At 41.0% G+C, this 71,228-nt stretch overlaps 2 protein-coding genes and 7 non-coding genes across 9 annotated transcripts; all 9 read right to left on the bottom strand.

Moving 5' to 3' along the window:
* Positions 1 to 27,854: 27,854 nt before the first annotated feature.
* On the bottom strand, positions 27,855 to 27,948 carry trnai-uau (transfer RNA isoleucine (anticodon UAU)). Its single transcript has 2 exons — positions 27,911 to 27,948; positions 27,855 to 27,890 (listed from the first exon to the last, which is right to left on the bottom strand). It is a non-coding gene; the product is annotated as a tRNA-Ile (tRNA).
* Positions 27,949 to 29,105: 1,157 nt separating this feature from the next.
* On the bottom strand, positions 29,106 to 29,199 carry trnai-uau (transfer RNA isoleucine (anticodon UAU)). Its single transcript has 2 exons — positions 29,162 to 29,199; positions 29,106 to 29,141 (listed from the first exon to the last, which is right to left on the bottom strand). It is a non-coding gene; the product is annotated as a tRNA-Ile (tRNA).
* Positions 29,200 to 31,295: 2,096 nt separating this feature from the next.
* trnai-uau (transfer RNA isoleucine (anticodon UAU)) lies at positions 31,296 to 31,389 on the bottom strand. Its single transcript has 2 exons — positions 31,352 to 31,389; positions 31,296 to 31,331 (listed from the first exon to the last, which is right to left on the bottom strand). It is a non-coding gene; the product is annotated as a tRNA-Ile (tRNA).
* Positions 31,390 to 32,546: 1,157 nt separating this feature from the next.
* On the bottom strand, positions 32,547 to 32,640 carry trnai-uau (transfer RNA isoleucine (anticodon UAU)). The gene is made up of 2 exons: positions 32,603 to 32,640; positions 32,547 to 32,582 (listed from the first exon to the last, which is right to left on the bottom strand). It is a non-coding gene; the product is annotated as a tRNA-Ile (tRNA).
* Positions 32,641 to 33,774: 1,134 nt separating this feature from the next.
* trnai-uau (transfer RNA isoleucine (anticodon UAU)) lies at positions 33,775 to 33,868 on the bottom strand. The gene is made up of 2 exons: positions 33,831 to 33,868; positions 33,775 to 33,810 (listed from the first exon to the last, which is right to left on the bottom strand). It is a non-coding gene; the product is annotated as a tRNA-Ile (tRNA).
* Positions 33,869 to 35,021: 1,153 nt separating this feature from the next.
* On the bottom strand, positions 35,022 to 35,115 carry trnai-uau (transfer RNA isoleucine (anticodon UAU)). The gene is made up of 2 exons: positions 35,078 to 35,115; positions 35,022 to 35,057 (listed from the first exon to the last, which is right to left on the bottom strand). It is a non-coding gene; the product is annotated as a tRNA-Ile (tRNA).
* Positions 35,116 to 36,257: 1,142 nt separating this feature from the next.
* Positions 36,258 to 36,351, bottom strand: trnai-uau (transfer RNA isoleucine (anticodon UAU)). The gene is made up of 2 exons: positions 36,314 to 36,351; positions 36,258 to 36,293 (listed from the first exon to the last, which is right to left on the bottom strand). It is a non-coding gene; the product is annotated as a tRNA-Ile (tRNA).
* Positions 36,352 to 45,051: 8,700 nt separating this feature from the next.
* LOC142396804 (myelin and lymphocyte protein-like) lies at positions 45,052 to 53,877 on the bottom strand. The gene is made up of 4 exons (XM_075479915.1): positions 53,661 to 53,877; positions 48,536 to 48,703; positions 48,321 to 48,443; positions 45,052 to 47,346 (listed from the first exon to the last, which is right to left on the bottom strand). Exons 1-4 carry the CDS (start codon positions 53,751 to 53,753, stop codon positions 47,272 to 47,274), a joined length of 459 nt encoding a protein of 152 aa, XP_075336030.1. The 5' UTR covers positions 53,754 to 53,877; the 3' UTR covers positions 45,052 to 47,271.
* Positions 53,878 to 55,134: 1,257 nt separating this feature from the next.
* Positions 55,135 to 63,603, bottom strand: LOC142396798 (myelin and lymphocyte protein-like). Its single transcript, XM_075479900.1, has 4 exons — positions 63,407 to 63,603; positions 59,499 to 59,663; positions 57,478 to 57,618; positions 55,135 to 56,784 (listed from the first exon to the last, which is right to left on the bottom strand). The coding sequence occupies exons 1-4, from the start codon at positions 63,491 to 63,493 to the stop codon at positions 56,710 to 56,712; spliced, it is 468 nt and encodes a 155-aa protein (XP_075336015.1). The 5' UTR covers positions 63,494 to 63,603; the 3' UTR covers positions 55,135 to 56,709.
* Positions 63,604 to 71,228: the final 7,625 nt, after the last annotated feature.

Raw genomic sequence — 71,228 nt, 5'->3', positions numbered from 1 at the left:
AGTGAATTGGTAAAAAGGAATTATCTAAAAAAAACTGCATTAATGAAAACACACGAGGCTTCTTCCTCATCTACAACAGTCATTATTGCATTTTTGAGGCCTTTATCTGGCTCCCCAGCTTTGTCGCCAAAGCTCCACGGAGCGAGCTCCCGACTTTAGTTTTCAAATGAAAATGGCCATTTTGGCCCTGTGTAGCCGAAATAGCTCAGTTGGGAGAGCGTCAGACTGAAGATCTGAAGGTCACTCATTCAATCCAGGGTTTAATCAAAGAGTACTGTGAATTGTGGATGTTTGTCAAGAGGGAAATGCAGCCCATGTTAGGAAAGTGAACTGGTAAAAAGGAATTATCTAAAAAAAACTGCATTAATGAAAACACACGAGGCTTCTTCCTCATCTATAACAGTCATTATTGCATTTTTGAGGCCTTTATCTGGCTCCCCAGCTTTGTCGCCAAAGCTCCACGGAGCGAGCTCCCGACTTTAGTTTTCAAATGAAAATGGCCATTTTGGCCCTGTGTAGCCGAAATAGCTCAGTTGGGAGAGCGTCAGACTGAAGATCTGAAGGTCACTCATTCAATCCAGGGTTTCGGCAAAGACTACTATGAATTGCGGATGTTTGTCAAGAGGGAAACACAGCCCATGTTAGGAAAGTGAACTGGTAAAAAGGAATTATCTCAATGAAAACACATGACGCTGGTAGGAAAGTGAACTGGTAAAAAGGAATTATCTAAAAAAAACTGCATTAATGAAAACACACGAGGCTTCTTCCTCATCTACAACAGTCAATTATTGAATTTTTGAGGCCTTTATCTGGCTCCCCAGCTTTATCGCCAAAGCTCCACGGAGCGAGCTCACGATTTTAGTTTTCATATGAAAACGGCCATTTTGGCCCTGTGTAGCCGAAGAAGCTCAGTTGGGAGAGCGTCAGACTGAAGATCTGAAGGTCACTCATTCAATCCAGGGTTTCGGCAAAGACTACTATGAATTGCGGATGTTTGTCAAGAGGGAAACACAGCCCATGTTAGGAAAGTGAACTGGTAAAAAGGAATTATCTCAATTAAAACCTACGAGGCTGGTAGGAAAGTGAACTGGTAAAAAGGAATTATCTAAAAAAAACTGCATTAATGAAAACACACGAGGCTTCTTCCTCATCTACAACAGTCATTATTGCATTTTTGTGGCCTTTATCTGGCTCCACAGCTTTGTCGCTAAAGCTCCACGTAGCGAGCTCCCGGTTTTAGTTTCCAAATGAAAACGGCCATATCTAAAAAAAACTGCATTAATGAAAACACACGAGGCTTCTTCCTCATCTACAACAGTCATTATTGCATTTTTGTGGCCTTTATCTGGCTCCACAGCTTTGTCGCTAAAGCTCCACGTAGCGAGCTCCCGGTTTTAGTTTCCAAATGAAAACGGCCATTTTGGCCCTGTGTAGCCGAAATAGCTCAGACTGAAGATCTGAAGGTCCCTGGTTCAATCCCGGGTTTCGGCAAAGAGTACTATGAATTGTGGATGTTTGTCAAGAGGGAACAGCAGCCCATGTTAGGAAAGTGAACTGGTAAAAAGGAATTATCTCAAAAAAGCTCAATTAATGAAAACACACGAGGCTTCTTCCTCATCTACAACAGTCAATTATTGCATTTTTGTGACCTTTATCTGGCTCCAAAGCTTTGTTCACTTCGTAGCCGAAATAGCTCAGTTGGGAGAGAGTCAGACTGAAGATCTGAAGGTCCCCGGTTCAATCCTGGGTTTCGGCAAAGACTACTATGAATTGCAGATGTTTGTCAAGAGGGAACAGCAGCCCATGTTAGGAAAGTGAACTGGTAAAAAGGAATTATCTCAATGAAAACACACGAGGCTGGTAGGAAAGTGCACTGGTAAAAAGGAATTATCTCAAAAAAGCTCCATTAATGAAAACACACGAGGCTTCTTCCTCATCTACAACAGTCATTATTGCATTTTTGAGGCCTTTATCTGGCTCCCCAGCTTTATCGCTAAAGCTCCACGGAGCGAGCTCACGATTTTAGTTTTCATATGAAAACGGCCATTTTGGCCCTGTGTAGCCGAAGAAGCTCAGTTGGGAGAGCGTCAGACTGAAGATCTGAAGGTCACTCATTCAATCCAGGGTTTCGGCAAAGACTACTATGAATTGCGGATGTTTGTCAAGAGGGAAACACAGCCCATGTTAGGAAAGTGAACTGGTAAAAAGGAATTATCTCAATTAAAACCTACGAGGCTGGTAGGAAAGTGAACTGGTAAAAAGGAATTATCTAAAAAAAACTGCATTAATGAAAACACACGAGGCTTCTTCCTCATCTACAACAGTCATTATTGCATTTTTGTGGCCTTTATCTGGCTCCACAGCTTTGTCGCCAAAGCTCCACGTAGCGAGCTCCCGGTTTTAGTTTCCAAATGAAAACGGCCATTTTGGCCCTGTGTAGCCGAAATAGCTCAGACTGAAGATCTGAAGGTCCCTGGTTCAATCCCGGGTTTCGGCAAAGAGTACTATGAATTGTGGATGTTTGTCAAGAGGGAACAGCAGCCCATGTTAGGAAAGTGAACTGGTAAAAAGGAATTATCTCAAAAAAGCTCAATTAATGAAAACACACGAGGCTTCTTCCTCATCTACAACAGTCAATTATTGCATTTTTGTGACCTTTATCTGGCTCCAAAGCTTTGTTCACTTCGTAGCCGAAATAGCTCAGTTGGGAGAGAGTCAGACTGAAGATCTGAAGGTCCCCGGTTCAATCCTGGGTTTCGGCAAAGACTACTATGAATTGCAGATGTTTGTCAAGAGGGAACAGCAGCCCATGTTAGGAAAGTGAACTGGTAAAAAGGAATTATCTCAATGAAAACACACGAGGCTGGTAGGAAAGTGCACTGGTAAAAAGGAATTATCTCAAAAAAGCTCCATTAATGAAAACACACGAGGCTTCTTCCTCATCTACAACAGTCATTATTGCATTTTTGAGGCCTTTATCTGGCTCCCCAGCTTTATCGCTAAAGCTCCACGGAGCGAGCTCACGATTTTAGTTTTCATATGAAAACGGCCATTTTGGCCCTGTGTAGCCGAAGAAGCTCAGTTGGGAGAGCGTCAGACTGAAGATCTGAAGGTCACTCATTCAATCCAGGGTTTCGGCAAAGACTACTATGAATTGCGGATGTTTGTCAAGAGGGAACAGCAGCCCATGTAAGGAAAGTGAACTGGTAAAAAGGAATTATCTCAATTAAAACACACGAGGCTGGTAGGAAAGTGAACTGGTAAAAAGGAATTATCTAAAAAAACTGCATTAATGAAAACACACGAGGCTTCTTCCTCATCTGCAACAGTCATTATTGCATTTTTGTGGCCTTTATCTGGCTCCACAGCTTTGTCGCCAAAGCTCCACGGAGCGAGCTCCCGGTTTTAGTTTCCAAATGAAAACGGCCATTTTGGCCCTGTGTAGCCGAAATAGCTCAGACTGAAGATCTGAAGGTCCCTTGTTCAATCCCGGGTTTCGGCAAAGAGTACTATGAATTGTGGATGTTTGTCAAGAGGGAACAGCAGCCCATGTTAGGAAAGTGAACTGGTAAAAAGGAATTATCTCAATGAAAACATACAAGGCTGGTAGGAAAGTGAACTGGTAAAAAGGAATTATCTAAAAAAAGCTCCATTAATGAAAACACACGAGGCTTCTTCCTCATCTACAACAGTCAATTATTGAATTTTTGAGGCCTTTATCTGGCTCCCCAGCTTTATCGCCAAAGCTCCACGGAGCGAGCTCACGATTTTAGTTTTCATATGAAAACGGCCATTTTGGCCCTGTGTAGCCGAAGAAGCTCAGTTGGGAGAGCGTCAGACTGAAGATCTGAAGGTCACTCATTCAATCCAGGGTTTCGGCAAAGACTACTATGAATTGCGGATGTTTGTCAAGAGGGAAACACAGCCCATGTTAGGAAAGTGAACTGGTAAAAAGGAATTATCTCAATTAAAACCTACGAGGCTGGTAGGAAAGTGAACTGGTAAAAAGGAATTACCTAAAAAAAACTGCATTAATGAAAACACACGAGGCTTCTTCCTCATCTACAACAGTCATTATTGCATTTTTGTGGCCTTTATCTGGCTCCACAGCTTTGTCGCCAAAGCTCCACGTAGCGAGCTCCCGGTTTTAGTTTCCAAATGAAAACGGCCATTTTGGCCCTGTGTAGCCGAAATAGCTCAGACTGAAGATCTGAATCCTGGGTTTCGGCAAAGACTATGTAGCAGTCACAGTGCCGTGTGGATTAAGAGTTTTTCAAACTTTGACAAAACCAACATTCCTGTGGGAGATGTTTACGTATGTGGATATAAACCAGATCTTCATTTTCTTTCCACAAAGGAAAAAGAGACAGAAACTGCCTAATTTACGTTCACCTTCTACCCTCTTAAGAGCTTTTGGGAGTAAAAAAAAAAATAAGCAACAGACACTTGCAATAAAAATTGGGATAGACTCTAACGAACAAAGAACTCACTCTTGGAAAAGTGGGACACTTACTATCTTATCTGGACCATAACTCGAAAGTTGACACTTTAACACCCCTTTTCACCAGCAAACCGACCAGATGGCTACATACGAACTGAGAAGACTTCATAAGACTCACTTTTAGTCGAATCTTAAAACTACATTAAATGTGTTTGATAACCGTGTACAATTTCTTTCAGGTTTCCAGCTTGATCACAAGACGCATATAGAGACAATTTGCACGATTCTGGCTTAAATATTGACAAAGAACTGATTTTGGTGGAAAATGCCCAACCTGCCTGATGGAACCACATTGCCCCCTAGTGGTCTGCAGTGTTGATTAGTTGAACATTTAAATCCCAGAGGACTCAGTAAAATGGACAAGATATATGCAACTATTAACTTCTAACGATGTCCCTTCGGTATCTATTTGGTATTTGTTTGGTGTCCCCATTGTTAACACAGAAAATTAACATTGTGTGGTTCACTATTCATATGTCACGATTTCATAGATATTCATCTGAATTTTGAAAGTCATAATTGTCTTTATCATGTGTGTTATTTTGATGTCTTTATATCACAAGTCTATGTTATATCTTTAATCTGCATATCTTAACAAGATGTGGTGTTTTCAGAATCACCGAGACAAATGTTCTATGAGACGGAGTAATGGAGAAATAAGCGTTTCTTTGTCTCATCCAGAAATCCCCATATAGCACAGATCACCTTACACAGACACCCAGTTAAACATGCACACAGTTCAAGCATGTCATTGGCTGAAAAAGTAGTGTAAGCCCCGCCTCCGAGAGTCAAAACCCGGAGCCTGCGAAACACTCTCTCTCTAGTTCGCTCTCTAGCTCTCTCGTTTGCTGGCTCGCTTCAGGCGTCTTGTCTCTTGTTTCTTGCGCTCTCGTTGTTTTCCAGAAGCACGCTCTTGTTTTCTGAGGGAGAACAATGGAGAATTGATCAGATGAGTTGCTCAGAGAGATTTGAAGAGCACGGAAAGATGAGAGTATGAGCTGTGCAGAAGCAGGACCCAAGGAAAGACGAGAGGATGAAGCCCTCCATGACCAAAGAAGGACCCAAGGAAAACGAGGAAGACCCGAACAAAAAAACAGATTGAAATACTCTGAAAATGCACGTTTACGTGTTTTTGTTTGTCCCTCGCCATCCATGTCCTTCTACGTCGCACGTCCTAACCTCCGCTGTTTCACGCCATCATCACCTTTTTCTACCAAGAAGCCAACTCCAAGCAACCTTTTTTTTAATCTTCTGTGAACTTAAGTTCACTTCATCAGAGAAGCAACGGACCCACTGACACTCAGAAGATTCGATCATCTAACAGCAAAGCCCTCGACATCATCGTTCCCGTTTCCCGGTGGAAAGGAGCAACTGAGAAGCTAAAAAGTCAGCCACCACAGCCAGGAAGGCCCAGAGAACGGAAGAGAAGTCCCCTCGGACCCCGCGTGGCCGCTGCCGTGTTCCGACTAAGCAGAACTTCAGCACAGTAAGACCGACCCGTTTTCACCTTAAAGTGGGTTTGATGGATGTCTCGAGGCTTTCACAGAATGATAAATTAATCCGAAATGTCAGTATTTAGCGTCAAATAGTCAGCCAACCCAAACTATTTGAATAAATCCAGTATCTCTCCATTCCCATATTTTATTTTATATTCACTAAGTGTTTTATATAATCACCCATATTCCATGCATCTCCTGTTTGTTTAAAGGTTCATGTCTAAGATCATATCATTGTAATAAACAGTTCATATATCTATATATATATGTTATAATCACAGATTGTGTCGTATGCTTTCTTTACGTAATGTCTGTCCAACCAAACGAGAACTTCACGAAAGTAGCGAGATATGAGACTGAATATTAATTGATTATTAATTGAAAGATTAATTTAACATACCAGGATCGTAAGATTCTAACAGTCGTCCTCCCTGGACTGTAACTTAAAGCAAGTTTAAACATCAGCGAGGTGGTGCCCTAATTTCGAGGTTTAAGATAAATCCTTATATTTGATATATATAATTGCCCCGGTAACGCTACATATTTTTGGTGCCCCGTGTGAGGCGTTTTACGGTAGACTGACTTACGTGAAGGAAAGCATTAACATGATATTGGCTGGTTCATTATCTGTGTGTGAGCAATGCAAGCAGTGGCTGTGTCTGTCTTTATAAACTTAGAATGACTAAAAGCACTTTATCAGAGTAATCGTGGACGCATGATAACTCTCCAAATCCGTGGGTGCGCAATATTAATTGCACACCGCAGAAGAGCAGCCAGCTGTCCCGCTGTCGCTGTCTCCTCCCAGAATAAAGATTGCATGCACAGCGCAAGAACGCTGAATTTAAAGGCCTGGCCGTAGTTGCGAGTTTCCAACACGGTTGATTTGATTTTTTTTTTATGAGTATCACAAATTCTGCCGCGAGTCCCTGCGAATTTAGTCAACTCAGAGCCTCCTCAAACACAGGAGTTTTGATCCGCTGTAATCTTGCAGCCGGACATAAAAAAAGCATCAAGGTGCTATATTGAAACCCCATGAAGTGGGGGAGCGAGTTTAAACGTTGTTTAACGGAGCGTTGTGACGCCTAAAATAAAGTAATACAGATTACTTATTGAAAGTTAAAGCTGCTGAGCTTAACTGAATGAGTCAGAGCCGTCGCTCCTGATAAAATAAATGAATAAAATAAATAAATAAAATACACACGGTCACAAAACGTGATCGCATGAATGACTTAAACAGTCAATTGTTTTTGTATTATTAAATAAACGACCGGAACGCCGTGTCTGTTGAACCCAGTTGAAAGAAAAAACTGAGGGTGTGTTTATTTTTAAAATGCTTACAAGTCCTAACTAAAATAATAAACGGCAGTAGTGGACAGACCAATTTTGCTGCAGAAAAATTGAGTTGGTGACTCTATTTGTTGTTATTATCAAAGTTGGTGACTTTTAGAAGCATTCTGAACTGAGACCGCCGTGTCTCAAGCATTGTGAGTTTGGCAAAGCTGTGTTTAAAAGTTTGTGAGCAAACTGGAACATCGCTTGTGCACTGTCTGTGAGAGACGTTTAACCCCTCACTCCCCAAGGGAAATAAGGCGAATTCACTGAATCCTTGAAGGACTATTGGTGGGCGGTGCTAGAAATCGTCACCAGTGACGTCACTCCTTACTCCTTTCTCTCAAACCCGCCCACTTGAAGCGTTTGACATGTGAGCCGCTTCAGGATCACATTAAATAGGATCACAAAGAAAGCTGATCATTTTGCTTGGTACTAACGAATACCAGCTATATTTGAATATTCTTTAATGCATTTGAATCAATTGTTTGACATAAACAATACCAACTTTGTTATTTGGAAACATTAATTGAAGCTAATTTATCTCAAATGTGTGTCTTTCACCAAATCAGATTACCTTAACAGGAACTGATTATAAGACACTAAGGCTTAAAGAAAACAACAGCCAAGAGCTTGTATGTTCCCTTTTGTGTTAGCATTAATGTTTTCCCTCTTTTTACCATAACGGTTAATGATAAGCTTCTAAATTAAATGCATTTCTTCCAGTTTTGAGTAAAATAACACAGTCGTGTTTATTTTAACATCATTCCTTATTTGTTTCTCAAGTAAACAAATTCAAAAGGAAGAAATTAATTTCAGGAGAACAATCCTTATTCCCAACTACCTTCACATTAACCCAACTATTTTCCCTTGTTCCAAACTCAAACTTATTTTCAGAAAGAACCCTTTCTGAGACAAGTGAAAAACCAAGATGATGGACTTAACAAAACAGTTGATACTGGGTTATGCCTTAAAGAAAAGATGCATTAAAACACCTGAAACAGAGCAAATCAGTTTAAAGCCATCGGCTGAGACAAAAGCTAAAAAGCCCAAAGAAGAATCTCTGACCAAAATGTTAAGTAGTCTAGCTGTGGTGTTCGTTAAACATGCACACCAAGTGATGGAACAAGCCGCTGACAAACTTAAAACTCGGTCACAGAAAAAGCCACAGTTTCAGGAGGAAACCAAATTCCTCCAACACCAACTTAAAGCCACTGAGAGGGCATCCTGCCAAGCTAATGCCCAAGTAACAGAGTTAACAACACAGGTTGAGAACTCAAACCAACACATTATTCAACTCAATGAAAACAACAAAAAGCTTGAACAGCTACTTCAAAACTGCCAACAAGAGTTGATTTCAACCCAAGTCCAACTGAAGAAGGTGGACCAAGCACAAAAACAGTCCCAGCAATCTCTACACGTGGTTCTGCAGAAAATGCAGGATTTAACAGTCAAAGTGCCAACTGATGACAAGCATCTTAATGTTGAAAAGGAACAAATGCAGCTGTTGACAGAACAGCTAAGCAAAGCTAAGGATGAGCAAACCGCCGCTCATCCACAGCAGGAACACCTATCAGATAAACCAGAAGGTGTTGAGATAGACCTATGTCAGTCTTTGGAGACGGGACATGAACAGGAAACACATGGCTTCCCCCAGGAAGACAGAGGGAACCCTTTTCCTGAAGTGAAAACAGCCTACAAGAGCTCAATTATTTCACCCCCGTCTTCAACCACAACAAATTCTTTCAGATCTGAAAAGATTGTTTATGATCCAGGCAAACCGGATCAATCATTTCCCACTCTAAAACCCCAAGTTCCACAAGCTCCTTCTGACGAAGAGCTTGACAAAATTGCTCGCCATGTGCCCAGATTCGAACCGACTCTTGGGACGCCACATGACACCCGAGCATATTTGGACGACATTGATTTCTTCCTGCGAAGGTTTCCAAACGCAGCAGTTAACAACAAATTCTACTTGATTAAGGTTACATCTAGCCGCGAAGTCAGTAGATTCATTGAACGTCAACCCGATTACATCCGGAACGACTATACACTCCTCTGCCAAACACTCGAACGCGAGTTTTCAGACGAGCTGACCCCATCTGGCTTAACCGCTGCCATGATGGTTAAACAGGGACGGAATGAGCTGCCTCAGCAGTATTATTACCGCCTCCTCAAAGCTTATTTTGGTTTCAGCAACAAGGTAGGAATGGAGGAAGACATGAGTTTCAAAACTCTTTTCCTTCAAAACCTCCATCCAACTACCAGCTATCACTTAGGAGTTATAGCTAACCCTCACACTGCTACCATTCAGCAGCTACGTGAATGGGCCAGTCTAGGTTTCCAAAAACATAGACAAGCTAAACAGCCAGAACCCATCACCACACAGACCCAGAACCCTCGTTCTTGGTCCCCAGAGTTAGAAGTGGGACAAAGTGGCAGACCTCCAGCAGAGGCCCCCCACTGGCCACATTCTCAACGGCCTAAGAAAGGCTCCAAACACAACTATTCCAAACCCTCATGGCCCAGCCATGACCCAACTCACTGCCACAGTGAAAACCACAGTGTCCATTCAAACCCGCAAAAAGACATGTCTTCAAAATCGACATGACCAGCAATCCGCTCGAAACCACAACTGCAATTATAGACTTCGGTCTCGCTATAAACCATCACACACTGAATGGTCACAACCATCACCAGATCAGAAAACAACTGAGATGAGCAGAGTCATCGACAAGGACCACATCAAATCTCAGCAATGGTCTAGTGAAATAAGTGCCATCAGTCAAGATGATATTGATAGCCTGAAAAGTCTGCTGCTAAAAGAAAAGAAAAAGTTCAGAACCCTGTAATGGCCAACCGTGCTAACAGAGACTTAGAAATGCTAACCTGTTCCTGGAGGTAGGACCATACACTCCAACAAACATTCTAGTAACCCCGAATACCAAACCTTTAACCATAGCTAATTCGTAAAGGAAGCAAAGAAGCTTACCCTCAAAATATCACTTACCTAATCACGATAAAACTACTCCGTAGTATCATGATGCCTCAAGATTGAATCCAGGACACCTCAGTGTTCAAAACTTCAATGTTCAAGTCTATCATCATCTGGTAACACACTCAACTTACCTTATTTCACCCATGTGACATCTACAAATGGGGGAAACTGGTCTATAACTGAATTAAGACAAAATTAACAGTGAAATACTGACAACAGCTTTCACCATGGATCCTTTTAGTTAGAATATCACTCGTTACTGCTGTACAGTGAAGCCCTGTCCAGGACCGCCGCCGCGACAAATATGTTACACATTACTGATCGTATAAAGTCCTGCGAATATGCTCACACTCAGGTAGTAAACGTGCTCATTTCCTAACTATTAAGAAATACCACATCCTAGATCATGACTCTAACAATGAGTAAAATTCTCCCCTAACATTGATCTTTTTCCAAAAGAAATCTGCATGCTTTTACTAGGATTTTCCATTTGAAATTATATAGGCATAGAAACCTTTACTTATGAACATTATCTTTAGCTATTAGACATTTACTACGTAGGTTAAGTAAGCTTAACAAAATTACGTTTATAGCCATTGTACGTTTATAGCCATTGTTGTGTCAGAATTGTATTAGGCTGTCTCGAGACACCCACCATAACCCTCTTGAGAGTCCTAGCAACCACCAGACTCGGACACACTGGACTTCTTCACCTGCGATTCGGATCAGCCACGAGTTCAAATCCGATTCGAATGGGGGAATGTAGCAGTCACAGTGCCGTGTGGATTAAGAGTTTTTCAAACTTTGACAAAACCAACATTCCTGTGGGAGATGTTTACGTATGTGGATATAAACCAGATCTTCATTTTCTTTCCACAAAGGAAAAAGAGACAGAAACTGCCTAATTTACGTTCACCTTCTACCCTCTTAAGAGCTTTTGGGAGTAAAAAAAAACATAAGCAACAGACACTTGCAATAAAAATTGGGATAGCCTCTAACGAACAAAGAACTCACTCTTGGAAAAGTGGGACACTTACTATCTTATCTGGACCATAACTCGAAAGTTGACACTTTAACACCCCTTTTCACCAGCAAACCGACCAGATGGCTACATACGAACTGAGAAGACTTCATAAGACTCACTTTTAGTCGAATCTTAAAACTACATTAAATGTGTTTGATAACCGTGTACAATTTCTTTCAGGTTTCCAGCTTGATCACAAGACGCATATAGAGACAATTTGTACGATTCTGGCTTAAATATTGACAAAGAACTGATTTTGGTGGAAAATGCCCAACCTGCCTGATGGAACCACATTGCCCCCTAGTGGTCTGCAGTGTTGATTAGTTGAACATTTAAATCCCAGAGGACTCAGTAAAATGGACAAGATATACGCAACTATTAACTTCTAACGATGTCCCTTCGGTATCTATTTGGTATTTGTTTGGTGTCCCCATTGTTAACACAGAAAATTAACATTGTGTGGTTCACTATTCATGTCACGATTTCATAGATATTCATCTGAATTTTGAAAGTCATAATTGTCTTTATCATGTGTGTTATTTTGATGTCTTTATATCACAAGTCTATGTTATATCTTTAATCTGCATATCTTAACAAGATGTGGTGTTTTCAGAATCACCGAGACAAATGTTCTATGAGACGGAGTAATGGAGAAATAAGCGTTTCTTTGTCTCATCCAGAAATCCCCATATAGCACAGATCACCTTACACAGACACCCAGTTAAACATGCACACAGTTCAAGCATGTCATTGGCTGAAAAAGTAGTGTAAGCCCCGCCTCCGAGAGTCAAAACCCGGAGCCCGCGAAACACTCTCTCTCTAGTTCGCTCTCTAGCTCTCTCGTTTGCTGGCTCGCTTCAGGCGTCTTGTCTCTTGTTTCTTGCGCTCTCGTTGTTTTCCAGAAGCACGCTCTTGTTTTCAGAGGGAGAACAATGGAGAATTGATCAGATGAGTTGCTCAGAGAGATTTGAAGAGCACGGAAAGATGAGAGTATGAGCCGTGCAGAAGCAGGACCCAAGGAAAGACGAGAGGATGAAGCCCTCCATGACCAAAGAAGGACCCAAGGAAAACGAGGAAGACCCGAACAAAAAAACAGATTGAAATACTCTGAAAATGCACGTTTACGTGTTTTTGTTTGTCCCTCGCCATCCATGTCCTTCTACGTCGCACGTCCTAACCTCCGCTGTTTCACGCCATCATCACCTTTTTCTACCAAGAAGCCAACTCCAAGCAACCTTTTTTTTAATCTTCTGTGAACTTAAGTTCACTTCATCAGAGAAGCAACGGACCCACTGACACTCAGAAGATTCGATCATCTAACAGCAAAGCCCTCGACATCATCGTTCCCGTTTCCCGGTGGAAAGGAGCAACTGAGAAGCTAAAAAGTCAGCCACCACAGCCAGGAAGGCCCAGAGAACGGAAGAGAAGTCCCCTCAGACCCCGCGTGGCCGCTGCCGTGTTCCGACTAAGCAGAACTTCAGCACAGTAAGACCGACCCGTTTTCACCTTAAAGTGGGTTTGATGGATGTCTCGAGGCTTTCACAGAATGATAAATTAATCCGAAATGTCAGTATTTAGCGTCAAATAGTCAGCCAACCCAAACTATTTGAATAAATCCAGTATCTCTTCATTCCCATATTTTATTTTATATTCACTAAGTGTTTTATATAATCACCCATATTCCATGCATCTCCTGTTTGTTTAAAGGTTCATGTATAAGATCATATCATTGTAATAAACAGTTCATATATCTATATATATATGTTATAATCACAGATTGTGTCGTATGCTTTCTTTACGTAATGTCTGTCCAACCAAACGAGAACTTCACGAAAGTAGCGAGATATGAGACTGAATATTAATTGATTATTAATTGAAAGATTAATTTAACATACCAGGATCGTAAGATTCTAACAGTCGTCCTCCCTGGACTGTAACTTAAAGCAAGTTTAAACATCAGCGAGGTGGTGCCCTAATTTCGAGGTTTAAGATAAATCCTTATATTTGATATATATAATTGCCCCGGTAACGCTACAATATGTATATGAGAGGTTTGACATATGTATATGAGAGGTTTGACATATGTTTATGAGAGGTTTGACATATGTGTATGAGAGGTTTGACATATGTGTATGAGAGGTTTGACATATGTGTATGAGAGGTTTGACATATGTGTATGAGAGGTTTGACATATGTGTATGCGAGGTTTGACATATGTATATGAGAGGTTTGACATATGTATATGAGAGGTTTTTACTAGTATATATGAAAGGTAAAGCTTTTCACTAGTATATATGAAAGCTTTTCAGTAGTGTGTATGAGAGCTTTTGAGTAGGTTATATAAGAGGTAAATGTGTTCACTAGTTCATGTGAGAACTTTTCACTAGTGTTTGTGCAAGGTTTTGAGTATAGTATGTGGAAGAGTTTAATTTCACATGTGTATATGGAAGTTAATTCTGATTTATGTCCCTGGTGGCACCTCATAAACAGCAGCCCATGTTAGGAAAGTGAACTGGTAAAAAGGAATTATCTCAATGAAAACACACGAGGCTGGTAGGAAAGTGAACTGGTAAAAAGGAATTATCTAAAAAAAACTGCATTAATGAAAACACACGAGGCTTCTTCCTCATCTACAACAGTCATTTTTGAGGCCTTTATCTGGCTCCCCAGCTTTGTCGCCAAAGCTCCACGGAGCGAGCTCCCGACTTTAGTTTTCAAATGAAAATGGCCATTTTGGCCCTGTGTAGCCGAAATAGCTAAGACTGAAGATCTGAATCCCGGGTTTCGGCAAAGACTACTATGAATTGCGGATGTTTGTCAAGAGGGAACAGCAGCCCATGTTAGGAAAGTGAACTGGTAAAAAGGAATTATCTCAATGAAAACATACGAGGCTGGTAGGAAAGTGAACTGGTAAAAAGGAATTATCTCAATGAAAACACACGAGGCTGGTAGGAAAGTGAACTGGTAAAAAGGAATAATCTAAAAAAAACTGCATTAATGAAAACACACGAGGCTTCTTCCTCATCTACAACAGTCATTATTGCATTTTTGAGGCCTTTATCTGGCTCCACAGCTTTGTCGCCAAAGCTCCACGGAGCGAGCTCCCGGTTTTAGTTTCCAAATGAAAACGGCCATTTTGGCCCTGTGTAGCCGAAATAGCTCAGACTGAAGATCTGAATCCCGGGTTTCGGCAAAGACTACTATGAATTGCAAACATCGGCAAAGACTACTATAAATTGCGGATGTTTGTCAAAAGGGAACAGCAGCCCATGTTAGGAAAGTAAACTGGTAAACAGGAATTATCTCAAAAAAGCTCCATTAATGAAAACACACGAGGCTTCTTCCTCATCTACAACAGTCATTATTGCATTTTTGTGGCCTTTATCTGGCTCCAAAGCTTTGTTCACTTTGTAGCAGAAATAGCTCAGTTGGGAGAGAGTCAGACTGAAGATCTGAAGGTCCCCGGTTCAATCCCGGGTTTCGGGGAAGAGTACTATGAATTGTGGATGTTTGTCAAGAGTGTACAACAGCCCATGTTAGGAAAGTGAACTGGTAAAAAGGAATTATCTCAATGAAAACATACGAGGCTGGTAGGAAAGTGAACTGGTAAAAATGAATTATCTCAATGAAAACACACGAGGCTGGTAGGAAAGTGAACTGGTAAAAAGGAATTATCTAAAAAAAACTGCATTAATAAAAACACACGAGGCTTCTTCCTCATCTACAACAGTCATTATTGCATTTTTGAGGCCTTTATCTGGCTCCACAGCTTTGTCGCCAAAGCTCCACGGAGCGAGCTCCCGGTTTTAGTTTCCAAATGAAAACGGCCATTTTGGCCCTGTGTAGCCGAAATAGCTCAGACTGAAGATCTGAATCCCGGGTTTCGGCAAAGACTACTATGAATTGCGGATGTTTGTCAAGAGGGAACAGCAGCCCATGTTAGGAAAGTAAACTGGTAAACAGGAATTATCTCAAAAAAGCTCCATTAATGAAAACACACGAGGCTTCTTCCTCATCTACAACAGTCATTATTGCATTTTTGTGGCCTTTATCTGGCTCCAAAGCTTTGTTCACTTTGTAGCAGAAATAGCTCAGTTGGGAGAGAGTCAGACTGAAGATCTGAAGGTCCCAGGTTCAATCCCGGGTTTCGGCAAAGACTACTATGAATTGTGGATGTTTGTCAAGAGTGAACAACAGCCCATGTTAGGAAAGTGAACTGGTAAAAAGGAATTATCTCAATGAAAACATACGAGGCTGGTAGGAAAGTGAACTGGTAAAAAGGAATGATCTAAAAAAACTGTATTAATGAAAACACACGAGGCTTCTTCCTCATCTACAACAGTCAATTATTGAATTTTTGAGGCCTTTATCTGGCTCCCCAGCTTTATCGCCAAAGCTCCACGGAGCGAGCTCCCGATTTTAGTTTTCAAATGAAAACGGCCATTTTGGCCCTGTGTAGCCGAAATAGCTCAGACTGAAGATCTGAAGGTCCTTTGTTCAATCCCGGGTTTCGGCAAAGAGTACTATGAATTGTGGATGTTTGTCAAGAGGGAATAACAGCCCATGTTAGGAAAGTGAACTGGTAAAAAGGAATTATCTAAAAAAAACTGCATTAATGAAAACACACGAGGCTTCTTCCTCATCTACAACAGTCATTATTGCATTTTTGTGGCCTTTATCTGGCTCCACAGCTTTGTCGCCAAAGCTCCACGGAGCGAGCTCCCGGTTTTAGTTTTCAAATGAAAACGGCCATTTTGGCCCTGTGTAGCCGAAATAGCTCAGCTGGGAGAGCGTCAGCCTGAAGATCTGAAGGTCACTCATTCAATCCAGGGTTTCGGCAAAGACTACTATGAATTGCGGATGTTTGTCAAGAGGGAACAGCAGCCCATGTTAGGAAAGTGAACTGGTAAAAAGGAATTATCTCAATGAAAACATACGAGGCTGGTAGGAAAGTGAACTGGTAAAAAGGAATTATCTAAAAAAAACTGCATTAATAAAAACACACGAGGCTTCTTCCTCATCTACAACAGTCATTATTGCATTTTTGAGGCCTTTATCTGGCTCCACAGCTTTGTCGCCAAAGCTCCACGGAGCGAGCTCCCGGTTTTAGTTTCCAAATGAAAACGGCCATTTTGGCCCTGTGTAGCCGAAATAGCTCAGTTGGGAGAGCGTCAGACTGAAGATCTGAAGGTCACTCATTCAATCCAGGGTTTCGGCAAAGACTACTATGAATTGCGGATGTTTGTCAAGAGGGAACAGCAGCCCATGTTAGGAAAGTGAACTGGTAAAAAGGAATTATCTCAAAAAAGCTCAATTAATGAAAACACACGAGGCTTCTTCCTCATCTACAACAGTCATTATTGCATTTTTGAGGCCTTTATCTGGCTCCACAGCTTTGTCGCCAAAGCTCCACGGAGCGAGCTCCCGGTTTTAGTTTCCAAATGAAAACGGCCATTTTGGCCCTGTGTAGCCGAAATAGCTCAGACTGAAGATCTGAATCCCGGGTTTCGGCAAAGACTACTATGAATTGCGGATGTTTGTCAAGAGGGAACAGCAGCCCATGTTAGGAAAGTAAACTGGTAAACAGGAATTATCTCAAAAAAGCTCCATTAATGAAAACACACGAGGCTTCTTCCTCATCTACAACAGTCATTATTGCATTTTTGTGGCCTTTATCTGGCTCCAAAGCTTTGTTCACTTTGTAGCAGAAATAGCTCAGTTGGGAGAGAGTCAGACTGAAGATCTGAAGGTCCCAGGTTCAATCCCGGGTTTCGGCAAAGACTACTATGAATTGTGGATGTTTGTCAAGAGTGAACAACAGCCCATGTTAGGAAAGTGAACTGGTAAAAAGGAATTATCTCAATGAAAACATACGAGGCTGGTAGGAAAGTGAACTGGTAAAAAGGAATGATCTAAAAAAACTGTATTAATGAAAACACACGAGGCTTCTTCCTCATCTACAACAGTCAATTATTGAATTTTTGAGGCCTTTATCTGGCTCCCCAGCTTTATCGCCAAAGCTCCACGGAGCGAGCTCCCGATTTTAGTTTTCAAATGAAAACGGCCATTTTGGCCCTGTGTAGCCGAAATAGCTCAGACTGAAGATCTGAAGGTCCTTTGTTCAATCCCGGGTTTCGGCAAAGAGTACTATGAATTGTGGATGTTTGTCAAGAGGGAATAACAGCCCATGTTAGGAAAGTGAACTGGTAAAAAGGAATTATCTAAAAAAAACTGCATTAATGAAAACACACGAGGCTTCTTCCTCATCTACAACAGTCATTATTGCATTTTTGTGGCCTTTATCTGGCTCCACAGCTTTGTCGCCAAAGCTCCACGGAGCGAGCTCCCGGTTTTAGTTTTCAAATGAAAACGGCCATTTTGGCCCTGTGTAGCCGAAATAGCTCAGCTGGGAGAGCGTCAGCCTGAAGATCTGAAGGTCACTCATTCAATCCAGGGTTTCGGCAAAGACTACTATGAATTGCGGATGTTTGTCAAGAGGGAACAGCAGCCCATGTTAGGAAAGTGAACTGGTAAAAAGGAATTATCTCAATGAAAACATACGAGGCTGGTAGGAAAGTGAACTGGTAAAAAGGAATTATCTAAAAAAAACTGCATTAATAAAAACACACGAGGCTTCTTCCTCATCTACAACAGTCATTATTGCATTTTTGAGGCCTTTATCTGGCTCCACAGCTTTGTCGCCAAAGCTCCACGGAGCGAGCTCCCGGTTTTAGTTTCCAAATGAAAACGGCCATTTTGGCCCTGTGTAGCCGAAATAGCTCAGTTGGGAGAGCGTCAGACTGAAGATCTGAAGGTCACTCATTCAATCCAGGGTTTCGGCAAAGACTACTATGAATTGCGGATGTTTGTCAAGAGGGAACAGCAGCCCATGTTAGGAAAGTGAACTGGTAAAAAGGAATTATCTCAAAAAAGCTCCATTAATGAAAACACACGAGGCTTCTTCCTCATCTACAACAATTATTGCATTTTTGTGGCCTTTATTTGGCTCCAAAGCTTTGTTCACTTTGTAGCAGAAATAGCTCAGTTGGGAGAGAGTCAGACTGAAGATCTGAAGGTCCCCGGTTCAATCCCGGGTTTCGGCAAAGAGTACTATGAATTGTGGATGTTTTTCAAGAGGGAAAAGCAGCCCATGTTAGGAAAGTGAACTGGTAAAAAGGAATTATCTCAATGAAAACATACGAGGCTGGTAGGAAAGTGAACTGGTAAAAAGGAATTATCTCAATGAAAACACACGAGGCTGGTAGGAAAGTGAACTGGTAAAAAGGAATTATCTAAAAAAAACTGCATTAATGAAAACACACGAGGCCTCTTCCTCATCTACAACAGTCAATTATTGAATTTTTGTGGCCTTTATCTGGCTCCCCAGCTTTATCGCCAAAGCTCCACGGAGCGAGCTCCCGATTTTAGTTTTCAAATGAAAACGGCCATTTTGGCCCTGTGTAGCCGAAATAGCTCAGACTGAAGATCTGAAGGTCCCCCGGTTCAATCCCGGGTTTCGGCAAAGACTACTATGAATTGTGGATGTTTGTCAAGAGGGAACAGCAGCCCATGTTAGGAAAGTGAACTGGTAAAAAGGAATTATCTCAATGAAAACACACGACGCTGGTAGGAAAGTGAACTGGTAAAAAGGAATTATCTAAAAAAAACTGCATTAATGAAAACACACGAGGCTTCTTCCAAAGCTTTGTTCACTGTATAGCCGAAATAGCTCAGTGGGGAGAGAGTCAGACTGAAGATCTAAAGGTCCCGGGTTCAATCCTGGGTTTCTGCAAAGAGTACTATGAATTGTGGATCTTTGTCAAGAGGGAATAACAGCCCATGTTAGGAAAGTGAACTGGTAAAAAGGAATTATCTAAAAAAAACTGCATTAATGAAAACACACGAGGCTTCTTCCTCATCTACAACAGTCATTATTGCATTTTTGAGGCCTTTATCTGGCTCCACAGCTTTGTCGACGGAGCTCCCGGTTTTAGTTTCCAAATGAAAACGGCCATTTTTGCTCAATAGCTTCCAGGTCATGTGATCAATTGACTCCAAATCAGTGTGAGGTCATGTAACTACACTTGCTACATGAGATACACCTTTTATTTTTATATTTTAGATCTGTTCATACTTTTTAATTAATTTTTATATGTAAATATTATCAGTTTTGCTCAATAGCTTCCAGGTAATGTGATCAATTGACTCCAAATCAGTTTGGGATCATGTAACTACACTGGCTTTATGAGATACGCCTTTTATTTTTACATTTTAGATCTGTTCATATTTGTATTGAATTTTTATATGAAAATATTAGTCTTTTTGCTCAATAGCTTCCAGGTAATGTGATCAATTGACTCCAAATCAGCTTTGGGTCATGTAACTACACTTGCTGCATGAGATACGCCTTTTATTTTTACATTTTAGATCTGTTCATATTTTTAATGAATTTTTATATGAAAATATTAGTCTTTTTGCTCAATAGCTGCCAGGTAATGTGATCAATTGACTCCAAATCAGTTTGGGATCATGTAACTACACTGGCTGCATGAGATACGCCTTTTATTTTTACATTTTAGATCTGTTCATATTTTTAATGAATTTGTATATGAAAATATTAGTCTTTTTGCTCAATAGCTTCCAGGTAATGTGATCAATCGACTCCAAATCAGCTTGGGATCATGTAACTACACTTGCTGCATGAGATACACCTTTTATTTTTACATTTTATATCTGTTCATATTTTTTTTATTAATTTTTATATGTAAATATTAGTCTTTTTGCTCAATAGCTTCCAGGTCATGTGATCAATTGACTCCAAATCAGTTTGGGATCATGTAACTACACTTGCTGCATGAGATACACCTTTTATTTTTACAATTTAGATCTGTTCATATTTTTTTATTAATTTTTATATGTAAATATTAGTCTTTTTGCTCAATAGCTTCCAGGTCATGTGATCAATTGACTCCAAATCAGTTTGGGATCATGTAACTACACTGGCTGCATGAGATACGCCTTTTATATTTACATTTTAGATCTGTTCATATTTTTTTATTAATTTTTATATGTAAATATTAGCATTTTGTCATGATCTGGTTGGTTGTGTTCTGAGTTGTAGGTTGGGCTGAGCAGGCTTCACTGAACACCAGGGCGGAGTCTGGTTGCAGCCTGCTGCCACAGCTGCTTTCCATCTGCAGTCATCAAGATGCCTTCTTAAGGAGCAGCAGGAGCACCAGTCTTTGCCAGATTGTCAAACCATATTCTGTGGTAATCAGGCCCCGAAACCCTTGCTAAAGAAATCTTGAAGTTCCTTATTGTTTCTAACATCTTCTTCGCTTCCCACAGCAAGATTCCTGCACCCAGTTCCCGGACTCTCCTCTCGGTTCCAGCTTGGATCCTTCACCACACCAACCTCCATTCCTTCAGAACACTCACCTGGTTCTCCCTGCCTGCTCACCCTCCTACGACTCCAGATTCTCCTACCCAGCCAGCCATTCTCAGTACTTCCCCTCCTATGGATGGACTCCCCTCTCAGACTGTAAGATAACCTCACTCTTCTGTTTTTTGGATTTATCTGGATTGGATGTACCTGAACTCATTCTCTCATATCATCTCCAAACAGTTCCAGCCCAGGTTACTTCTTCTCAGCGCCCTCCCAGCCTCCTTAATAAACCTGTGTTGCCCTGGTGAAATCTGCTTTTGAGTCTTTTCCTTATTTTGGCTTTGGCTCCATGACACATTTTTGCTCAATAGCTTCCAGGTCATGTGCTCTATTGACTCCAAATCAGTTTGGGATCATGTAACTACACTGGCTGCATGAGATACGCCTTTTATTTTTACATTTTAGATCTGTACATATTTTTATATGTAAATATTAGCATTTTTGCTCAATAGCTTCCAGGTCATGTGATCAATTGACTCCAAATCAGTTTGGGGTCATGTAACTACACTTGCTACATGAGATACACCTTTTATTTTTACAATTCAGTTCTGTCCATAATTTTCAATAACTTTATACACAGTTTCTCATCTCTGCTTTAAATATATATTTTTTTCCTTTTTATTTTATTTTGAAAACAGGAAGTTGGAACACGCTGCAGTCGTCCTCTCCATGTGTTTACTGTAAAGTCTGCAATACGGGTGCACTTGAAATGTTGGAGTGGCTTGCTTGCGAATGTCTGTCGAATATCCAACTTAAAACTAACTTCACCTAAGTCTTCTGGCACCACACCTTCTGGTCTGCCTGGGCTGGTTCAGGTAGTGGGAGACCCTCGGTCATGGCAATATTGCGCAAATCTGGCATGCCTTCTCTGGGCTATTTGCCCCCCGCTGCATCGAGACACACCCACCTGGCCTTCAGCAGTGCACTCCACGACAGCACGGGTGCTTTGATGCGTATATGTGTCTCGTGCTCCAATTATGATTGGCAGTCCAGCCACGGCATGAAAGTCCCTCTTAATTTGTACTTGTTGGACAGCGGTGTATGGGAATTTGATGTACCATGGGTGATAAACTGATGAGAGCTTTGATGACCAAGGGGAGCGCACGACTCACAGAGGACTGGGACACTCCGATCTGTCTCCAATCTCCCTCTGAAAGGTTCCCGTGGCCAAAAATCCAAGGGTGGTGAGGACCTGGGCGTGTGGTGGAATTGGGTTTGATCGGCGTGTTTCTCTCTGGAGTTGTGGCTCTAGGAATTAAGCTTCATATTTGTAGCAGCACAGTCCTTGGGAATCTAAATCGCGATCTCAGCCATTCGTCTGTCCCCACACGGTCTCTTCCAAGAGCCTGACGCGCAAAGGCATCCAAAAGTAGCCGCTGGTTACGCTTCCCGTTATATACAGATTCAAATTAACCTTCGATTAGTGCATATTTTAAGTCAAACAGAATAATGTCAGCATCATTGTTGGGTATAATGTATATATTTTAGGTTTTCTTCAAAGTAATTAAATATACAATCCATTAGTCAAGCAAACGTGATTTGAATAACAGCGGACTATTTTACGAATCTCCTACGACAGGTCTGGATCACTCGTAAATTCTGTTCGTACCTGAAAGAAAACGTAAAATACGAAAAGATTGGTGAATGCGCAAATTCTCTTAAATCACTCATACGGACGATTTAAGAACAAATCTGTGCGTACGAACGGTTGATGCATGAGGCCCATTCTTTTTTTCATGGACAACCTGGACTCTGATGTCATAAATCTTGTGATCATTTTGAGCAAATATTTTATTCATACATGCAAATGGAAAGATACTGTTCCGCTGTTTACTGTCTTTCTAAACTACTTTGTTCAATATTTTAAATCACTTAAATATGTCTCTAATCCAAACAAGAAAACAAATGTGATCTATCAAAGTATTGCTAAATCCTTGCTGTTTTAAATATGATACTCAGCCCACGCCACGTTTGTTCTTATTGTACTTTTTTTTTCCTCCTTTCTTTTTCACTTCACGTTCGGTTTTGTAAACTGTAACACTGTCAAGAATACTTCCCTGACTTGTTTTGTATACTTTTGAAGAGCTCTAATAAAGTTTAAAAAAAAAAGATAGCGAGACTGAGCTACAGAAGCTCCGCAATTGCTGCCCTCCGCCCGCGCCCTAATGCGCCTTTGTTGTTCAATACATTGTATGACTGTAATTTTCAAAATCACACAAGCGAGTATAGCTCTCAACAACAGAAATGCTGCTAGTACCTCCATGCTTGCTAGATAAACAATGGACGGAGAGAAAGGCGTTCTCACGCTAGCATCCTGCCAATATGGTGGATAGGGGCGGGGCTCTGTACTATGACGACAACTCCTCATTCCATTCCCAAAACTCCGTTTTGTCTCTTTCAACCAGTTTACACACAAACGCTAAACAGAGTTTTTAAAAAATCTCCACTTTTGCCGGAGTTTTTTTTTTAGCTTCGTTTTTGGAGGAAAAAACTCCGTTTGTGTATAAACGAAAGGCACAAACGAAGTGAAAGGTCTTCATTTATCAAAATACCCGGGTATTTTGATAAACGCATATTTTCTAACCTTCGTTTGCAAAAAAAACTAGGTGCACACAGCCCCGTTTTTAAAAAAAAAACACGTCTACATTGATCCGGATAAATACGCTATCAGGAGCTGCTAAATTACGCCAAGCCTGACATTGGCAGTGTTAGAACAATGAGAATTCCACACAAGCCAATCAGAAGCCTAATAGAGAACTGCTGACAGGAAGAACTTCCGGATCCTTTTCAAGAAGAAAATATGGCGCCAGGCTCATGTGTGTGGACTGATAGCGAGACTGAGCTACTTTTACACGTTGCGCTGGACTATAAAACTGCTAAAGCCGTGATAAATGTCTTTGTTGTTCAATACATTGTATGACTGTAATTTTCAAAATCATTTTCGTTTTTGGAGGAAAAAACTCCGTTTGTGTATAAACGAAAGGCACAAACGAAGGGAAAGGTCTTCGTTTATCAAAATACCCGGGTATGTGTAAACAGCACCTAAGACAACAAGACATGATGAGTCAATTTCTCAGAGAAAACAATGGAATGTCAGAACATACCAGCACTTGCATAAAGTGTCAACATTATAGTATTCTTTCTAGATTATAAATCCTAAAAAAGCAATAAGGTAAACAAGGTGGGTCAAAGAGAGCTTGAATCTTCTGCCAATAGTAGAGTAACAGACAGAAAAAACAAAAAACAAAAAACAAGGGTCAATCAAAGGAATACTCTGAAATCCAGGTCCTCATTCAGACCTGGATATTTTGTAGCTTGCAATTTGTATATCCAAAACGTTTCTCTTTGATTTAGTTACCTCTGTCGATCACCTTTTCTTAATGAGAGTGGGATGTGATCTATTCCACAGGCCTGTAGCATGGATGGGTCATTATTATGGCACTCTGTGTAGTGTCTCGCCATTGGGTAATTGATGTTACCTGTGCGGATGGCATATTTGTGTTCGGCAAGTCTGTCTTGCAGGCGTCGTTTGGTTCTGCCCACATAGAACACTTTGCACACAGGACACTCCAATCTGACACGAGCCGTAATTAACATTTCTGGCAAGGACCTGTCAGAGGAGAGTATACAAGTTCTTTCCAAGGGACTATCGTTTGCTCCTACTCATTCAGCTAAACAATTTGATACAAGGATTGACCTCTTTAGATTCTACAGAAATCTACATCTGAAGACCTGGTACAAGCAAAATGACACCGCTTCTGTAAACTCCACAATCACAGGTCAGACAATCCCCCTTACCAGTAGAGGGCACTTTAAACCTAAATCCACTTTTTGCCCTCTAGTCCAAAATGCTGCATTGAACACTTTTGCCAAGAAGGTCAATTTTGATATTGATAATCTTTTCAAAAACAAAACAGCTAATAAACAAAACAACCTCACCAAAAGAGAGAGAGACGGACTGGAGGCACTGTCTAAGGATGAAGAACTAGTAATAAAAAAAGCAGATAAGGGTGGAGCGGTAGTTGTGTGGGGCAAGGATATGTATGTTAAAGAGGCATTCCGTCAGCTGAACAACAAAGACTTTTATCAACCCCTTCCCTTCAACCCTACGGAATTACTTAAAGTGGAATTGAGAAACTTACTTTCTGAAGCAAAAGATAATGGCTGGATCTCTGAATCTGAATTTAAATTTCTTTTCAATGAAAATCCCAGAATGGCATCATTCTACATGCTTCCCAAGATTCATAAATGTGTTGATAATCCCCCAGGAAGACCGGTGATCTCAGGTAATGAAAGCCTCACTGAATCTATATCTAAGTACATTGACTATTTCATCAAACCATTTTTACCTTCACTTCCAGCATATGTACAAGATACTACAGATGTTTTAAACAAAATCAAAGAACTACAAATATATTGGGCCTGACACATTCCTGGTCACAATGGATGTGGAAGCATTATACACAAACATTGATCATCAACAGGGTCTTACAGCTCTGTCACATTACTTAAGAGTACGACCAGCATCAGATTTGCCACCCACGGACTTTTTACTTAAACTAACAGAATGGACTTTAACCAACAATATTTTCATCTTTCAGGACAAGATTTTTAAACAGACAAAAGGGTGTGCCATGGGGGCATGTTACAGTCCCTCCTATTCAGGGTTGTTCTTGGGTAAATGGGAAGATGACTTTGTGTTAAATGGGCATTTTAACATGTTTCATAAGTATATAGTCTGGTATGGGCGTTATATCGATGATTTGTGTTTATTTTGGTCAGGGTCAGAGAATGAGTTGAAAGAATTGCATGCATTTTTAAACAACATCAACTCTAATATTAAGTTATCTTTGGAGTACAGTAATGAGTCGTTTAATTTTCTTGACCTTACCATCACCAAAGATGAGGAAGGTGCATTACACACCTCAGTGTACCGGAAGCCAACCGACAAACACCATTCTACATGGCAGAAGTTTTCATCCTAAGTGGCTGAAAGACAATGTACCTCATGGACAGTTCCAACGGATTAGAAGGATCTGTGATCAAGACCAGGATTTTGAAAACAAATCTGATGAAATGCGGACAAGATTTGTAGAACGGGGTTACAATGACTCTACCCTCCAAAAGGCATACAGTAGAGCAATACACACAGACAGAACCTCACTGCTAAAAAGAAATACTGATAAAGAGACCAAAGACAGACCAGTTTTTGTCACGAGGTACAGCACAGAGGCTGAGCAAATTAAAAAAATCATTCAGAAGAACTGGGGCATTATAGAAAGTGATGATCAATTGAGCCAGATTTTCCCTGAGCCCCCCCTGGTGAGTTTCAGAAGATGCCCAACGCTGCAAGACAAATTGGTGCATAGCTATCTCAAACCAGACACCAAGCAAAAATGGTTGAACAACAGGCCCAAAGGTTGCTATAAGTGTCATCACTGTAACCACTGTACCAATGTAGTGCAAACTAAGACTTTCCAAGATGTGATCCAACAAAGACATTTCACAATTAACCACTTCATCAATTGTAAAAGCACCTTCATCATCTACAGATTGGAGTGTCCTGTGTGCAAAGTGTTCTATGTGGGCAGAACCAAACGACGCCTGCAAGACAGACTTGCCGAACACAAATATGCCATCCGCACAGGTAACATCAATTACCCAATGGCGAGACACTACACAGAGTGCCATAATAATGACCCATCCATGCTACAGGCCTGTGGAATAGATCACATCCCACTCTCATTAAGAAAAGGTGATCGACAGAGGCAACTAAATCAAAGAGAAACGTTTTGGATATACAAATTGCAAGCTACAAAATATCCAGGTCTGAATGAGGACCTGGATTTCAGAGTATTCCTTTGATTGACCCTTGTTTTTTGTTTTTTGTTTTTTCTGTTTGTTTTTTTCTGTCTGTTACTCTACTATTGGCAGAAGATTCAAGCTCTCTTTGACCCACCTTGTTTACCTTATTGCTTTTTTAGGATTTATAATCTAGAAAGAATACTATAATGTTGACACTTTATGCAAGTGCTGGTATGTTCTGACATTCCATTGTTTTCTCTGAGAAATTGACTCATCATGTCTTGTTGTCTTAGTATGGGATAAGGACACCTGCTGGACACTTAATGTAACGACAGCTTGTCACCGGATCTTTGCGATGTGTAAGCTTCTGATTGGTTGTTTATTATTTTAAAAGCATCTGTTTCAGAATGACCACTGTTTGACTCCCTGAAGAAGGCATGACTGCCGAATGACTTTATTGTGATGACCAAGCCATCACAATAAAGGCTTTTTAACTTTCTCTTAAGGAGAGTGCCTTGGATTTCCTTCAGTTTCTGCATCTTCAGTTTTTCCCTATCCAGAGAGCACCTCAACCAAACCTTTTTTTGAATCCAGGAAGCGCTCCTAAACAAACTTTTTTAAGATTTCAATGTCATCTTTAAACTCTTCCCTGCCATTGCTTTCCCCCAGTTGTTTAAGGGATCTGTCATGCTCTGTGTTTTTGGTTCTGTATTTTATCATTCTGATTTCTATCACATGTTCTGCTTTAGTCAATGTTGTGGTTGATCTTGCTTCTGGTTTTATTATGTCAAGCCTGATCCCTTGTGCTTTCTTTAAAGCTTACCTACTGTTCTTGTTTTACGCCTTCATTTAGCTCATCACCACCACCTGTCCATTCATTAGTCATTTGCTCCCTCAGTATAAATTAGGTTTCTTTTGCATTTCACTAGATCCTTGTGATTATTCTCTTTATGATTGCGCACCTCTGTCAGTTGTTCAGTCTGTTGTCTGCTGTCATTGTACTTTGTTTTCTTTTTAATCCTGTTTAGTTTCTTGGTTTTACTGCTGGCTGCACGGTGGTGTGGTGGTTAGCACCATCGCCTCACAGCATATAGGTTCCAGGTTTGACTCCCGGCTGGGCCCTTTCTGTGTGGAGTTTGAATGTTCTCCCCGTGTATGTCTTAGTTTACCCAGTTGGCTTCTAATCACACATTATAATCATCAATGTTTCTGTCCAGCTCTAATATCAAAGCTTTAGGAACTCAATAAGCTAAATATGCTCCAGGTGAAGCTTGAACTCACAACCTCGGCATTGCTCTACAACGTACTGTCTTATAAGTACCGCACGCTGACCGATTGCGCCACTGGAGCTTTTCTTTATGCTATCATATACAAGTTAAGTGTGAGATTGCTTTGGATGCATGATTAAGTTTCTGCAACATATGACAAAACACACGAAGCTTGCTCCTACTTCCCTCTGAAATTACACAGCCAACAATGACAAGATTTCAATGTAATCCTTAAACTCTTCCCTGCCATTGCTTTCCCCGAGTTGTTTAAGGGATCTGTCATGCTCTGTGTTTTTGGTTCTGTATTTTATCATTCTGATTTCTATCACATGTTCTGCTTTAGTCAATGTTGTGGTTGATCTTGCTTCTGGTTTTATTATGTCAAGTCTGATCCCTTGTGCTTTCTTTTAAGCTGACTTCCTGTTCTTGTTTTACGCCTTCATTTAGCTCATCACCACCACCTGTCCATTTATTAGTCATTTGCTCCCTCAGTATAAATTAGGTTTCTTTTGCATTTCACTAGATCCTTGTGATTATTCTCTTTGTGATTGTGCACCTCTGTCAGTTGTTCAGTCTGTTGTCTGCTGTCATTGTACTTTGTTTTCTTATTGATCCTGTTTAGTTTCTTGGTTTTCCTGCCTAAGCAGCATCTTTAGTTTATATCAATAAAGATGCTGTTTCTTTTGCCTGTAAGTCTTGTAGTTGGGCCCCATTTCCTCCTAGCACCAGCTTTGAATCATGACAAGAATAAAATAAGTAAATAAAAGGACACAGACAAGTTTAATATATCAAATCGGAACATTTTAATCTTGAGAATATACATAAAAAAGGCAAAAACTACAGAAATTTCATTCAGACCTCTTAAAACAGTCAAATAAACTTTATCACCCTGCTTCTACTCCTAATTATAAATCAAATTCGAAAATGAGACTACAAAGGTGTTCACCGTCTGTTAGTCAAGTGGGATCTGTTTAGTTATAAGCAAAGGGCAGATTGTACGTTTTGTTAATTCTCTTGGAGCATATATTTTCCCAAATCTTTCTTCATGCTTCTAATCTTCATTATTTGATTTGTATACACTACTATATATTGTATTTTAAGAACACATGTGTTCACCCTTGTCTCTATAGTTTAACTGTGCCCTTAGCTTACCCAGTTGGCTTCTAATCACACATTATAATCATCAATGTTTCTGTCCAGCTCTAATATCAAAGCTTTAAGAAGTCAATAAGCTAGATATGCTCCAGGTGAGGCTTGAACTCACAACCTCGGCATTGCTCTACAACGTACTGTCTTATAAGTACCGCGCGCTGACCGATTGCGCCACTGGAGCTTTTCTTTATGCTATCATATACAAGTTAAGTGTGAGATTGTTTTGGATGCATGATTAAGTTTCTGAAACATTAGACAAAACACATGAAGCTTGCTCCTACTTCCCTCTGAAATTACACAGCCAACGCTGACAAGATTTCAATGTAATCTTTAAACTCTTCCCTGCCATTGCTTTCCCCCAGTTGTTTAAGGGATCTGTCATGCTCTGTGTTTTTGGTTCTGTATTTTATCATTCTGATTTCTATCACATGTTCTGCTTTAGTCAATGTTGTGGTTGATCTTGCTTCTGGTTTTATTATGTCAAGCCTGATCCCTTGTGCTTTCTTTAAAGCTTACCTACTGTTCTTGTTTTACGCCTTCATTTAGCTCATCACCACCACCTGTCCATTTATTAGTCATTTGCTCCCTCAGTATAAATTAGGTTTCTTTTGCATTTCACTAGATCCTTGTGATTATTCTCTTTGTGATTGCGCACCTCTGTCAGTTGTTCAGTCTGTTGTCTGCTGTCACTGTACTTTGTTTTCTTATTAATCCTGTTTAGTTTCTTGGTTTTCCTGCCTGAGCAGCATCTTTAGTTTATATCAATAAAGACGCTGTTTCCTTTGCCTGTAAGTCTTGTAGTTGGACCCCATTTCGTCCAAGCACCAGCTTTGAATCATGACAAGAATAAAATAAGTAAATAAAAGGACACAGACAAGTTTAACATATCAAATCAGAACATTTTAATCTTAAAAATATATTTTAAAAAAAGGCAAAAACTACAGAAATTTCATTCAGACTTCTTAAAACAGTCAAATAAACTTTATCACCCTGCTTCTACTCCTAATTATAAATCAAATTCGAAAATGAGACTACAAAGGTGTTCTGTGGGATCTGTTTAGTTATAAGTAAAGGCAAGGCAAGGCAATTTTATTTATAGAGCACAATTCATACACAGGGCAATTCAAAGTGCTTCACAGCTACATAAAATCCCAAGAAGGCAATAAAATCATTAAAAAGAAATAAAAAAATAAAAATAAAAAAAGATATATATATATATATATATATATATATATATATATATATTAAAAACCCATTAAAATAATCATTAATTAATTAAAAAGCAAAGAGTGCAGATAAAATACTTTCAGGTGTCATATGCCCAGCTAAATAGAACTGTTTTCAGCCTGGATTTAAACATTGTCAGAGTTGAGGCCTGTCTCACATCTTCTGGAAGACTGTTCCAGATTTTAGGGGCATAAAACTGAAACGCAGCCTCACCTTGTTTAGTCCTGACTCTGGGCACCAGCAGGAGACCCCTCCCTGAGGTTCTCAGAGCCCGAGTTGGTTCATATGGCTTTAACATGTCAGAGATGTACTTTGGCGCTTGACCGTGAAGAGACTTGTACACAAGCAGAGCTGTTTTAAAGTCTATTCTCTGAGCGACAGGAAGCCAGTGCAGAGACCTGAGCACTGGGCTAATGTGGTCGTATTTCCTGGTTCTAGTCAGGACTCGAGCAGCAGCGTTCTGGATGTACTGCAGCTGTCTTACAGCCCGTTTAGAGAGCCCAGTGAGCAGGCCGTTACAGTAGTCCAACCTGCTGGAGACAAACGCATGGATTAGTCTTTCTAAGTCTGGTTTAGACACTATTCCTTTGATTCTGGCAATGTTTTTTAGATGGTAAAAAGCTGCTGATGTTACTGATTTAATGTGGCTGTTAAAGTTCAGGTCTGAATCCAATATTACCCCGAGATTTCTAACTTGATAGTTAGGTTTTAGAGAGAGAGTCTCAAGGTGACTGATAACACTTTCTCTTTGTTTCTGTGGGCCACAGACAATGATTTCAGTTTTGTCTGAGTTTAGCTGGAGGAAATTGTTTTGCATCCACACACTGATCTGTGCAGATTGTACATTGTGTTTATTCTCTTGGAGCATATATTTACCCAAATCTTTCTAATCTTCATTATTTGGTTTGTACACATTACTATATATTGTATTTTAAGAACACATGTATTCACCCTTATCTCTATAGTTTAACTGTGCCCTTAGCTTAGCTTATTCACACATTATAATCAACAATGTTTCTGCCCAGCTCTAGGAACTCAATAAGCTAGATATGCTCCAGGTGAGGCTTAAACTCACAACCTCGGCATTGCTCTACAACGTACTGTCTTATAAGTACCGCGCGCTGACCGATTGCGCCACTGGAGCTTTTCTTTATGCTATCATATACAAGTTAAGTGTGAGATTGCTTTGGATGCATGATTAAGTTTCTGCAACATATGACAAAACACACGAAGCTTGCTCCTACTTCCCTCTGAAATTACACAGCCAACGCTGACAAGATTTCAATGTAATCTTTAAACTCTTCCCTGCCATTGCTTTCCCCCAGTTGTTTAAGGGATCTGTCATGCTCTGTGTTTTTGGTTCTGTATTTTATCATTCTGATTTCTATCACATGTTCTGCTTTAGTCAATGTTGTGGTTGATCTTGCTTCTGGTTTTATTATGTCAAGTCTGATCCCTTGTGCTTTCTTTTAAAGCTTATTTCCTGTTATTGTTTTACGCCTTCATTTAGCTCATCACCACCACCTGTCCATTCATTAGTCATTTGCTCCCTCAGTATAAATTAGGTTTCTTTTGCATTTCACTAGATCCTTGTGATTATTCTCTTTGTGATTGCGCACCACTGTCAGAGTTGTTCAGTCTGTTATCTGCTGTCATTGTACTTTGTTATCTTATTGATCCTGTTTAGTTTCTTGGTTTTCCTGCCTAAGCAGCATCTTTAGTTTATATCAATAAAGATGCTGTTTCTTTTGCCTGTAAGTCTTGTAGTTGGGCCCCATTTCCTCCTGTCACCAGCTTTGAATCATGACAAGAATAAAATAAGTAAATAAAAGGACACAGACAAGTTTAATATATCAAATCAGAACATTTTAATCTTGAGAATATACGTAAAAAAGGCAAAAACTACAGAAATTTCATTCAGACTTCTTAAAACAGTCAAATAAACTTTATCACCCTGCTTCTACTAATTATAAATCAAATTCGAAAATGAGACTACAAAGGTGTTCACCGTCTGTTAGTCAAGTGGGATCTGTTTAGTTATAAGCAAAGGGCAGATTGTACGTTGTGTTAATTCTCTTGGAGCATATATTTGCCCAAATCTTTCTTCATGTTTCTAATCTTCATTATTTGGTTTGTACACATTACTATATATTGTATTTTAAGAACACATGTGTTAACCCTTATCTCTATAGTTTAACTGTGCCCTAATCTTACCCAGTTGGCTTCTAATCACACATTATAATCAGCAATGTTTCTGTCCAGCTCTAATATCAAAGCTTTAAGAAGTCAATAAGCTAGATATGCTCCAGGTGAGGCTTGAACTCACAACCTCGGCATTGCTCTACAACGTACTGTCTTATAAGTACCGCGCGCTGACCGATTGCACCACTGGAGCTTTACTTTATGCTATCATATACAAGTTAAGTGTGAGATTGCTTTGGATGCATGATTAAGTTTCTGCAACATATGACAAAACAAACGAAGCTTGCTCCTACTTCCCTCTGAAATTACACAGCCAACGCTGACAAGATTTCAATGTAATCTTTAAACTCTTCCCTGCCATTGCTTTCCCCCAGTTGTTTAAGGGATCGGTCATGCTCTGTGTTTTTGGTTCTGTATTTTATCATTCTGATTTCTATCACATGTTCTGCTTTAGTCAATGTTGTGGTTGATCTTGCTTCTGGTTTTATTATGTCAAGCCTGATCCCTTGTGCTTTCTTTAAAGCTTACCTACTGTTCTTGTTTTACGCCTTCATTTAGCTCATCACCACCACCTGTCCATTCATTAGTCATTTGCTCCCTCAGTATAAATTAGGTTTCTTTTGCATTTCACTAGATCCTTGTGATTATTCTCTTTGTGATTGTGCACCTCTGTCAGAGTTGTTCAGTCTGTTGTCTGCTGTCACTGTACTTTGTTTTCTTATTAATCCTGTTTAGTTTCTTGGTTTTCCTGCCTAAGCAGCATCTTTAGTTTATATCAATAAAGACGCTGTTTCCTTTGCCTGTAAGTCTTGTAGTTGGGCCCCATTTCCTCCTGTCACCAGCTTTGAATAATGACAAGAATAAAATAAGTAAATAAAAGCACACAGACAAGTATAATATATCAAATCAGAACATTTTAATCTTGAGAATCTATTAAAAAAAAGGCAAAAACTACAGAAATTTCATTCAGACCTCTTAAAACAGTCAAATAAACTTTATCACCCTGCTTCTGCTCCTAATTATAAATCAAATTCGAAAATGAGACTACAAAGGTGTTCACCGTCTGTTGGTCAAGTGGGATCTGTTTAGTTATAAGCAAAGGGTAGATTGTACGTTGTGTTAATTCTCTTGGAGCATATTACACAAACACACATTCATCCAATCATGGACAGCTTCCGGTTGCAAAAGACACGTTTGCAAGATGGCAAAGCACATTTGAGGAATATTTGGCTGGATGTCTCAGGAGCTGTCATAATTTAGATTCCATCTAAATTCTGCAGAGCTGAAATATAAAGCAACGTGAATGGTTGTGCCTAAAGTACAGTAATGCTCCAGGTGAGGCTCGAACTCACAACCTCAGCATTGCTCTACAACGTACTGTCTTATATGTACCGCGCGCTGACCGATTGCGCCACTGGAGCTTCTGTTTACGCTATCATATACAAGTTAAGTGTGAGATTGCTTTGGATGCATGATTAAGTTTTTGCAACATATGACAAAACACATGAAGCTTGCTCCTACTTCCCTCTGAAATTACACAGCCAACACTGACAAGATTTCAATGTAATCTTTAAACTCTTCCCTGCCATTGCTTTCCCCCAGTTGTTTAAGGGATCTGTCATGCTCTGTGTTTTTGGTTCTGTATTTTATCATTCTGATTTCTATCACATGTTCTGCTTTAGTCAATGTCGTGGTTGATCTTGCTTCTGGTTTTATTATGTCAAGCCTGATCCCTTGTGCTTTCTTTAAAGCTTATTTCCTGTTATTGTTTTACGCCTTCATTTAGCTCATCACCACCACCTGTCCATTCATTAGTCATTTGCTCCCTCAGTATAAATTAGGTTTCTTTTGCATTTCACTAGATCCTTGTGATTATTCTCTTTGTGATTGCGCACCACTGTCAGAGTTGTTCAGTCTGTCTGCTGTCATTGTACTTTGTTATCTTATTAATCCTGTTTAGTTTCTTGGTTTTCCTGCCTAAGCAGCATCTTTAGTTTATATCAATAAAGATGCTGTTTCTTTTGCCTGTAAGTCTTGTAGTTGGGTCCCATTTCCTCCTGTCACCAGCTTTGAATCATGACAAGAATAAAATAAGTAAATAAAAGGACACAGACAAGTTTACTATATCAAATCAGAACATTTTAATCTTGAGAATATACGTAAAAAAGGCAAAAACTACAGAAATTTCATTCAGACCTCTTATAACAGTCAAATAAACTTTATCACCCTGCTTCTACTAATTATAAATCAAATTCGAAAATGAGACTACAAAGGTGTTCACCGTCTGTTAGTCAAGTGGGATCTGTTTAGTTATAAGCAAAGGGCAGATTGTACGTTGTGTTAATTCTCTTGGAGCATGTATTTGCCCAAATCTTTCTTCATGTTTCTAATCTTCATTTTTTGGTTTGTACACATTACTATATATTGTATTTTAAGAACACATGTGTTCACCCTTGTCTCTATAGTTTAACTGTGCCCTTAGCTTACCCAGTTGGCTTCTAATCACACATTATAATCAGCAATGTTTCTGCCCAGCTCTAATATCAAAGCTTTAAGAAGTCAATAAGATAGATATGCTCCAGGTGAGGCTTGAACTCACAACCTCGGCATTGCTCTACAACGTACTGTCTTATAAGTACCGCGCGCTGACCGATTGCGCCACTGGAGCTTTTCTTCATGCTACCATATACAAGTTAAGTGTGAGATTGCTTTGGATGCATGATTAAGTTTCTGCAACATATGACAAAACACACGAAGCTTGCTCCAACTTCCCTCTGAAATTACACAGCCAACGCTGACAAGACTTCAATGTAATCTTTAAACTCTTCCCTGCCATTGCTTTCCCCCAGTTGTTTAAGGGATCTGTCATGCTCTGTGTTTTTGGTTCTGTATTTTATCATTCTGATTTCTATCACGTTCTGCTTTAGTCAATGTTGTGGTTGATCTTGCTTCTGGTTTTATTATGTCAAGTCTGATCCCTTGTGCTTTCTTTTAAGCTGACTTCCTGTTCTTGTTTTACGCCTTCATTTAGCTCATCACCACCACCTGTCCATTCATTAGTCATTTGCTCCCTCAGTATAAATTAGGTTTCTTTTGCATTTCACTAGATCCTTGTGATTATTCTCTTTGTGATTGCGCACCTCTGTCAGTTGTTCAGTCTGTTGTGTGCTGTCATTGTACTTTGTTTTCTTATTAATCCTGTTTATTTTCTTGGTTTTCCTGCCTAAGCAGCATCTTTAGTTTATATCAATAAAGACGCTGTTTCTTTTGCCTGTAAGTCTTGTAGTTGGGTCCCATTTCCTCCTGTCACCAGCTTTGAATCATGACAAAAATAAAAGGACACAGACAAGTTTAATATATCAAATCAGAACATTTTAATCTTGAGAATATATATAAAAAAGGCAAAAACTACAGAAATTTCATTCAGACCTCTTCAAACAGTCAAATAAACTTTATCACCCTGCTTCTACTTATAATTATAAATCAAATTCGAAAATGAGACTACAAAGGTGTTCACCGTCTGTTAGTCAAGTGGGATCTGTTTAGTTATAAGCAAAGGGCAGATTGTACGTTTTGTTAATTCTCTTGGAGCATATATTTGCCCAAATCTTTCTTCATGTTTCTAATCTTCATTATTTGATTTGTATACACTACTATATATTGTATTTTAAGAACACATGTGTTAACCCTTATCTCTATAGTTTAACTGTGCCCTAAGCTTACCCAGTTGGCTTCTAATCACACATTATAATCATCAATGTTTCTGCCCAGCTCTAATATCAAACCTTTAAGAATTCAATAAGATAGATATGCTCCAGGTGAGGCTCGAACTCACAACCTCGGCATTGCTCTACAACGTACTGTCTTATAAGTACCGCGCGCTGACCGATTGCGCCACTGGAGCTTTACTTTATGCTATCATATACAAGTTAAGTGTGAGATTGCTTTGGATGCATGATTAAAGGGGAACTCCGGGGCATTTGAAGCGTGTTTCCATTGCTAGAGGTTGTCAAATACTGATAGTAGGACACAGAGAGGTGCACATCTGCGCTCCCTGTGTGAAGATCGCTCTGTCCGCACACCCTGTCATGCGAGGCTAATACGTGGTGGCTAAGGGGCAAGCGCTAACCCTTCCACGTAAAACAACAACTTGCACACTGCAGAAACCTCACACCACTTTATAAACCATCCGACAATAAAGTCACAAGCCTTACCATCAAAACCATATGCATGGTTCTCACATTACTGGCATGGGGACGTTACAAAACAACTTTATAAACAGCATGTCACTCACCGGCTGGTTGTAGGCTCGCGCATGTGAAAGCCCAAAAGAGTCGATGGAGAATAATCCCATATACAAAACAATTATATTCTCTAGAAAAACTGCGTTCAAGTATTTAAAACATTACAAGAATATTACTGGGCATGTATTGTTGTAATGTTTTAAATACTTGAACGTAGTTTTTCTAGAGAATATAATTGTTTTGTATATGGGATTATTCTCTATCGACTCTTCTGGGCTTTCACATGCGCGAGCCTACAACCAGCCGGTGAGTGACATGCTGTTTATAAAGTTGTTTTGTAACGTCCCCATGCCAGTAATGTGAGAACCATGCATATGGTTTTGATGGTAAGGCTTGTGACTTTATTGTCGGATGGGTTATAAAGTGGTGTGACGTTTCTGCAGTGTGCAAGTTGTTGTTTTACGTGGAAGGGTTAGCGCTTGCCCCTTAGCCACCACGTATTAGCCTCGCATGACATGCTGTGCGGACAGAGCGATCTTCACACAGGGAGCGCAGATTTGCACCTGTCTGTGTCCTACTATCAGTATTTGACAACCTCTAGCAATGGAAACACGCTTCAAATGCCCCGGAGTTCCCCTTTAAGTTTCTGCAACATATGACAAAACACATGAAGCTTGCTCCTACTTCCCTCTGAAATTACACAGCCAACGCTGACAAGATTTCAATGTAATCTTTAAACTCTTCCCTGCCATTGCTTTCCCCCAGTTGTTTAAGGGATCTGTCATGCTCTGTGTTTTTGGTTCTGTATTTTATCATTCTGATTTCTATCACATGTTCTGCTTTAGTCAATGTCGTGGTTGATCTTGCTTCTGGTTTTATTATGTCAAGCCTGATCCCTTGTTCTTTCTTTAAAGCTTATTTCCTGTTATTGTTTTACGCCTTCATTTAGCTCATCACCACCACCTGTCCATTCATTAGTCATTTGCTCCCTCAGTATAAATTAGGTTTCTTTTGCATTTCACTAGATCCTTGTGATTATTCTCTTTGTGATTGCGCACCACTGTCAGAGTTGTTCAGTCTGTCTGCTGTCATTGTACTTTGTTATCTTATTAATCCTGTTTAGTTTCTTGGTTTTCCTGCCTAAGCAGCATCTTTAGTTTATATCAATAAAGATGCTGTTTCTTTTGCCTGTAAGTCTTGTAGTTGGGTCCCATTTCCTCCTGTCACCAGCTTTGAATCATGACAAGAATAAAATAAGTAAATAAAAGGACACAGACAAGTTTACTATATCAAATCAGAACATTTTAATCTTGAGAATATACGTAAAAAAGGCAAAAACTACAGAAATTTCATTCAGACCTCTTAAAACAGTCAAATAAACATTATCACCCTGCTTCTACTAATTATAAATCAAATTCGAAAATGAGACTACACAGGTGTTCACCGTCTATTAGTCAGGTGGGATCTTTTTTGTCATAAGCAAAGGGCAGATTGTACGTTGTGTTAATTCTCTTGGAGCATATATTTACCCAAATCTTTCTTTATGTTTCTAATCTTCATTAGATGGTTTGTACACATTACTATATATTGTATTTTAAGAAGACATGTGTTCACCCTTGTCTTTATAGTTTAACTGTGCCCTTAGCTTACCCAGTTGGCTTCTAATCACACATTATAATCATCAATGTTTCTGTCCAGCTCTAATATCAAAGCTTTAAGAAGTCAATAAGCTAAATATGCTCCAGGTGAGGCTTGAACTCACAACCTCGGCATTGCTCTACAACGTACTGTCTTATAAGTACCGCGCGCTGACCGATTGCGCCAGTGTGAGATTGCTTTGGATGCATGATTAAGTTTCTGCAACATATGACAAAACGAAAGTAACCACGGTGCTATGAATCCTGGATGACCGCCAGAGGCGGTGCTTTCAAGCACTGGATGATACATCTTGCGCATGCGCAGGTCGAGTGTTTATACCAACAACGTCACTCGTGACCCCCTGCTGACCCCGGAGAGCCTATATACTTATAGTCCTTACAGAATCTTCTCGCGAGTATACGAGGATTCTGAGTGACAGAACGCTCTGGCGGTCATCCAGGATTCACAGAACCGTAGTTACATACGTAACTTTCGTTCTAGTTCATCCTTACTGACCGCCAGAGGCGGTGCTTTCAAGCACTGGATGACTAATACCAGAAAAGTCACGAGGAATCCAGCACCTACTCACTTTATTGAGAGGAAGCAGCAGAGTCGGGCAGCAGGACCACAGCCAACGGGTTGGGAGTTGCAACATTCACCCGATAGAACCTGGAGAAGGTACTCGGTGACACCCATGACGCTGCCTCACAGATGTCTTCCAGGGGAACGCCCCGTAGGGCTGCCCATGAGGTCGAGACAGCTCTGGTGGAGTGGCCGCTCACCCCAGCTGGCTGGGGGCGCCCACTTCCCTCATATGCCTGGGTGATGGCGTCCACCACCCAGTGAGACAGTCGCTGTTTAGAGAGCGCACAGCCTCTCCGAGGGCCACCGTAGCAGAGGAAGAGCTGGTCCGACTGCCTGATACCGGCAGTCGCGGCCACGTAGGCTCTCAGAGCCCGCACAGGGCACAGTAGGCGTAACCTGTCCTCCCCCTCCGGGGGAACAAACTGTGCCAGGTGGATAGGTCTGTTGAGGTTAGATGGAGACAGCACCTTCGGGAGAAAAGCGGGGTTCGGCCATAGGGAAACCCCTGAGCCATCCGAGTTCCACCTCATGCAGGAGTCGCTCACCGACAGAGCATGCAGCTCCCCGACGCGCTTCGCTGACGCGATAGCGAGTAGAAAGGCGGTCTTAGCGGAGACCCACCTCAGCCCTGCCTGACCAAGGGGTTCAAAGGGAGGCGCGCACAGGGCGCCGAGCACCAGGTGCAGATCCCATGGCGGGGTGCGCCGCACTCGTGGGGGGCGCAGCCGCCGCGCACCTTTCAGGAAAAGGGACACCAACCTGTGGTTTCCCACCGTGCCGTTATCCACTCGAGCATGCCGAGAGGAAATGGCCGCCACATACACCCTCAGGGTAGCGGGGGACCGGCCGTCATCCAGGAGTGACTGGAGGAACTCCAGAATCCTAGGGACAGGACAGTGCACAGGGTCCTCACCCCTGTCCAAGCACCATGTAGTGAACAGCCGCCACCTCTGTTCATAAAGCGCCCGGGTAGAAGGCGCCCTCGCGTTTAGGATGGTATGGCAGACCTCGCCAGAGCACTCAGTCAGCATCGGGTCGGGCCCTGCAGTGGCCAGACCCACAGCTGCAGGCGGGACGGGTCGGGATGCCAGATCTGACCCTGCCACTGAGACAGGAGATCCCTCCTGTCGGGGAGGCGCCACGGGGAACCGCTGCAGAGCCTGTGCAGCAGTGGAAACCACGTCCTCCCTGGCCAAAAGGGGGCTACCAACAGCAGCCTGTGGCCTTGCTGGAGGACCCTCTGTAGCGTAGGGACTATCAGAGGGATCGGCGGGAAAGCATAGAGGAGAACCTCTAGCCAGTCGTGGGCCAGAGCATCCTGTCCCAGGGGACTGCTCTCCTCTGTCAGGGAGAACCAGAGGGGGCAATGGGTCGACTCTTCTGAGGCAAAGAGGTCCACGTTTGCTCTGCCGAAGGTGGCCCAGATATTGAGCACCACCTCCGGATGGAGCTGCCAACCCCCCGGCGGAGGCTTGCCACGGGAGAGCAAGTCCGCCGTCTGGTTGCGTTCCCCGGGCAAATACATTGCCCTTAGGCTGGCTAAGCGTGGTGCTGCCCACAGCAGGAGGTCCCGGGATGCCTGCACTAGCAGTGTAGACCTGGTGCCACCTTGGTGGTTTACGTGGGAGACGGCCGAAACATTGTCCGACCGCACTAGTACATGTCGGCCCCTCAAGAAAGGGAGGAAAGCCTGCAACACTCTGTGTACAGCCCGCAGCTCTAGTGCGTTGATGTGCTGTGAGCGGTCCCGCGCCGGCCACAGCCCCTGAGCTGTCCGGTTCTGCCACACGGCGCCCCACCCCGAGAGGGATGCAATGGAGCCCATGGGCATGCCCTGGAGGAGAAACGAGCGCTTCTTCCACGGGGCCAGGGCAAGAAGGCAATGGTGGGACACCGCGAGCCTCCTGTGCCGGTGTCTCTTGGCGTCCAGGTGAAAGCTGTGCAACCACCTCTGGAAGGGACGCAGCGACAGCAATCCTAAGGGGACCACAGCAGCCGCAGCTGTCAGTTTCCCCAGGACGCGTAGGAACTTCACGTAGTGGAACCGCCTGCCTTCCCGAAACGGGAGGAGGTGGCGGAGGATGTCGTCCACCCGCCGCGGCGACGGGCAGGCCATCATGGTGACCGCATCGAGGGTCACCCCAAGAAAAACTGTGCTCTGTGATGGGACAAGGCCACTCTTTGTAAAATTCACCCTGAGGCCCAAACGGGCCACATGGGAAAGAAGACACGTCGTGTCGAGGGCCGCCTGAGACTGGGACGGCGCACAGACGAGCCAGTCGTCCAGATACGGCAAGATCTTCATGCCCCGCGACTGTAGGCGCGAGAGGGCTGCCGTCACACACCTGGTGAACACCCGTGGGGAGAGGGAGAGACCAAACGGGAGCACCCTGAACTGGAAATGACGCCCCTGAAAGGCGAATCGCAGAAACTGCCGGTGGTGTGGCGCCACAGGAACGTGAAAGTAGGCATCCTCCAGGTCTATGGAGGTAAACCACTCCCCTCTGGAGACCGTACGCAGAACCTCTGCAGTGGTCAACATATGGAACCTCAAGACCTTCAGGAACCTGTTGAGGTTCCTGAGGTCGAGGATAGGTCGGAATCCGCCATCTTTCTTTACTACCAGAAAGTAAGTCGAGTAGAACCCCCCGGGGTGCACCTGGGGGTCTACCGGGTCGATGGCACCCTTGTCCAGGAGGACGTACAGCCCCTGGGCGAGGGCTCGGGCTTTCGCCGGGTCGCGGATGACAGTCATCCTGACTCGGCCATGGATCGGGGGCCGACGTCGGAACTGAAGTTCGTACCCGTGGGTCAAGGTGGAAAGAACCCACGGGTCCCTGGTGGAAGCAGCCCAGTAGCTGAGCTGCTGCTGGGAAAAAACGCCGACGGTCGGCCCCGTGGCCTCAGCGTCGGGCCCCCCGACCTCTAGAGGCTCCAGGGGCACGACGGTCGGTACGTGAGACCTGAGATCGCCCAGGGGAAAGTCGCTCAGGTGCCCGAAAGGGCTGCGCCTGCCGCTGAGCAGGCTGTGGGCGTGAGTACTGGGGCCGAAGGAGGCCCCTGGCCCGTGAGTGGGTGCCGCGATGCGGGGCAGCTGGACGACCCCTAGGGTTGCCAGGCGGCGGCGCGCTTCTGTGAAGCTCAGACAGCTGCTGTCGGGTCTTCCCAGCTTGGACCGTGCGCTCGAGGGCTTCCAGAGCCGCGGAACCAAACAGCTCCCCCGGTTCCACCGGAACACTGCGGAGGGTTCTCCTGCAGGCCTCCGAGAGAGGGGACTGCGCCAACCAAACCTGGCGGCGAACCTGTACGAGAGTAGCCATTACTCGTCCCAACTCCCTGGACATCAGTGCAAAGGCCTGTAGAGAGGCGTCAGTAATACCGTGGACAGAAGTGTCCAGCTCAGTCTCCTGCAGGGATGACGACAGGGCGAGCAGCAGGTGGGACATGGAATTACCCATGCGAGCCATACGTGCTGCCGCCTCATAGGCCTTCGACAGCAATTCATCCGTAACCCGGCACTGGGGGCGAGGACACCTCGCCTCCTGTCTCAGAGCCTCATTGGGTGAGACGATCAGGGCGGCTATAGTGGGCTCAACCGCTGGCATGCGGTCCAGGCCGAACTTGAAGGCGTCCTGCATGGCTGCCAGGGTCCGAGCATCAGCTGTCGGACGGGCAGGGGCCCTAGGGTCCCTCCAGAACTTCTGTAATTCCCTCAGATACTCTTCTGATGGAGGTACAGTTAGTTCAGCGGGGGTTGAGGAGCGCCTGAAAAAGGCACTGGCCGAAGCTGGCTGAGCCTGCGGCACGTCCAGCTGTAGCCTGGCTAGAGCCGTACGGATGGCGGCTCCCACAGAGCCGTCCTCACTACCACCCCCAGAGCCACGGGCTGAAGAAAGGGAGCCCGCTGCAGAAGGACGGGAGGCTTCGTCTCCCAGGAGCACGTCCGAAGCGTAGTCCTGAAACATAGTAGCCGAAGCTGCTATGGAAAACGCATCCTCCTCCGGCCCGAAGGAGGCCGCTGGAGGAACAAGGGCACCTGGCAGGGTTGCTCCAGCCCCAGGCTGGAGAGCCAGGAGGAGGGACTTCATGCTGTCAAGCTCCGCTGTCAGCTGATCCACTCTAGAAGTAAGCCCGGACCCCTTGGCCCTCTTCCCGGAGGTGGGGCCTGCAGTCTCAGCAGGCCGACGCCGTGGTCGGGTAGACAAAGACGGGGCCAGCCGCTGGTCAGGGGTCAACTGAGGAGACAAGGGAGGGCCCAACAGGCGCTCTACCTCGGCCAGCCTTGCAGCCCTGACAGCATGAGGCAAAATGCCACAATTCATGCAGGACTCGTCTGAGAGACCCTGCCTCAGATGTCCGAGGCCGAGGCACGAAGGACACAGATCATGGCCATCCTCAAGCTGTAGAGGAGCCATACAGGCCGAGCAGGAGTGGTTGTGATCCATGTCGGCACCACCTCTAGCTCTATATATATATATATATATATACACACACACACAGTGTATTTGACGATAGTACGTATTTATGAATTCTTATTCATATATGTCTTCTTCTTAGTTATAGATGAATGCTGGGAGAGGGAGCCGTAAACGGTGCCTTCGCCAACAATCAACTATAGGCCGCCTGTTCTGGGAGCGGGGGGCGCACACGCCGCCGTGCACCAGGAGAGGGGCAATAGCTGTAATTATACACTGTCTATAGTCGGATGCCGGGAGCGGGAGCCGCACACGGTGCCTTCACTGACAACCACTTTAGGCCACCTGTGCTGGGAGCGGGGGGCGCAAAGGCCGCCATACACCAGGAGAGGGGCTAGTGCAAGTTCTATTTTAGCTATAGATGGATGCTGGGAGGGGAAGCCGCAGACGGAGCCTTCACCGACAACCACTATAGGCCACCTGTGCTGGGAGCGGGGGGCGCAAACGCCGCCTTACACCAGGAGAGGGGCAGAACAGTAGCAGCAACAAAATCAAAGAACCGGCACAACCGAGTTGGCCGCTTAACATAGGCAGGTTACAGATGCCGGGAGAGGACTAGCAATGTAGCCTTCACCAACAATGCAACTATAAACAGACTGTTACTCACGTGCAGCGCACAGCACCGGGAGAAGGAGCGAGCATGCTACCTAGACCGGCGCTTGTAACAGCTGGGAGTAAACTTCATCAGCCGAGGGAAAGAAAAAAGGTTACATACCTCTCGGCAGTTCGTTGCAGTCTCTGAAGGGCGAGCAGCTCGCAGCCTCGACGGGACGTCGCGAGACCACCAGCAGCGAACGATGAAGTAAAAATTGGTTTTAGAATTCGTCTCATATGCAGACGCAGTAACTTACCTTGCGCAGCGAGAAGATGAAAAGGACTGACCTGCTGATATTGCCGGAAGTATATAGGCTCTCCGGGGTCAGCAGGGGGTCACGAGTGACGTTGTTGGTATAAACACTCGACCTGCGCATGCGCAAGATGTATCATCCAGTGCTTGAAAGCACCGCCTCTGGCGGTCAGTAAGGATGAAATAGAACACATGAAGCTTGCTCCAACTTCCCTCTGAAATTACACAGCCAACACTGACAAGATTTCAATGTCATCTTTAAACTCTTCCCTGCCATTGCTTTCCCCCAGTTGTTTAAGGGATCTGTCATGCTCTGTGTTTTTGGTTCTGTATTTTATCATTCTGATTTCTATCACATGTTCTGCTTTAGTAAATGTTGTGGTTGATCTTGCTTCTGGTTTTATTATGTCAAGCCTGATCCCTTGTGCTTTCTTTAAAGCTTACCTACTGTTCTTGTTTTACGCCTTCATTTAGCTCATCACCACCACCTGTCCATTTATTAGTCATTTGCTCCCTCAGTATAAATTAGGTTTCTTTTGCATTTCACTAGATCCTTGTGATTATTCTCTTTGTGATTGTGCACCTCTGTCAGTTGTTCAGTCTGTTGTGTGCTGTCATTGTACTTTGTTTTCTTATTAATCCTGTTTAGTTTCTTGGTTTTCCTGCCTAAGCAGCATCTTTAGTTTATATCAATAAAGACGCTGTTTCTTTTGCCTGTAAGTCTTGTAGTTGGGCCCCATTTCCTCCTAGCACCAGCTTTGAATCGTGACAAGAATAAAAGAAGTAAATAAAAAGACACAGAGAAGTATAATATATCAAATCAGAACATTTTAATCTTGAGAATATATAAAAAAGGCAAAAACTACAGAAATTTCATTCAGACCTCTTAAAACAGTCAAATAAACATTATCATTCTGCTTCTTCTCATAATTAGAAATCATTACAAAAAAAACCATTAGAAATCAAATTAGAAAAATCAGACACCTTCTGTTAGTCAAGTGGGATCTGTTTAGTGATGAGTAAAGGGCAGATTGCTTTGATAGCAGCTGTAACTATTTAGATTTGGAGGGCATTCAAAGCAACAGGAAAAGATGTTTGATTTCAGTCGTATTCACCGAAATCGTCAAAAAAAAAGGAAAGAAAAGAAGATCATCATTGGTTCGCTCTCTGGATGCAAATCGTTGGTGTTGTTTGTTTTCGTTTCCACTCCAAGACTACAGTTATTAAGTTATTGTTATTTATATTGCTGAAAGTCTTTTTAATACAATCACATTTCCAGATTTTGAAATTCACATTTTCCATCTACCAACTTGGAAAAATATGTTTTGATCTTTGATCTCAGTGGGCTATCCCTTGAAGTTACATTAGAGAATTTGGCAATTATTTGCTCTTTGGCTCCCCCTACAGTTGTGGGATGCAACACCGCGGTCATAAAAACAAAACTCCGTGTGAGCCCTGCACACATACATCCATACACATGAATCTGTTGTCATGTTGAAGAGGTTGTGAACTGTGGTTCCATAGGCACTGAAAGGCAGATTCATGCCCAGTAATGCGCATTACAAAAGTCAGTGTACTTCAAAATGAGTCAGAGAAACTTTTAGGCTTCACACTCACTTCTCATGCTGCTTTAAAGGAATTTTTAAACATCTTGAGTCTAACATTTGCTTTATGAACAAGAATTACACAAAAAACACAATAAAACTAGTAAACTGTATTTGCTCATTAAGTATGAACCAATAGCCAGATGCTCATTTAATAATTGTATTCATTCAAATAACAAATATGAAAATGAGTTAGACTAACTGGTCTCAATAATAATCTAAGGTAATAATCTACTGCCATGTTTACTGACTGTACGCGCTGCATATAATTATAGTATAATAAATCCATGTATAGTGTTGTTAAGGTTTTTTGTAAATACATTTTCTTAAATTGCGAAATTCAAAAAATATGTGTTTGAGTCGGTATGGTCGTAGTGGTGTGCAAAGGGTCTTCCTGTGCTTGTGATTGCGGAGTCAAGAGTTTGACCCAGCAAGCAGTATTTATGTTAAGCAAAGGTGATCGTGTAGCTTCATTTTTGCCTCCAAACTTCACAACAATTATCATGAACCTTTATTATGTTATTAATACTTATAAATGTATAAGCGTCACACTGTAAGAATTTACACTACTCAAATGCTGCAGATTTTTCTGTCAATATCCAGATTGTCTGTTGATAATATTTTTTTTTTTTAAAACAATAAATTATATTAAAAAAAAGGTCTCACAGTGAGATCCTGTACCAAAGAACTTGCCAACCACCTATGATTTTACCATCTTTTTGTCATCTCAGACAGCGAAACCATTTCTTTAACTGTGTGATACAGTATTGTGATGACAATGCAAACGTCTGCTTGTTTAGTTTTGTCATATTTTCTTTCATTCCATACTTTCTTTACTAATGATTTTACATGCACCATGTTGGAAATAATAATGATAACAATAATAATAATAATAATAATAATAAAGACCCAATATCTCTTTAATGATCAATGGCTCTCAAAAATATGTGCTTTTTGGATAATAGAATCACAGCACTTTTACCTAACTGATTTTTCTTTAATTACGTACAATAATATCTGCTTCCAGATATAGATATATATATATATATATATACACACGCATATGTATAAAGCATGGAATTTTAATTTTAAAACTCTTCTTTTATTCACTTTATTTCTGCCTGCTCTAAATGTTATGGCTCCAGAGCCACAAAGCCTCGACCTACTTAATGAAACATTATGTAACAAAACAAAATAGGAAGCAAAAGCATCATGTGACGTAGGTCTGTGTTACAGCTATACGATAATATTGCAAATGAGAAAAGACCAACTGAGTTGATATAGGAATAACGAGTGTTGAATCTGACCAAGTTGTTGTTGCTTGTGGGTCTTTCCATCACACTTCCGCACTCACGCTGACATAAACAAGAACACTTAGGCCCACCGATGCACAGACTGCACAGATTCTCTTGCACGTCTGTAATTTACTCTTCAGAAATGTTTCCATCGGATGGCGGAGAGGATGGCATGGATGAAGTAAAGGAGTGTGGCAGCGAAAGCAAACACCTGAGACACACAAACAAAAATTAGCACGAAGCATAAAAGTAAAACTCCTGCATCAGCGTCAGAAACACTGTTACTCCTATTTGTCACTGTGTTTTTAACATAACGGGACAAAGAAAAGACGGATATTTTGTCTCTTGCCACGACTGTCATGTATGGTAGCTTTAAACCGAGCTCCTGATTAACTGAATAAATCAAGTGGGCGCCGAGAAGAACGAGATGTTTTTCATTCAGTCAGAAGAAAAGAAGGATCGTTTATCACCTTCATAGAATCAAGCCGTTTTTCCAACCTCTAGGCATGCGTTAAAGGATAATAATGCCCCACAAGACATGCACAGCCAGAATTAATTGATACTGTGAGGCCAGGTTGCCTCAATGTTAAGTTAATTAATTCCTTATTAAGGGCACTTCAAAGTACATTACACTGCCTATGACATGAACATCAAAGGGAAAAAAAGTTGAGGCCATTGCTTTATTTTTTCAATAATTTTCAAGTTAATATGTAGTTTTTCAAAAGTCATAACTTTGTGTTTGACTAATGTATGAAACTACTGCTACTGTCTCATAAGATTCTGATGGAACAGAGACATCAGGAAACTTTGATACCGCCTTTAAACAAGAGATTTCTTTTCAGTTCACTTATCTCACAGATCACTTCAGCTGCAGCTACGAGCCAAAAAGCTAATTCTGTACCAACAAAATTCAAAGCCAATAGCATAAGTTACAGTTAGCAAACAGGAAATAATTCCACAGAACGTTTGACAATGAGAGCAGCTTCCTATACAGCCATGACATTGTCCCCACATAAATGTGACAAAATTTAAGAAACAATGACGAATCATGTCCTATAAGCAGCAGCCCAGAGTAGCCAGTTAGACAGCAAGAAGGATGATTGCATGTGGCTTTCATGGAATGATGAGACAAAACAATCAAAGTATTCACAATAATTTAAGTTCATAAGTTTATTAGTTACTCACCACGGCAGAAATATCAATCTGGTAGAGTCTTAAATTTCCACCTTTCCTCAAGATTGTGATGTAAGCCAAGACCACTCCTGCACTGAGGTAGAACAGCACTGCCAAGCCATGGTAAACAAAGTCCTGCACACACAGTGAAAATTTTACAACACTGGAGCAAAGCCTATCATCCTCTCTTTTAGTTTTATCCAGTGTCATCAATCTTTTTCTCTTACAGCAGCAGCCCAGCCAGAACTGCTATTATGACACCCAGCACCAAAGATGATCATCCAGAGGAAGGTCATGACGAAGCAGAAGATGGAGACGAACATCACCCATCCCAGAGGGTTTGGTGGACTAACGTGGGTCGACGCTACCAGGATCCACACCAAACCCCCAAACACCTGCAAGCAAGAATTGCAGAGATCCAATTAAAATGTCTGAAATGTATTTGTTTATGCAGAGTCAAACTTGACTTTATGGCTATCGAGACTAACTTTTGTTTATGATGTCATTTCAACAGGTTTATGATCGGGAACATTTATCTGTGCTTGTTCAGCTGAGTATTGAGTATTGAATATATGAGGAGCTACAAGGAAGAATCTTCCATTTTATCATACACAACGTTGTCAACCAGGCTCCAGGACACACAGCAGAATATACCTCAGGATGAAATCTGGATTCTGGAGATAATCTAGTTCTTTCCAATGGCAGGAAAACCTGCTATGACACAGTAAATTGGACCTAGTTGTTTTGGACCAACTAAGAAGCCGGAAGGAGGCTTTATCCTTTATCCAGCCAGTTGCTGATCTGGCCATTGACAAGCCTGCTTTGTAAACTGACCAGTGGGGGGAAATAGTAAGAACATGACACAAGTGGGTGGCAACCCACAGGAATGTTTGCACATAATTCTGTTTTTGGTTTAATGCTATATCGTGAGGTATTGTATACCCTAGTACCATCAGACCAGCAGGTATAGTGAATATCTTCTAGGCCTTATCAAATTAAACAACCACAAATGTTCCAGGTATCCAGCTTTGGATTTTAAGTGTCAAGTCAGCTGCTGTCATGATACAGTTACATGGGGTTTTTAACCCCTCTGAGACCTGTTGTCCTGGCGCCCCTAATGCCACGACTTGTTGTATCTCATTGATCTCTAGTTGTGATAGTAGATTCTGTTTGCAAATATTGGAACACTGAGTTAAAAGTAGTTTCTTTGCTAGCTTAGATGTTCGGTTTCAAAGTAGCCATAGTTCCTACACCCTGTGCATTTAGCCCCTCTTATTAGGACCGGTTGTATAGTAGAACCATATTCATGAATGTATTTCATGGTCTCTGTTCAAGTCCATGACTCACTTTTTCAAGTAGCTCTCTTCCTGTGACCCCTGTCCCCCAACATTTGATGCGAACCTTGTTAGTGAACAAACACGAGTGGGGCATGAATATTTCACAAAATGTCAAACTAAATACTTAAACTGATGTTTAATAAGTGCAATATTTGGACCTGGTGGAGAAATCATTAAAGAGAACATATAGCTATTCTAGAATGAATGCCAGTCTATGTGAATGTGTAAACATGTCTCAAGCCTGAGCAGCTTCTAACTAGGTCAGGTATAAAAACCCTTATCTTTCCTTTGGTTTTTCCATCTCTACTCTTTTCTACTCTGTATAAACCAAATCAATGATGAAGCAACAGTGGACAACCATCTTGTAGATATAAAATCCTGCCTGAAGCAATTTTTTTTTTTTTTATCTCACACCTTTCAGCTCTTCAGTCTGGCTCCCCAAATGACTTTTTTTTTTTTTTTTGTTAAATCTAAACAGTGATGAAATTCTTCTACCATGAAGCTAGCAAACATAATTACCGAGGCTTCAGTTATTTTTACTGTTTAGGCATCCTCCATTGCCATTATTTTGATTTGGACATGCCCACGTTGTGAACTAAACATTACCTGGGAGTGGATCAATTTAATCAACTCGGCATGGATAAGTCATACTGTCGTAAATGTACAGGTTTCACATTTACTGTTAGCTTCCGCTAGAATAACTTTGTGTAATACCATTTTTCAAGCTACAATAAATGAGTCACTATCAGTACAATAAACTTTTACACAGAACAAGCCCCAGTGAATAAACACAAAACTGAAATCTTATCACACCCAACAAATATATGAAAAGATTTGAGAAAAGTTGAGTGAAACACAGTCGGCAAATGACAAATCAGCTGCAACAAAGGTGTTATCTCTGTAACTGTTGACTAAACAAACACTTCTATTTTTCTCCTGCATGGGTAGGGTTTAGATTGCCAGGTTACCAAAGTGTCAACAATGTCCATTTTTACTTAACTCCCTGGAATTCTTTGTTTAAACTGTGTCATACCCAAATGATTACTATCGAAAGAATTTTTTTTAAAAGGTGCATAATGATCGCCTAACCCTATCTTTATTTTAGGCATTTACAGCAGTTGAGTCATACCTGATGCAATGTCAAAGTTTAACAACCCTCCCTTGGTACAGAAGTATTAGTTAAGGACAATTCATCATCACTACTGAACTGTGTCTCGTGTTTGAAACAAAACTAGATCTGCCTGACGCTTAGCACAGTGAAGAAATTCTAATAAAATCATTGCTTTTGAACATCTCAGTAACAGCAATGTACATGTTGAGGGCTGAGACATGCCTCACATGCAGCTCATGTGGATGCTTTAATCTGTCAACATGGCAGCTGAAATGAAAATCAGTTTTTTTAAGTGGGACAGTGAACATTTAAAGGCCTGAGATAAGGGATGGTGGTCTTGTTTAATAGAGTCTTCAGTGACTTAAAAAACATTGGGGTAGATTTACCAACACAGATTTGGCATTAAAAATTACTGCTGATATTTATTGACTAAGAGTTGTTGCATATGTGTTTTTATGGGAGTTTCCCTTTCAGAGTGAAAAATTTGGAGAGGAGAGAACTTAAATGGATCACACAGTATGATTTGCTAAACTTTGGGTTTTCAATTCATTACTAATTGCTTGATTATTTTGTACCAGAAAAAAGGAAATGCAGATGCACTAGTGTTGCTCAATGTTGGCAGGAGAAGTGGATCTGTAAATGTAGGAATTCTCCTTCCATGCAAATTCATTAAGAATGCTAGAAGAAGATGTTTGTAGAACGGCTGCCTTCTTAACTAACTGAAGGAAATAACACAGAATGTTTCACTGCAAGGAGTCATGTTTTTTGCCCATTCTTAGTTTGTTCTGTTTTAGTAGACACACAACATATCTGGACCCTTATCTTCCACATATTTATCTGCATTGCGCCCGAGTGCAGAGAGATACAATGTTACCAAATGGGAACGATACAGCAATGAATTATATTTACATGCCTTCATTTTCTGGAATAATTTCCACGCTGTTTACAGATACCCGAGGGCTAGACAGTAGGCTGCGGAGATAGCGGGCTGGAAGGTAAGTCCAAAGGCTTTCCTGTTTCTAGTATTTGGCATTTAATGAATCTTCTTCACTTATACGCACACAAATTCCTCATCCTGCTATACTTATCATAATCCTGATGTTTTAAGCCCTGTTCTAAACGGGCTGTTTTAGTGTCAGCAGCGTTAAAACCGACTGAGCTGCTGCAAGCCATCCCGCATTCAGCAAGTGGGCCACAGACGCATCCGATGAACACCACGGGAACACAGCAGTGAAATGAGTGAGTGAAACAAAAAGACTACGGCCCTTCCAACTTTCTAAGTTAGTATCCCTAAGTTGTCATATTATGTGTAAATACTCCTGGAATCGCAGCACAGTAGCTGCAATTTGGCTGAATTAAAATACATGAGCACAGACAGAGAAAAGCAAACAGATGGCAATGTTATTTCCCCACTGTTGTGAGGACATTTCCATAATAATAAAAGGCGTGCAAAGTGCCATAACACTCTCATGTTAGTCCTTGCAGCCAACCACAAAGCATTTAATGTGCCATGTTTGATAAGGCAAAGGTCCCAGATTGGGCCAGCACTCAATGGGTTCCCACATTTCAGATAAAGTAAGCTTCAGTATCAGTTTCCACTGGAGGCGAGGGCTTGTGGAAAGTTCCGTATGTACTCAGTACTATGTACTGGAGTTATGACCAGTTTGTTAGGTAAGTGAAATAAATAATATCAAGATACTGCAAGTGCACAAACGGTCTCTAACTTGTCTTGGTAGCGAGTGTCAGACTTTGTCACTTTTTATTCCTCCTCATATTTATAAACTCTCATATACGAGGTTCTGGGAGCCATTCTGAATTTACATTTTTTAATTCATGTGACGTGGATTTTAAAAAGTTTAGTTTCTCATTTGTCATTTAGGGGGGAATATGCTTGATTGATCATCACCACAGTGTCAGATTTCTCAGCTTTCAGTAAGGGATTAAATTAGTTTTTATCATGGATATTTTTCCCATTCGTAGTTTCTAAACAAAGTTAGTTGAGTATCTTATGTAGACTGGCATCAGTTCCTCATTTCTCAAAAAATAATTAGCAAAGAGTCAAAGTAGATTGATGGTGAACTGAGCATCAAGAGACCTGGCTGTCCTTCTCTTCATAACAGCTATGAATTCTATGCACATGGAAATATTCAAAATGCTTCTAGAAACTAGGATACTAGAAACAGGACAAATGCATCTTCTCTTAGATTTTTTTGTGTGGAATTTTGCCCCTCATTGTCCATTGATGCTACCACAGGACACTACAGTTTATAAAAGGCTTGACGGGGAGAAGAAAAGTTGACCGCATTCTTTCTTCGATTAGAAACAGAGACACAATACGAGGGAAATATGAGAGGTGAACAGATGATGGTGCACCTCCCACATGAGGACTAGCCTTCACTGTCTCCCTTTCCACCGTGCATGACACATTTAATAAAGATTATCCTAGACTACCATATTTATTGGAGAATGAATTCAAGTAACACATTTTAGTCCTTAAATAATAAAAGCAGAATTCTTTATATTTAAGTGTACAGACATTTTTGGCGTAAAATACATTTTTGCTTGCCTTTCAAATGTAAAATGTACAGCAGAGGCTCTAAACAGCAACAGTTTTCATGCTGTGCACCATTTACTTTTCTTGTATGAAATGATTATATTTAGTTTCAGTTTTGTTTATCATTAGGAATGGATGACTTGTTTTACTCATGCCTTTTGGACAAAAAAGCCTAACTGATTGCTGTCATAGTTGTGGCAGTTTATATTAATTTGATTCAAATAAAGAAAAGAAAATCATTTTGAAATTGTAACTGACAAATTTGAAAAATAATGATCTAAAATCCAAATAATTCCTCTATAAATGACTCAAATCAATACTCCCTTGTCTTCTGTTGTTTTCCCACTCACCAGTTCGGGCAGGTACAATATATCCGGGGCCGTTGTGCATATCCCCATCCCGCTGGGCAGGCTCCCGATAGACTGAGCAGTAGTTGCAGCCATCTCTGCTTGTTTCTTCTCCCTGTAGTCCCGAGTCAACAGCTAGTGCACAACCTGCTCTCTCCTCTAAACTAACGGCGCACCAGCAGGTGTAACTGACCCTTATAGGAGAGCCAGGTTAGCAGACAAACCCGTTCTGCTATTGTGGGTGAGAGATGCCTTCCCACAACAGCTCCTTGCTCTGAACAAACTAGACACACCCTTTTTCTTACAGCACCCAAGGCTGACTGGTGTTTAATGTGAGCTGGTGGCCTGTAACAGGCTTTTCCAAAAACCAGAGGAGGAATCTGGTGGCCTCAGGCTACAGTTAACCCTGATCAGCTTAGATATGGGCATTGTTGCAGTTGGTTAAAGAAACAGCTCACTAAGTTTTCAGGTTTCACTAAGTTTTACGACCCTTACTTTGTAGTAGCTGAGTGCATATAAACTCTGTTTGTATTGCACACACAGACTTTAACAGAAGTTTCTTTTCAAAATAGAGATGTTGATGGTAAGCTTTTGACTCAACACACTTTCCTTTGACCTCACAGACTCAAAGCTTTATTTTCAATTGATACCAGTTAACATTTTCATGTTAGTAGAAGCAGGTGTGTTTGTCAGCTGGTTAATTTCTTTTCATATGTTTTTTTTCTCTGTCCGACTCTTGTTCTCAATCCTGAATTCTAGAGGTGAGTCTCTCGTTACACAGGGCTGCGGCGGAGGCCAACCTCTCTTTCTTAACACCCGCTTCCCACATCTCGCTTGAAATTAATTAAGTACAAGTGGGCGCTGCTTCTCATGTGAAGTGAAAAGCCCACGAGTATTGCACTCAGTGCGTGCAGTCTAGCAGCCCTGATCGTTATTACCAGTTTGCTCATAATAATTTACTAAATGTCAGCTGATAATTTCAGGCCAATGCCTTGTTGTATCCATTACTGTGTCAAATATTGTCCAAACCAAAAGAAAGCGAATACATCACCATTCTGATATCTCTACTTGCATACAGCCATGCATTGTATCTATATACCAGCTATGTACTGAAGTGGACTTTAACCGATATTATGTACAGTAATGGTAGGTTTTAAGCAACTGAGCTTCGGAAATAGAAAAAAAGAGAAAACAACAAACCAAACCACGGGATGATTAAATCAGTATTATCTCTGTGACCAGGGATACAACTGTCTGAAAAGTTTAGGTTGGAGTTCCTTTATTATGTTATATACTTTTTCATCAGACAGATTTCAGTGCCCAGCAGGTACGTAGGCCTACAAGAAAATAAAAACAAATGTGATAAATTCCTCTTTTACTTGAGGAAACGAGAGACCCTAAACACAGAGATCCTTTTTCCTGTAAGATAAATGTAACATTTCAAAATAGAGAGAATCAGCTTTTTACAACAAGAAACTTAATCAGAGCTGTATTTAATGACGAGTTGATTCAGCTGTGACAAATAATTCATCAACTACATATATTCTGTTTCATATGACTCCCAAGAATATTTCCTCCATCTTTGCTCCCCACGTTTTGACTTTTTAAACAAGCAGAGTGCACATTTGAATGTCAAATTTATATATGTCTCATCATAGATATCGAACATATGTGAAAGATAAATCCTATTCAGAAATTTTGAACATGCATCCATACCACACATATAAAGTTTTAGTTTGCCTTAAACTAAGTAAATAGTTGGTCAAGGGGGAGAGTCATTGTACATGTATATTCTTTCTGTCAAAAAAGAGAAATCATGCAGAAAATAAAAGTTATTCTCCTTCCCCCCTCAAGTCTTATGGATATTCAAGGTTTAGAATGTTTGAGATTGAATATTAAATGTGTCATCAATGGCAAAATTATCTTTTAATTGAGCTCTGTATCACCATCTGATCCTCCACATTTACTAAACTTAAATTTGCACTCTGACTATTTTAGATATTGGAAAGTCTGTAGCAGGATTTATACAAACTGGTGGAGGGTGTACACAACGAGCACATAATAAGGAAGAAAACAAAGCCCACACTTATTTCAAGAAAATCAAAGAATGTAAACAGTTATTGAAGGTGATACAAAGCATGAAAAAAAACAACAAATGGACTCTTGTGGAGGAGATATCATCATGACATGTGACACAGTAGATATCTGTATTGAGACCCCTGTTATCCCCATATGTCTACTATAAATCTACTTTAAGAAGGTAAATTCGACCAGTGGCTCTTTTAACTTGGGGAAATTTAAAACATGCTTTGTAAAAACTTTGAACAGAGAGTTTAGAAGACATAGACAAGAAGATATAATGAAGAAATGCTGTTAAGGTGCATCATGGGAAATGTAGGATCTAGTGTGTGTCCAAATATGTGCATATTAGGTTACTTGGTAATTCTAAATTGACCCTAAGGGTGAGTGTGAGCATGCATAGTTTTTTTATCATTTGTCTCTCTGTGGCCCTGTGATGGAGTAGCGACCGGTCCAGGATGCATCCCGTCCCGCGCCCGATGACAGCTGGGATAGGATCTAGCGTCATTGTTTTAAACCTAACTCAGTCTATTATACAGCAGGAAGTTTCGAGAAAGAATATAGTGCATGTAAATGTATCACTTTGAAAAAAATACAATGTTGTGGCTGCTCCTAAATATTCAACTGGATCAGCGGTTTGATAAGTTATGTACACTCATCAACCAAATTTAATTCTGAAAAACACATCATATGAGCAGGTTCACCTCACAGAGTTGGTTCTGACCAAAGAAACATGGCCTTTCTCATTAAGAAAACCCTAAATTGGTGTCACTAAGGTGTCCAATGAACAATTTTTCATTAATTATGTGCCTGTCTTTTACCCATATCATCCATTTTGTTTAATACATTGGTTAAAAAAAACTGGCTCTTGCTGAAATGAAAATACGTAAAACAAAGTAATTCTGCGTTTAGGACAATGACAGGTTGTTTAATTTTCTCTTGTTCTTCATGTGTGGTGGCTTGATGTTCTGTTTTAGGACCTCTTCCATCGAATGGCAGAGAAAATGGTGTGGAGGAAGTAGAGAAGAGTGGCCACAAAGGACATCACCTAAAAACATGCACACAGACAGGTGATGGTCAGCCAGAGTCCAGAGGACGGTGGTTTTGAAATGCCTTCATACCACAATGCATTTTGAATGAAATATTTGTATAAAATTACACTTGAGCTCGAAAATCTGTGTTTAACATATCTGTTTGTAGTGGTTGGTTAAACGTTTATATATAGATAGCTGAAAATGACACAAACTGACTTCCACCTAAATGCCATGGTTTGTTTGTTTTTGCTTTTATTTTGTTCTCATTTTCATGTTTTGTCTTCTGTGTGTTCTGCGTTGGTTTCCCTTTAGTTTATTTAGATTTTATGATGCTTTGCTTTTACTCTCATGTTGAGTCAGTTCATGGTTTTCCAGCCTAGCTTCCTGCTCTTCTGACACACCTGGTCCTAGTTTCCAACTGCCACACCTGAGTTGGTTTAGTCATTACTTCCTCCACCATATATGAATCATGCGTTCAATTATTCCATGACAGATCTTTGTCCCCCCCAGCTTTACATATATTCATCAAGACAACTTTGCATCACATTAAGAATATTTCAGTAACAGTGATACCTGGTGGCCATTTTAAGTGCAAAAAATTAATGAAGGTGTGCCAGATACACCAGTGCACAGTACTGACTCTCCTTGCTATTGATTGATGGTGGAATAGCAAAAACAAACAAAAAAAAAAATTGTGTATGTCATACCACTGCAGCTATGTCCAGTCTGTAGTTTTTGAGTGCTTCAGGTGAAAACTGCCGAAGAACAGAACTGAGGATGGTGATGTAGGCCAGATCCACAGACGCACTGAGGTAGAAAACCACCGCCAAGAAATGAAAACCTGCATCCTGCAACAGGAGAAGTGGGACAGGAGGTTAGGGGAGTGAGAAAGATTAGGCAGAAAAAGAAGGGGGGGAAACTTCAAAGTAAACAGATTAGTGAAGAGAAGCAGAAAAACACAACAGTAAGTCAATACTGTCAAGTGAACCCCTTCTGCCTGGATCTTTGTGCCTATAGGTTGTTCTAAAGACAAGCCAGTGTCTGTGATGGTATAAGGGGGCATCTGTGTACATGACATGGATAACTTTTCAATATGTGAGGGTACCATTGATGCAGACATGAATATCAAAATCAGGAATATTTTAGAGAGATATGTGCTATTTCAAGGCAACACTTTTTTCTGCAAAATAAATGGTCATCACAGCATGACAGTGACAGAGCTCGTTCTGCACAATTTGTAACTGCTTCATAGACACAGGGTGTGTGTGTGTTTGACTGGCCTGCCTGTGCTCCAGATCTGTCTCCTACTGAAAATGTATGAAACATGAAGAGGAGAATCTGACGGCAACAGCTGCGGTCTGGTGTGCAACTGAAAGCTCGCTGTGCAGCAACAATGAACACAGATTCCTCTGAAAAACTGCAACAATTAGTATCCTCAGTTTACAGGCAATTAAAAAGCATAATTAAACAGAAGGCTGATGTAACAACAAATGTAAATATGCCTCTCTTATATCTTTTAGGAGTTTGTTGCTGTCATCTAATTCTAGATTTTATAATATATTTTTAATGCAATTAGGCTGGTCTGGGAAGACACTAAATCATTAGTGGTGTCTGTCAAATGTAAAATGACTGTATATTTTTATTTAACATTTTTATAAAACTCAACACAAGAGGGTTCCAGGTTTGATTCCTGGGTGGGGCCTTTCTGTGTGGAGTTTGCATGTTGTCCCCATGTATGTGAGGGTTCTTTCCCAGTACTCCGACTTCCCCCACTGTCCAAAAGCATGCATGTTAGTTTAATTGGTGATTCTAAGTTTACCCTAGGGGAAAGTGTGAGTGTGCATGGTTGTTTGTCTTATTTGTCTTATATGTTGGCCACCTGTCCAGGGTGTACCCCACCTTTCGTCCAATGACGGCTGGGATAAGCTCCAGCCCCCTGCGACCCTACAGTTAAGCGGGTATAGAAAGTGGATGGATGAATTGATTTTAAAAAAACTTCCATACTTTTCTGGAATTGTGGCTTGTGTGTCAGTGACAACTTATTGGAAGATTTAGACAACTTTGGGCAGAGCCAGTTTTGGGTGCTTTTTGCCATTTCAAGTCTTTGTGCTAAGCCAAAGCTAACCAGCTACCCGATGTAGCTACTCATAGATATTAGAGCTTAACACTTAACATCCACTTTTTTGCCAAAATGTTAGTCTTTTGCTTTACTTATTACCACCACTTGATGATTCTTTAATACACAGTTGGGGTTGATCTTGTCAGTACTGTGTTGTGAACAGTTGGAGGTAAGTCAACAATCAGTGGGCAATTACAATCTGAAGATACATGTCTGAAAAACATGGTTGCTGTAATATTTAATATTGGGGACAATGATCATTTAAGTATTAAGTACATTATTGTGACAACAGTTTCACAGTTTAAACCTATGTATGGAGGTTTAGAGCTTGACAGTCCTGTCCAGCCCTGAGCCTGTGTCCAAAAACTACACCACCTACACCAAGCCAGGCCTAAATGCCCATCCTAAAGCTTTTATAAAGGCTGAATAGAAGAAAACGTAGGGGGTCAAAGGGAGAGGTAAAAAAGTAACAAGATTTCTTCCCATATAAGTGGAGGATACATACGAATGCCCATTTCTTGGAATGATATGTTCGTTATATGTGCGTTTACTTTAGTATTCTGTCTGTTAATCCATTTAACAAATCAGTAAGAGATGGCTGTGTCTCACCAGTGATGGCCAGATTCCAGCCTGATTGCCTCCACAGAGGAAGATGAAGAACCAGAGCGTTGTCCCTACGAAGCAAAAGACGGACACGAACATCACCCAGCCCAAAGGATTTTCTGGTATGACTCGAGTTGATGCAACCAGGATCCACACTAGACCCCCAAACACCTGCAGGGTCACACAGAGGAGGTTGGTGGTCATGTATTATACTGAAAAAGACATGTCTGAAAACAGCTGGAAGGCCAGAAGAGATATTTCTGAGGCTTTAGTCATACATCTTTTTAACACTGATTTTGTTTTTTCATGTGGACAGAAAATTTGAGAACTTTATATTAAAACATAATAAATTGATGCAGCAAGTCAGACTATATTCTCTAATATGAGTCGGGATCTAAAACAGTTAGATCCCTAATTTTATGGTATTTGCTAGATGTTCTGTATCCGTGAGTTCCACGTGAGGGCACATAAATGCATGCTGAGGGTTACCTTTCTTCAGTGTATTGTCTCAGTTTCTTTCTCCTCCTTTGACAAACATTAAGCTTGAAAGCACATTTAGGGAGAGCGTGAAGCTTTAGTATTTGTCATTCTCATCACATTGGGCAATGCTATTTGCAATGATTCCTTATTTTTACGGAAAACATTTTTGACATATCACCATAGAACAACTTCATGTGTAATAAATAAATAAGATGGACCAAATATGAATTATTTCCTTTTTCTGGATGTTTGTCAACTGATTTTTATGGTATTTATTTTGTTTTCTATCTTCGCCTCCAGCATATCGTTCATGATGGTTTGTGCTGCAGCGGTGTAGTTTCCTGTTTGGGAATTGAATTGAACTAAATTGAATTAATGCAGCTGTTTAGTTTTTTAGGTCGTTTTGTTGTGCATGTGTGGTTCACGGTCACAGCTTTTTGAAGTACTTTAGTTGTACAAACTCACTGTTAAAGGTCAGAATAATACCTGTGAACACTTCTGAAATGGTCTATTTTGTCCTTTTTTTGAGTTAAAGGCTTCCCCCAGGCCCTCTTAATGTGTTTCATTAAGCAAATGAACATGAAGCCCTCAATTATCAAGTGTGCTGAAGTGGAGCCAGAGCAAACACCAGCAGGGGAATATTGGGATCCAAACTAGCAGCTTGCTAAACTGGTGAGGAAATTTCCTACAATTCCAACAACAACCGCTCCTTATTTGCTCCACAAGCACGGAGCATATACTTTACGCTGGGGGAAGAAAAACAATACGTTGTACTTGCATAGTGACAAGGGTATTTAGGGCAAATTTCAATTAGTTTAATTGAGCCAATCTGCTCTTTGCCTGCATTTATAAAATAAGTCAAATCAAAGCCTTGTCCTATTTTGTATCTTTTATCAGTATAATTTTTTTCTAACTGAATAAATACCAAGGTTATGAAATAATCCTGACCAGTTCTACTTTCATAATCTACTAATAATCTAAGTTCACCTTACATCCAATCTATTTAAATATAGTTATCTTATTCTAAAAATCGCTCTCTGTGAAACCAAGTTTCAATCAGCTGTGTAAACACACTGATCAAAGCCTGAACAATGTATTAATGATCTAATGCTTCTTCTTTTTCTTTGGAGCCCAGCAACCAACATTCAATCTGTCAGAAAAGAATGTGCCATGCCCTAAATCAAACAATGTGCCGGCAAATATTCCCCCACATTACATTCTTTTAAGTCCATGAATGCATTTTCTCATCTCTATGGACCATAACATGATGAGCAGAAAATTCTCTTAAGATTTTTTCTTCATTCCCGCTGTGAAAATAAAGTTATGTGAGCTAAAGTTAAATGTATCCACATAACATGAATAATTCTGTAATTTGCTTGTTGGAAAACATGCTTTCTGATCAACAGTAAGTCGGTAATAAAGTAAGTGCTGTCTGTCAATTCAGTTTCGCCTGCACCTTTTATGTTATAGTATTCCTCTTCGTATTCATCTCATTCTGAATTTCAAGCCTTTGAAGGGGTAAAGCCACAATAATGAAATATCTTAAGATCTGACTGTGGTGAAAGGAAAAAACAACCACAAGCACAATGCATCAAGAAATTTAGTAACAGAGCAAACAGACAGAGCAAACAGACAGAGCAACAGCCCGAGACTGTGAAAACATTGGATTACGAACACATGACGAGATATCAGCCCATAATTGTTATTTCTCCATATCAGATCTGTCTGTCCATATGTCAGTGACTTTTCATGTGAAAAGGAAATGCTCCATGGCTCAGTGAATTCCTTCCAAAATGTTATGTTGTCCTGCCACCTGATCCTGAAATGTTAGCAGTTACAGTATAATGTATTTTATCTGATCTTTAGTAGAGGGAAGATGATTTTGAAAAGTCACCTTTTCCGTGTTTTCTGATTTCTCCCAACTGTCATAAAAAGCAGCTGCCATTAAAAGATCGAAGCTTTGTCATACTTTGGCAGGGTGCGTGCATTAAAAACACCTTGGTTAATGAAAGGTATTAAAAATTGTTTGGATAAGGTTACACTTTAAAAACAACTTGGGTGTTCTTCCCTCAGTTTGGTCTGTTTTGGCAGACTTCCTGGCTTGCACTGAAATGGACAGAAAAGTTTTTCAGTGAGTTTCCTTGTTTGCTTTTTTTCTCCCATGAGACACAATTAAAGGACCCTGTGTTGTGTAGAAGTTTGAGAAAACGTCACCACTTCCCACTCGATACCTCAGTAAACATTATCATATAGTTTATGTTCTCATTCACTAGTTTTTTTAGTCTTTATCATAAATTCCAAGTGGATGATGTCATGGTGGCCATGTCCATCAACTGTATTCGGTCTCAGTTCCCCCTTCTGAACCTTCTTTGTTTGACTTTGCTTCCCATTCAACTTCCTCCTCTGAAAACAAATGTAGATTCATTTTGCTCTTCTATCATCCCTGTCCTATTTCATATCCGTGGTGGTTTCAGTAATCAGTACCTGCACATTTCCATTCCTTTGCAGCAGGTCATTTTCTGAAAAGGTGCAAGCCAGCGAGTAAACTGGGAGCTGGTGGCTGGTTTAGATTTACACCTCGCTCTGCAACTATATTTGTGTACCACAGGTGTTTTTCCACCTGTGTCACAAAGATTTAATCTTCCATGCCAAGAAAAACAGTTTAGGTTCGCTATTTACACCTTTGATTACAACCTAAACTTCAGCTACTAAAAAGGAGTATAAGTTTCCATCAGAAAGCAAAAAAAAAAGCCGTTGCTTTACTTGAAAAAGGATTCCAGACAGTTTTATGTTTTTATAGGTCAAAATCTTTTATATAGTATTTCTAAAAAAGTAGTGGTAATGGCTGCGAAAAATGCCATATGCCTGTTTTTGTCAAATTTGATAATTGATTTTTAACTTTTAGCAAGTAGCTGGTTGATATATGTGTATCTTCTGGACATTGCTTTACTGTAAGCTGCAGAACTTTAAGGTTTTGCCCTTTCTTCAGTTGCAATTTTGAAGTCCTTAAACAGTTCTATGTCAGTCTGTGTTTGAGAACAGCTGCAGATGTTTAAGGTTATTCCTTTTAAAATTGAAACTTTGTCACAAAGATGTCCCTTGGATTTTAAAAGATAATTATTTACCATTACAAGATACTGTATTATGAACTCTTTTCAGTTCATTTCACCACCATCAACTACTATGATCTCAATAATATACAACGAGTGGAGGAGGCAGTTAGAGAGACAAGGAAAAAGGATCATAGTGATGCTAACTTGAGTGAATAAAAATTATTCTTAAAGACAACAGCAAAAAGGGAAGGGGAATAAAATCATTTCACTGTCATAATGAAGACAGTCGAGATTAAATCAAAAAGAAGAGAGAGAAAATTAAATGAGGAGGAGGATCCCCCACAACAATAACCTAACAAAAATGACAAATGAGAAACTCACAAACTCAGGGATGAAGAAGAGGTCGGGAATGGTCGTGAAGATCCTGCCACCCGTGGGTAGAACATCACCTGATGTGGTGGAGGCCATAGTCCAAAATTCAGTGTATGTATGTGTGTGTGATAACCCCTACAATGAGAAGCTTAACTTGTCTTAATCAGCTTTATAAGGGAAAAGGCTGTCTTACTCTCCTGTTCTTTCTTCTCCTGCACCTCCCTCCGTTTATCCTCCACTCCACCTACCCATCCATTCCCAAACTACCTGTTTGACAGGTGCTTTTTGGCTTTGTTTGTGCAACCAGAGTATGTATATGGTCTCTGTGTGTTTTGTGAGTGCTTATGTGTGCAGATTCCGTGTGTGCCCCTATGTGTTTGTGTACACACCACTAAAAATGGCAATGGCCCCATTTACACACATACAAAAAAGTGGCTTTAAGATTTAAGAGCTTTTCTTGGTTTTACTTTAGTTTCATCAGTATTTTTACATAATTTTTATAGTTATACCTCAGTTTTTTTCTTTTATTGTGTGGCAGTCTGTTCCAAAAAGTCCAAGACAAAACTCCACCAAATAATATGCTGACTGTAGCATCTTCCAAAATAATGTTGCTCATATACTGATTGGCTGGGATCCATACCTAAATTGGTTTGAATTGTCAATGACAATGAAGTTGGTCAGTGAAGATGCTCAAAATGTTCTTGCACTTGTGTTTGTTAAATAAAGATTTGGCTGAAGTAATAAATCACAAATCTAAGTTTTATTGCGTTATAGAAAATGTCCCATTTTTTTCTGTAAATGTGGTTGGTACATTTAAAAATAAATAAATAAATAAAAAAATTTAAGATTTAGCAAAACCATGAAAAATAGCCTGTCTTCAAGTTTCGGTCAGTCCTTGTAAGCTGTTGTTTGAGTTGTTTAACTGAGCTTTTAACTCCATAATAGCTGAATGAAAGCTTGAGTCTATGTTCATTTTTAAGTCTGTCTGAATGTGTTTGTACAGTATCCCACTGAACCTTCTTTTATTAGCATTCCACTGAAACTGAAACACTTACAACTGAAACGCAGGCTACAGGAGGTAGATTAGGAAGGTCTGTTTGGCCTGGTAATGTAAAGTGCACATGCGGCTGAACAAAGAAAAGAGGCATCAAGTCGAAAAGAGGATGGGATAGAAATGGACAAACAGGGAGAGGCTCACGGGTGGATGAATGAGTCGAGAGTGAAACAAAACAGCATACATCCATATAAAAGGGAGATGCTGGGAGTGGCTGAGCCAGTTGCACTGTAGTTTCCACTTGCCAATGTATTACAAATGTTCGAACCAGGACATGAAAGGGATATCATTTTTTTCATCTAAATCTTGATAAAGTTCCTAAATGTTCAACTATTTCTGCATTTTCTTCATCTACAGCGACATATGTCAGTATGCAGTGAGTCGAGATGTGTGAGCACAAACTGGTTTGCTTGTGGCAAACACAGCGTGATGGTCTCCAAGCAGAAGCATTAAATCTCTGCACAGTATACAAAACCTATTGTGTAGGACGACACCGTCCAACCTTTTATCTCAGTCTATCCACAAAATAGATAACTAGATCCTTGAATTTTTTTATCTCTGTCCTCTCTTCTCCTGATAACTTCACAGCTCAAGTCAGTGGAGCTTTGAAAAGGAGAAAGTCTACACTGGTTGTCTCAAACTGCACGTCCATAAAAAAAGATGGTGACATATGAGAAATTATTAAAAGCAGCGGGACTGTTAACTGTAAATTACTTCTAATCATAGAATTAAAAAAAAAATATCCTTCACTTCATCATCTTAAGCCCTATTCGGACGGGACTAGTTCAATGGGGGGACGTATGGTAATGTTGGTTAACCAGACGACGCCAGGGAGAAGAAATGACTAATTCGGACGGGACAAGACATCCCTGTACTATTCATCTAACATGGGAGGAGTTGTTGGTTACGCACAACAAGTGTCTCTGGGAATTACAGCAGCCGTCGGAGAGGCAGGGCATAAAGCTTCAGCTGAAGTAAAAAAAAATAAAAAAAAAATAGAAAAGGTTATTATTATCCTTTGGGAAATAGCCGGTTATATTGTCCATCATCAGGACCGTCATAACAGTTACTAGGCACATAGGCTACATTACCTAAAACAAGTAGAAGCTTCATGCCTCTGGTGGTTGATCTCTTGCGCCTCTTCATTTTTCGACGTATGGGTTTGGAATACGCCATCATCGGTAGGCCTACATGCGTGCTTGCAAGCAGCGCTTCATCCAGAACCTCCATGTTTGCAAACAGACACACCTAATTGTTCCTCTCTTTAAAAGGATGTGACGACATATTCCGTACTTATTACCGAAGGTCGCATTCGCACGGGATTAGTATTACCTATGGTAGATACTCCGGACCGTTTCACAGGAGGTAGAATTCTCGGCAAAGTTTACCGACATACTCCGCTATCTTTACTGACATGGCGCGTTCGGACGGGACTAGATTTCCCGGTTATTATTACTTTACCCCAGGTCCCCCCATTAAACTAGTCCCGTCCGAATAGGGCTTTAGTGATCACCTTTCAGCACACTGAAAGGCTTTTCATAGTTCAATAGCTCTCAAAGGAGGACTGGTTTCTTGAGACATACACTTATGACTTGTGTCAATGACGAACCAACATATTTACCCTCATAATTTAACATTGTGAAGTGAATCACTCTGTAAGAGCGGCTTTCTTGCTTTCAAAGTCCTGGCTCTCTCTTTCAGGGAGCGAAACTAGCTTTGTTCTGCTGGTGCTGACACACCCTGAGTCAACCACACACATGCTCACACTCACTCCTAAGGACAATTTCAGACACACCAATTAATCTAACATGCATGTTTTTGGACAGTGGGAGGAAGCCGGAGTAGCCAAAGAGAACCCACGCATACATGGGGAGAACATGCAAACCCCACACAGAAAGGCCTCAAACTCAAACTCCTCTGTTGAAAAGCCCAGAAAGTCAAGCCATACTGTGTTATTGTGCCGAAGAAACCATAGTGGAAAACTATTGAAATGCTATGCATCATGTTGTAAACAAAAGAAATGAAGGCCCTTTTACTGACAGTAAAACATGGTAGAGTTTCCATCATGCTCTGGGGCCGCTTTGCTGTTTATGGCACCGGATGCAATGAATGTATCAATGAAATGACTAAATGAGAAGATTAGTTCATTTGAAGTGAAAATGTGTAACCCTGTGTGAGAAAACAAGGTTTTAGGAAAATAACTTTGGTCTCTCAATGAGACGTTAAACACATCGAATAGCACAAAAAGATAGTCGAAAAGAAAAAGATCCCACTGAAACCCTTTGGAGAGAGTTGGAACCTGCTCAGGATTCCAGCTGAGAAGAAATGGGAGGACTATGTGTGGACAGGTCCAAAAGCAGCTATGTAAAACTGGTTCAAGAGTTCCAATATTTCCTACAGCAATGTGGGTAACTTATCTTTAACCAAAGGTGCAGGAATTAAAGTCTTCACATACTTTTCTCAACACAATTTATTTGGAAGAGGAAACCTCACATTTCCTTTAAAAACATCAAAGGTGTCTCTATATGAAAGTTTGAAACCATATCAAGAAATTCAATGCACTGATGTAGAAAAGTCCAGATGAAAGTACAGTAATGTAGGAAACGTGATAGCAGAAGTGATCATTTTCACTTTCAAATAAGTCCAGGCTTCATGATGGCCTGTTCGACAAGGCGGTCAGTCCACCTCCTTGTCACGGCCGAGGGGCCCTTGAGCAAGACACCGTACCGCCATGCTCCCCGGGCGCTGAATGGCTGCCCACCGCTCCAGGTTAGCATCTGTCTCTGAGTGTGTGACCATGTGCATGTGCGTGTCAACAGGTGCCAACCTGGATGGGTTAAAAGCGGAGGACAAATTTCGTGTGTATGCATGTATGCATGACCAATAAATCGGATCTTGATCTTAATCTTAATCTTTATTGTAGAGAACAACAACATACGGCACTAAACTTGCAGCCTTCCGTTGAAACAGCTCATCTTTCTGGTTCTTGGCCTTTTCCCCCTTCCTGCACATACATTTCTCTCAATATGAATATTTTAACCCTCACAAATAAACAAAATACTAATATTAAAGTACTTAAAGATGCTGTATGTTGATTTGGCCCAACAACTTACAGTGTTTGCAGCAAACATTTCTACTATGTATGCTCATCCCTGGAATGTTAAAAGGTTTATTTTCTCTTCTCATATAATAAAATGTAAAACTGTCCTGAGCTTGTCTTTATCACCAGACAAACACACACAACAAAACAAGCCGTGTTCAGAGACACACCTCTTACTAGCTTCTTGCTTTTGGATCTGGTTACAAGGCACACATACACACAAACACTTCCATGGGAACGCCTACAAGCTCTATAAATACAAAAGATATTTTGTCAGTGCTGGGTGTAGTTACACACTGTAACACACATACCAGCCGTGAACAAGAGTGTGTTCTGTTTTGACTCCACTGCAGTGACCAAATAGTTTTTATTGTAAAAAGAGGAAAAATGAACATGCGTCAAGACTTCATCCCTCTGCAATGTGAACTCTGTCCTCAAGATAAGCATCAGTGCAATGGTTGCACCCACTGCATGTTAACTTGATGGACCAAGCCCCTTTTGTTCAGGGTAAGGGTTAGTTCATGTGTCTGCTCTACTGATCCTTGTGAGCTCTGGGGGGGATCTGCTCTCTGGCTGACCTCTATCGTCTTAGAAAAAAACTCAAGTGCTTTACTAACGTCTCAGAAGCATGAATTGACGGTTGTTTAGATGGACGTTCCATTGTAATGAATAAACAATGCAAACTCAAATAAACTATATAGAAATGTACTTTGCAAGGTAGCTGGATACTCAGAAAATCGCAACCATGAAATAATCCAACTGCCAGGTTTCAAGTTCCATTTTCATATCCAAAGCACAATGATGGAACAAATCAGCATCCTGTTTATGGAGTGGCACTTTCAGTTTGTGGTGAGTATATCTCTTCTCAGTTCCCTTAAACTAAAAACACCTGATGTGAAGGTTAATATCAATGCCTTCTACATCATCAAATCAAACTTTATTTATACTGCACCTTTCATACTAAAAAAGCAGCACAAAGTGCTTTACATAATAAAATCAATAATCAAATCAATTCATGCATAAACTCACACACAACATCACACCGAAAACCACACTGCACATACTACCCCACCACCCCCCAACATGAGCAACATTAAAATCAACAATAAAATCTGGCTTGACGCTGAAGTGAGGAAACGGTATCTTGGGGATCTGTCCACACCGGGAGCCAGCCCACCAATGACCACAGAGGCCGCCACCACGGGGAACCGCCCAGATCAGGGCAGGCCGGCATCCACACCACAGCCAGGGCTGCAGTGCAGGATCCCCCAGCCCCCCCGAACCAGGGCGATCCCCACAGTAATGACCCCACAGACCAAGTGGGCATAGTCCACGGTGTGGAAGATCCACACCGTACATAGTACCTGAAGACACTTGACTTGGCTTCCGTTTGCAGCTTTCAAGATACCATCAGCTTACGGACATTCTCCTCTTTACAAAATCTTAAATTCTCAAGAACTGCAAGAGAACCAGGAGAATTTAGCAGAATAAACATATGACAAACTAGAAGTTGAGTTTTAAGGAGTCTATACTATTACTAAATACTGTTTTACATCTGGACCTGTTCTGAGGTGGTCTAGATCCCAAAATAGTAGTGGAATTATCGTTTTCTGCTGCAAATCTAATGCAAATTTCACCATTGAGTTGTTATAGATGGAGGACAAAAACTGCTTTAAAAAAGCTGCAAGTAGTGTAAGAGGACAGGTGAATGTGGTCCACACGAGAAACGGGAAATGACACTGCCTCACCTCAACAGATTTGACTTCTTTCCAATCATAAGCAAAAACTGTTGTCCCTACCTTCTTTGTGAACATAAAGTGTCTTCTTTTGTGGAATGTTGTTGTGTTTTGTGAATTAGTTGCTTTTGCTCTTTCATTGTTCATTTTAGGAATTTAGGGCACCCCTAAGACTGTCTGTGACTTCATGTGGCAGTTGTTTTGATAGACAGATAGTTTATCCAATTTCCTGCCAAGTACTTTTTGAAAGTTCCAACTTTTTTCTAAACAGTTTTCACAGACAGCTTATCAGCTGGTTCTATGCAAATTATCCCCCTGCATGTCAGATAAGTGTTAAACGATGTGATGTGATGAACACAGGTTTCCATGAACTTATTTTAGTATCTTTCAGCTCATCTATTAGATTTTTACACATGTAACTTTCTGTGACTTACCCCAATTGCTCTGAAAGTCTATACACAGACAGGGCAATATGTCATTTATTTATTTTTTTGCAACTATTACCCCTTAAATACATGCTTTAACATTAAAGGAGAATGTTCTTGGCTTTTTTTTTTAACTATAGGTTCAGTTTTACCACTTTTCCCTACAAGTTAACATTTAGCTTTGAACAATGTGGAGGTTTCAGCAGCTTACGAGTCAGATGATTTCCATTGAGTTGATGGATGGAAAAACTGTGAAAAAATGGTTAATTGTTGCTCTTAAATGAATCTAAGACAACTTGCTAACAATGATCTATGTTGCTACAAATCTGCTGGATGCGTAAATGGGATAGACGTAAATAAATGAATTAATCAACCTTTCCTGTTGTCAGCTTCTGGTTGGTGACCGGCTGTTTTAAGTTTGTGATTTTATTTTAGTTTGACCTTCATTGGAGCCAGAGGTGACCGTAATTGAATTTGACGGAGGAGATGTAAAGCAATCCTTGAAAGCTGATTGGAAAAAGTGTGTTTCTTTCTGGTCTTATATCTAGCAACTGTTGACTTGTTTTTAACGAGAACTACCAGCACATTTATTAAAGGGTCTGCATCAAGCTAAGCAGACCATAATGACGTGTGAAAATTGTACTGACTTGGCATTTAATGACAAAAGTTTGTTTGTTTTATAGCCAGAGACGTTTTGCTCCTAGTGGCCATTTGTGGTATTGCATTTAAGGTACCTCTCCATCAGATTCACTTCTGTCAGCAGATGGCTTCATCCACCATTTATACAGTTGACCAGTCACTGCTGGTTATAATATTATGACACATTTTATATTCAACAGCTTAAAATTTTAATTGAAATTGGTTTTAAAACAGTAGGTTGTCGTTTTGAAGATGCTGAGGGATATTTAAAAGGGAAAATGCCATTTTTGCAAACCGAGGGATATTGTCAAATCATGAAAAGTGACTCATATATTCAGTAAAATTACTAGAATTATGCACATGCACATTTAAGAACATTTGACTGGCAGCTTTGGACTCAAACTCCTTCCCTACTTATCACGTTTTACAGTATACATGACAAACTAAAATTTTTAATGAAGTGTGATCATGCTTTAAGATGATTTTCGGATCTACCACCATTGATTTATCTGACTTTTCTTTTTTTCCCCTCATAAAACTATCGAAACACCACCTTAGGAACATTTTTCTAATTTGTTAGATATTCAACATGTCACATTTTATAAGATTTCACAACTTTTCACTAAGGGGCTGGCCGTGGCTCAGTGGGTAGAGTGGGTCACCCAATAACCGGTCGGTGGTTCGATGCCCACTCTCGTGGCTCAAAAAGATTGATTGAGGGATGGCAGTCCACCTCCTTGCCACGGCTGAGGTGCCCTTGAGCAAGGCACCCTTACCCCCATGCTCCCTGGGCACTGTGATTGGCTGCCCACTGCTCCAGTGTATGGCATCTGTCTCCATGAGTGTGTGATCAGTGCATGTGCATGTGTGTTCAACA

This window comes from Odontesthes bonariensis, chromosome 2 (assembly GCF_027942865.1).
Source record: "Odontesthes bonariensis isolate fOdoBon6 chromosome 2, fOdoBon6.hap1, whole genome shotgun sequence".
NCBI classification, from domain to species: domain Eukaryota; kingdom Metazoa; phylum Chordata; class Actinopteri; order Atheriniformes; family Atherinopsidae; genus Odontesthes; species Odontesthes bonariensis.
The sequence above is the reverse complement of the archived record's forward strand: the minus strand, read 5'-3'. Positions and strand labels throughout refer to the sequence as shown.

What these genes read in the sequence shown, in the direction of transcription:
- LOC142396804 (XM_075479915.1), bottom strand. Translation starts at nt 53,753, where the DNA reads ATGGCTGCAACTACTGCTCAGTCTATCGGGAGCCTGCCCAGCGGGATG. An exon ending in GTTCTGGCTGGGCTGCTGCT is followed by an intron (nt 48,444 to 48,535) that starts GTAAGAGAAAAA and finishes CTGTGTGTGCAG; the next exon opens with GACTTTGTTTACCATGGCTT. An exon ending in AGATTGATATTTCTGCCGTG is followed by an intron (nt 47,347 to 48,320) that starts GTGAGTAACTAA and finishes TGTGTGTCTCAG; the next exon opens with GTGTTTGCTTTCGCTGCCAC.
- LOC142396798 (XM_075479900.1), bottom strand. Translation starts at nt 63,493, where the DNA reads ATGGCCTCCACCACATCAGGTGATGTTCTACCCACGGGTGGCAGGATC. An exon ending in CTGGAATCTGGCCATCACTG is followed by an intron (nt 57,619 to 59,498) that starts GTGAGACACAGC and finishes CTCCTGTTGCAG; the next exon opens with GATGCAGGTTTTCATTTCTT. An exon ending in GACTGGACATAGCTGCAGTG is followed by an intron (nt 56,785 to 57,477) that starts GTATGACATACA and finishes GCATGTTTTTAG; the next exon opens with GTGATGTCCTTTGTGGCCAC.